General features: G+C 31.7%; 4 protein-coding genes, 1 long non-coding RNA gene and 1 pseudogene across 15 annotated transcripts; 4 read left to right on the top strand and 2 right to left on the bottom strand.

Moving 5' to 3' along the window:
- Positions 1-610: 610 nt before the first annotated feature.
- On the bottom strand, positions 611-4352 carry LOC107906188 (ethylene-responsive transcription factor RAP2-7). Of its 4 annotated transcripts, XM_016833105.2 has the most exons (10): positions 3349-4350; positions 3165-3190; positions 3005-3035; positions 2833-2920; positions 2597-2742; positions 2302-2346; positions 2085-2188; positions 1846-1973; positions 1562-1645; positions 611-1063 (listed from the first exon to the last, which is right to left on the bottom strand). In XM_016833105.2, the coding sequence occupies exons 1-10, from the start codon at positions 3867-3869 to the stop codon at positions 803-805; spliced, it is 1434 nt and encodes a 477-aa protein (XP_016688594.2). In that variant the 5' UTR covers positions 3870-4350; the 3' UTR covers positions 611-802. The 4 variants fall into 4 exon arrangements, with proteins under 4 accessions (XP_016688594.2, XP_016688596.2, XP_016688595.2 ...); XM_016833107.2 differs by lacking the exon at positions 1562-1645 and having other exon boundaries at positions 3349-4352; XM_016833106.2 differs by lacking the exon at positions 2302-2346.
- Positions 4353-20584: 16232 nt separating this feature from the next.
- On the top strand, positions 20585-21918 carry LOC121217672 (uncharacterized). The gene is made up of 2 exons (XR_005913833.1): positions 20585-21035; positions 21217-21918. It is a non-coding gene; the product is annotated as an uncharacterized lncRNA (long non-coding RNA).
- Positions 21919-33132: 11214 nt separating this feature from the next.
- Positions 33133-35464, bottom strand: LOC107906187 (uncharacterized). Its single transcript, XM_016833103.2, has 2 exons — positions 35133-35464; positions 33133-33690 (listed from the first exon to the last, which is right to left on the bottom strand). The coding sequence occupies exon 2, from the start codon at positions 33679-33681 to the stop codon at positions 33292-33294; it is 390 nt and encodes a 129-aa protein (XP_016688592.1). The 5' UTR covers positions 33682-33690; positions 35133-35464; the 3' UTR covers positions 33133-33291.
- Positions 35465-36755: 1291 nt separating this feature from the next.
- Positions 36756-39053, top strand: LOC107906186 (mitogen-activated protein kinase homolog NTF6-like). Its single transcript, NM_001326969.1, has 6 exons — positions 36756-36989; positions 37425-37554; positions 37674-37811; positions 38021-38353; positions 38544-38727; positions 38824-39053. The coding sequence occupies exons 1-6, from the start codon at positions 36835-36837 to the stop codon at positions 38997-38999; spliced, it is 1116 nt and encodes a 371-aa protein (NP_001313898.1). The 5' UTR covers positions 36756-36834; the 3' UTR covers positions 39000-39053.
- A 927-nt stretch (positions 39054-39980) lies between these two features.
- On the top strand, positions 39981-45999 carry LOC107906184 (two-component response regulator-like APRR3). Of its 8 annotated transcripts, none has more exons than XM_041093521.1 (13): positions 39981-40319; positions 41080-41419; positions 41839-42000; positions 42130-42263; positions 42535-42702; positions 42828-43011; positions 43093-43489; positions 43594-43621; positions 43835-44131; positions 44232-44513; positions 44698-44771; positions 44866-44946; positions 45727-45999. In XM_041093521.1, the coding sequence occupies exons 2-12, from the start codon at positions 41125-41127 to the stop codon at positions 44939-44941; spliced, it is 2097 nt and encodes a 698-aa protein (XP_040949455.1). In that variant the 5' UTR covers positions 39981-40319; positions 41080-41124; the 3' UTR covers positions 44942-44946; positions 45727-45999. The 8 variants fall into 8 exon arrangements, with proteins under 8 accessions (XP_040949455.1, XP_016688586.2, XP_016688587.2 ...); XM_016833097.2 differs by having other exon boundaries at positions 45720-45999; XM_016833098.2 differs by having other exon boundaries at positions 44866-44951; positions 45720-45999.
- Positions 46000-49670: 3671 nt separating this feature from the next.
- LOC121203356 (phototropin-1-like) lies at positions 49671-55768 on the top strand (annotated as a pseudogene).
- The last annotated feature ends 765 nt before the right edge of the window (positions 55769-56533 follow it).

Here is a 56533-nt window from a genome sequence, read left to right as displayed (position 1 = left end):
GCAACACAAAGGAAAGGAAAGCAAACTTTTCCAACAATGGTGGGGATGCTTTTCCATATTTACCAAAGCTATTTGCTGTTGTACTTGCAATCCCCCGCACCTGTACTTATCTAACACAAAGTATGCTACAGTGAGACATTAAAATTTGGGGCCGGTTGGGTGGGACCAATCATCCTCAAAATATCTTTTCCAACTCTACATCCCATGTTAAACCATTTTTTTCATCAAAAGATCTCCAGTAACAATACATGTCCCACCTTTTAAGCAAAGACCTCACTCTTACAGAAAAAGGACATAAAGGCTAAACAACAAAGATGAGGTGTGCAGCACTGTCTGTAGTTCAAGCAAAATCACATGAAGCAGAACCAAACTGGGGTGACATCAAACTCAAAAACCAGCCTCGTGTCACCGGGCCCCACATTCCCAAAGGCAATTCTCCACTCCAATCCCGAGCTCTCTCCACCACTCCTACCCGAGGAATTGTTTGTCTCTTGAAATATAGCGATCAAATTTATATAACCTTAAAAAAGAAAAAGACTTTCCTGTTCCTAAGGAATCAGATTTTAAAATAGAAAGTATATGAAACAAAAAATGCATCTCACAAAATCACTAAACAAGGTTCAACCGGCCTTAATGCCTCCACGGATAGGAATCCAACTACCATTTCCTTGATGTATATCCAACACAGTATACATTTTCCGTTCATAAAAGAAAGTTAGAATCTATTCAGTCTAAAAGTGTATCAAATTAGTGTATTTGAATCATCATCACTGTTAATTGTCGCATTTCTGCTGCAAATGGCTTAAGGTGGTGGCTGCATCTGAAAATTGATTTCAGCGGTGTTGGTGGCAGTTGCAGTTGACGACGTAAAGCATAGATTTTGGGTCATTTGATTGATAGGTTTCGCTGCAGCAGGAGTGGTAGCCAAGTAGGAGAATCCTGATGATGCTGCAGTAGAGAACAGTGGTGTTGCTGTTGCCCTGACTTGACTACGCATTTGACATGTCCAATTAGGGGGACCTTGCGGAGGACCGATATCAACTCTTCTCACCATTGCCCTTTCCTGCAATTTGGGTTACTATACATAAGATCAACCTGAAATTTGTTGAAGATGAAGTAAAAAGGTAAGACTGAACTAGAAATTTTTTTAAATCAACAACACACCACGTCCATTAAATACAGATTAAGTAGGTAGCCATTGTTTTGATTCTATTTAGTGTCAGGATCACATCTTGTTTACCAAAAACATATGGATCATATAAAGCATAAAGTCCCTAAAACTACTTACACACACAATTAACATTCCAATCTATGATTAAAGCCTTTAAACTTACACATACAATTAACACCCTGGTTTGCAGCATAGCAATAAGTTCACTACAGCAACAAATTTAGGCAGGATGTATTAAACTGAACTAACAACATATGGTAAGTTTAGTAAGTAATACTAAATGATTGGGATGTGGTTATTCGGTGATTTTCTATGCAAAGGTCCAACTGATGAAAGGACTGAACAAGGTTTAAAGATCCAGAAGCAGTGCAATGAGGTTTTAGGATATACACTATTCCACAAAATTCGCTGATCTGATGTCCCCGCTAACCCTTTGTAAGCTGGACCTACTGTTGCTGCAGCAGGGTTCTCTGCCTGCAAAAGTAAATCATGGAGACCAATCATGATTTTGACCGTCATTCAACACATGCCGTGTATGTTGGTTGAAGCTAGCTAGAACCATTCATCCTAAAGCTCACACTAGACATCAGAATTTACTAGTAGGTTGAACAACTATCCTCTGAATGTGCTAAAAGTAATACAAGTAAATTAGATTCGTTCAATTAAGAAGTTACCCTTAAACTCTTGCCGCCATTTATGTCAAAAGTGCCAGAATGGAAATGAGGATGCTCCTCATTTTCAACCGAACCGTTGCCAACGGGTGGAGATCTCCCCAAGTTCAGATCAAGGTTGTGAGTATTGCCTACGTGAAAACAGCATATAAACACAAATTAAATAACCTTGATTTGAGGGGAAATTAGTTATAAAGAGCATTGTAGTCACAGAATAAGAAGCAACAAGTAACAAATTATACCTTCATTACTGGTATCCAAGATTATATCCCCTTCATATGAACTCAGCTCGAAGTTGGTGACTGCTTCCCTTCCGTTACATTTGATAGCCGCCTTATCATAAGCCCTGGTTTTCAGAAAAATCAAAAGGTAGACGTGTTGGATGGAACCCTATTGAGGTTGAGAATTGAGGGTAATAAATGCAGTATCAGGAAGATTGTAATTCATGATCATTAGGACCTTGCAGCTTCTACTTCACTGTCGAATAGCCCGAGATAAATATACCTGCAAGCAAGCACCGTAACCCCCAAGATGAAACACCATCCCCAATTATTTTTCCTCTTTTTTTTCTTTTTAGGCATCTTAGAATTGTTTTCCCATTCAAAGACAAATCCGAAAAACAATCCCACTGAGAACTAAATTTTTGAAGAAAAATCAGTTCCCAAGGCGACACTCAAAACGTTCCACATGTTTTACTCCTAAACCATAGTTTGTTTGATACAAAAATGAAATTTCCATAAACAAGTGTCCTCACTTTTTGCCTAGGAATTGCCCCATCCGTGCTTCCCACCGGCCACATTTGTGCAGTGTGACACCTCGGTATTTAGAGCTTCCCCTCGAAAAACCAGTACTCTGCCGCCGAAGTATGTGCACAAATTCTTCCTTAGTGAGGTTCTTCATCTGTCCAAAAATAACAAATTCCAACCTGTTCAAGCAATTTAACTTTTACAGTTCAAACAATTTAACTTATACGTTTCATCAAATTCCAACCTGTTTCATATCGTCCTCATAATCACTGAGGCTGAAATTAATATCAGCATCAACCCCTCGAAATTTAATAGCCGCTCGATCATAGGCTCTGAAACAAACAAGCCCAGATTTTAGAAGGAAGAAAAACTAAAGTTCATAATCTAATTTAAAAAATTACTTTCCAGTGATTTACCTAGCTGCAGAATGAGCTGTGTCAAATCCACCTAGAAAAATTAAAATCCAACCGAAAAGTTCGATAAAAACATTCCGAGATTAAAAACAAAAAAATTAATTCCCAAAACAATATAGTTATCAACTAACAATCAAACAAAATTAACTAATTATATCCATACCCAAATATACTTGCTTTCCACAGTCCCTGAAAAAAAAGTAGAAAAAAAAATTCTGAGCAAAGATTTCAAAACAAAATTCAATTTAAATTCAACTACTGAACCGACCAAGTCAAAATTCAGTTACACATAGTAGCCAATCAGAAAATCCTCTTCAAATTGGATGAATTAAAAAGTGAAAAATTACCAAATATGAGATTCCCATCTTCCAGTTCTTCTATAGAAAGTCACTCCTCGGTACTGCGAGCTTCGAGAGCGAGGTCCTCTACGGCTTTTCTTCACCGTCGTCTGTGACGGTTGCTGTTGTTGCATCACCCGTGGGTCAGCAACTTCTTTTCTCTCGAACGAAAGATCGATCCATTTGTTGTAGTTACTACTTCCCGAGCTCTGCCCTTCGGGGCTTCGGAAATCCTCTCCTACTCGCTTCACCGGAAACAGTTCCTTAGTAACCACCACCGGTGCATCGTCGTTTCCGTACTCGGTTTCTCCACTCCCGACTTTCAGTATGTCGAAACTTAGAGTGAACGCGTCTCCGTTGGCGCGTGTGGAGCACGACTCATCATCATCGTTTACGATTGAGGAATTCGAGGTTTCGGATTCGTCCATTTGGTTTCCACAATATTCATTGAGCTTATTAGTAACCAGAGTCGCACAGGCAGCGTCTTGAGTCGACTCAGTCGACGCGACATTGAGATTAAGATCTAGCATTTCGTGTTAACTTCCTCGTCGAATTAAGCTTTGACTCGGAAATCCTTTTTTTTTAATAAAATAAAAATAAAAAATCCTTTTAACTTCAGAGCTTCAAAAACAAATAATCAGTCAGGAGTCGGGGCTTTATTTTCCCCACTGAAAATAATCAAATCCTACAGGAGAAACCGATCCGAACACAAAAAAACCCTGGACTCGCAGCTTCAGAAAAAGAAAGTTTAAAGTATGAAAAATAAGAAAACAAACACTTGGGTTCCCTTGGGCTAGACGGAGGATGATGAGAAGAAGAAAGGACAGACGGCGTGGTATGGAAGCAAAGGAATTTTAAAATGAGGCGCGCATTATTCAATTACTAGGCGATCATCTTATAACAGAAGGAGATGACCGTCGACAAACTGATTCCGCGACAAAGAAGAGACAGAGAGAGCGAGTAGGCGATGGGATGTATGAAAGAGCATTACAGAATAGAGACTCCATTTTTAAGAAGGTGCAGCGTAATATATAAACATTTTCTCACTCTTTTGGACACCGGATTCTGCGGTTACCGGTTTCTCTGATATTGTTAGAATTTCAACATCTATATTATATGAATACTAAAAATTAGATCTCCAATTCAGAGTTAATTCAATTTAAAATATATATACATATTATTTTTTATAAAATTGTTAGAGGACAGCAATGTCAATACAGGTATTTATAGATTACACTCTTTTATTTTTCTTTAAATTAAATAAGTAAAAAAAAAGAGAGCTTAAAATAAATTACTGGTTAAATTAGAAATCTTAAGATTGTTTTACGTGCGGTTCGTTTCACAATGTTTAGGTTATGTTACATAAACTAGTAAATATTATATTTGGAATCTCACCATTTTCTCCTTAAAGTTTGATGAAAACAACCAGATTTATTTATTCAGTTTTTATATTCAATAAATTTAATTAAAAATAGTAATATCAATATAATTTCATTATTATATTATAAAATAACTTTTTGTCATAATCAACTATCCCTCACTCACTGATAGTAATAACTAATCTCAAATTCATTACTATAAAGCATAATTATATTGATTTAGTAATAACAAAAATATAATAATAAATTTAAAACTTGTCGATGTAAACCAAAATAACTATAGACTCGCATCCTACATATTGTTTTCATAAAGTTGTAAGTTTATTTTTAAATAACTATTGTTGATGGAAATTATATTTTTTTCGTTTATTTTATAATATTTGCAAGCCAATACATGTTAACAATTTATATTTTAATATTAATTTTGAGAGAAATTCTTTTTCTTCATTTTTTTAGTTTTTATATTTTGGTCAGTTAGAATTTTCTAAACAATGATAACCAATTAAATTTATGAAAAAATAATTTAATAAAATTATGTCAGGGTTAACTCATAACTAAATTAAATATTTAATGTTAATTAAAATCAAATATTTTTATGAAAGAAACCAAAATATATTATTTTTATAGCACTTTAAAGTGAAATTTTTTGTTTATTATTTTGTAAATTAAATAGAAAGTACATAGATAAGGGTATATTGTATTTTTTTCTGATAAAAGTTTGTATCTATCATAATTTGTACAAAATAACTTTTTGTATATGGACTACAAATGGATGCAACCTTCTACAAAACATTGATCTTACAGTTGTAGGAAAATATAAATAATTGACTATTTTTCCAATTATTTCCTCTACGTTATTTAAAATAAAACCAAAAAGAATCAGCAACCCAGTTTTTTTTTTTTTTTTTGAAAGGGAAATTTTCAGCCTCTCTCAATCTACTAATTTATAATAATAGTAAATGGTGCATACAAATTTATCGATTTTAATTCCAATTAATCCCATATTCCCACAAAAATTGATATGAACCTTCACTGGTTCTGACTGTACCGAATATTACCCTTTCCTCTTCCTGTTCCACGTGTTAACTCTTTAATGAGGATGCATTCAAGTAGTCGTAACCCTATTTGAGCCCCTCTACTTTCCATTAATCAGTTGCCACGTCTCCAAACTTACTACTGAGCCGTCAATTTTCTGTAGTATCGGAACCACAGGATTATGCCTCTGTATACCAATCAAATCGTACTGTCTCTGTGACCCAACAACCTTGTCGCTTCATCTAACGGTCAGGTTTTGCTCTGACTCATATTGGGTCAGTTAATCCTACGTTCATGGATCATCCCTCCCATTTGTATTCATTTAAACGTACTCTATTTGTTCTCCGTTTAATTTTTTTCTAATATATAAAAAATAAAAAAATCCTAAAAATTTGATGTGAAAGAGTGGACAGCAAGGGTACACGTCGACGGCTGCCGGTAGCTGACCAGCTGTAAATCACTCCCTGCCCTTACTGCCCCCACTCCAACAATCGAGCTATTGTTGGAGTTCTTCATTTTCTGTTTCGTTCTTATACGCTCGTTGAAATTTCCAATTTCCGTTTGTACCCCTTGCCGTCCTTCCAACAGCACAAAAAACACGTGGTTAAGTCTTTTTACTTTTTTTTCCCCTTTTCTAGTTTCTCTTATTGGGTTGATAGTTACGCTTCAACTCATGATTTTCATGAGAAATGGATGTGTACATTATTACCCTCGCCTTTTAATGAATTAAATTATTTTATTTTTGTATCATAAATGTCCTTAATATTAAAGAGAAATAAAGTATAGTTCCTCTTTTATGTTGGATTTTATAAATTTTATGACAAAACACAAGTAAACGAATCTTATAGATTAGGGACAGGTTCCTTAAAAGAAATATAAATAGTAAGAAAGTTTAGATAAATTATAGTTGAAATTCTTGACCATGGGAATCACTTTTTTGAGCAATTGTACGTAAATCTAGGAAGTTGGAAATTTGGTTCTTCCTATCATACGAGACATCACATATTTGAAATATCTACAACTACAACGTTTGCTCTCTTTTCTTTCATACCTACATTGTTATCACATATATCTTCCTACCCAATTATAATTTTAACATCATTGTATCAGTTTAACCTGTTTTACACCTATCTAAAATTTTAATTCAATCAAGTAGGTTTCTTTTTATCTAAAATTCTTGAGCCATTAATTTTTATGTTTTAATCAGATTATTTTGTATTTTTATGATGAAATGATGAATATGCCTTGCGGTTTTACCAAGTAATTTAAAAATCAAAATGTTTTATTCACGTGATATTTGTTTCATCTTGGAATCCAGTGCGGTGCATAAAATCATGATTCGTGTGGTTTGAGTTTTTGTCATAATCAATTCATGAATTATATAATGTTTTTAGTTTTTTATTATAACAATATCGTATTTTATAGATTTTTAATCATTCAATTTTAGATCTGGATGTGCGTTTCATTCAATTCACCTTTCAACCCTATTTTTTTAGCACAACCCTATCATTAGTATTTACATCTAACCGGAGACTTTATTAGAAAAGCTCTTCCGTCCGTCCAAAATAATTTATATTAAAATTTACTGATTAATATTTTACATCATTTTTATTTTTACTAATTAATATTTTAACAATTTAATTATTAAATTTGTTAATATAGTTACACGTGATATTCATGTAAAATTTTAACCATCTATATGTATTTTTATTGAACAATTGGATTTTTTTTCATAAAATAAATCTCACAGTAATTTTATGTTGTTGACATAGCGTCCTAAGCCGAAGGGAGGATTTTGGGGTTCATCAACGTGTGCAATGCATTTGGACATAGCACAATATATATGTTATTGAAAAAAATAAATAGTGTTAGGTAATTAAAGATCTTAATTGCAGTCAATTTGGAAGAAAATATAGCATCTAAACCGACATTTGTGTTCATGTGAAATTATTTTATTTTAAGAAAAAGGATGAATGGAGTAACATAACACTTTACTACATTATTTAAAATATATATATATTTGTTAATCACAAATATTTTCATTAATTTTACTGTTTGAATATAATTTTATTTAGACAAAAATGGATTCCATTTTGGTCGAAATGTTTGAGGTTATTGCTGGTAATATTACTACAAAACTTTAAAAAGAACAAATAATAATAATTTTGTTAAACTATGCTTCGACATGCATATGTAAGTAGAAAATGGGTTTGTTGAAATAATTTGATTAAAGAGCAAACGTAAATGATTGAGAATGTTTGCGGCATCGTTAACATCATCAACATCTTTCACGCCCATGAGTGAGGCTAACGCAACTCCTTCAACTAAAGTCAATGTATGCAGCAGCATAATGACTCTTTTTTTTTTTTTTTTTTTTACATTATTGTTTTATGTAAAAAAATCATTTAAATTTTTTTAATTTTTGTACTTAACATTTTTTAACTTAACATTATTTAATTTATTTTAACATTTATTTAATTTTTATTTTCTAAAATAAAAAAAAAAACTATACATTTTTTAACTTTATTGATGAGGAATGATTATATGAAATTGTGACCAGATTTTTCCTCTTAATTTTAACATTTTTAGTTGGATTTGATTTTTTGGAGAAAAAATAGAATGGCGTAGAATCGTAGTTTCATACAATCCCTTATCCTTTATTGATATGGTACACATGTGGATGCAATTCACACGTTAGCATTTAATTAGTTTTTTACACTTTTTAAATATTTTTTGAATTTTTAAAAATTAATTGAATGTGACAATCCATGTGTATGTTACATCAATAAAATTAAAAAATATTTACTTTTTGTATCCGTTTTAAAAGTGATTTGATAAAAATTATAAATTTAAAAGTAAAAAAAATATATTAATTAAATAACCAAATGGCTCCACACCTTACTTTATTTCATCTTCATTAATCTCTTGGGTTGAAACTCCTAAAAATCCATAATTGACGTTTGAAACTATGGATTAGGTGTAGACAATCATGGTGGTTTATTATTGTCACTATATTATAAAATATTTAAGAGTTTAAAGCAAAATTTTATGTGAATATTATATTTTAGATAAGAAATGTATTAAAATAATTGTTTTCAAAAGAGGTTAGTTTTAGGTATATTCTGTTCACTACCAAATAATATATACGTTGCCGTGCCACAGGCTTAAAACTAGTTAACAATTAAGTTTAGTCAATAATTAACTTTTTTTAAGATAAAAGAATTATTAAAAATTGATTTCATATTCCAAGAATCGAATGACATATCTTTTGGGGTTGATAGGCGAAAATCATGATAAATTGTCGTCATTTCCCTCAAAGAACCACATGCTTAAATTGTGTTTTCCAAATTCCATCATCTACCTTCAAAACAAGGTTTAATTTATGATTTACCTCTTAAACTATATTATATTTTTACTTTGGTATTTAATTTTTCTTTTACCAATTTGGTACTTAAAATATTATTTTCTTTTATTTTTGCTCCATTTTATAATGAACGTTAAAATATAGTTAGACAACTTTGGCCAATAAAAAAATATCATATGACATGTTTTGACCAATGAATAAATGCTACGTGGTAATTAGATTTATTTAAATTAAAAATATTAAATTTAAATTAAAAATTAAAAATATAATACTAAATATTTAAATATTAAAAAAATATTTTTTGACTTTCACTGCTGATCGATATTGACTGGCCACGTGACACTATTAGAACACCTTTTTTTATTATTATATATTATATTCATTAAAATGTAAAGAATCATATATAATATATATATAAATTAAAAACATTCTTTTATAAAATTTAAAAAGAAAAAATAACATATGAAATTTGAAAAATGTTTTAAAAATTCAAAAAAAAGTATTTAAAAATCAAGTAATCGCAAAAAATTAAATTAAATTTAAATGCTTTTTAGAATTTTATCTATTATAATTTTTAAAAAGTATATTTTAAAACCATTTTTAAATTTATTTTACAATTTTTGTACTAATATTATTAATTTCAAATATTGTAAATTTTATTTTCATATTTTTTTAATTTATATTTTTTTTTCTAGAATATATATTTTGAATTTTTAATATTTATTTCTATTTTTTTATATTTTTACATGGAGATGCTACGTAAAGCTCTGTGATTGGTTATAATAAAAATTTTTAAGTTCGACAACAAATGGACTAATAAATAAAACTGAAGCATATTTTAGGTATCAATTTGAGTGTACTTTTAAATACTAAATTGGGACAAAAAACATTTAAATATCAAAATCTGAAAACAAATATATTCTAAGGGCTAAATCGTGAATTAAGCCTAAATAACAAAATATACTATATATACAATAGATTTAGTATATTAAGAACAATCATAAATGAACTAATATAATAATTTTGAAGATAAAATCAATATATACTATAGATTATATATTTTTTTCTACTTTTTGCGTCAGTCATGTATATAAATATAAATTATTAAAAATTACATTATAACGAATTGATGATTTGGTTACTTTACTTATTATGTACATGTTCGGGTTTGAATTTTATTATAAACATTTTTTAATTAATTTATTATATAGGAAAACAAAAATATCTCTATAAAAATATAGTTTAATTTGTAGTTGTGAGGATATTTTGATACTTTCATAATCAAATTGGTGTTTTATTGACCTGTGACACTAATTCAATAAAATATTTAATATACGTACAGAGATTTTGTAACAACCTAATTTTCAGTAGTGTCAGAACAGTGATTTGAGATCACTAAATTCGATGAAAAAGTTAGAAAATTTTATTAATTAATAATTATAAGTTAAGCGTGATTTTAGAAATATTTTGAATTAGTGAATTTTGTGATTTAAAAGAAATTATTAGGTAAATTGGGTCGAAAACGAAGTATCGAGACCTCGATATTATAAACTGAGCCGTAAATATTTATAAAAATATTTACAGAGTGTCATTAAGGTGGTAGTAATGTTTCGTTAAGAAATTTTAACGTTTCGATGGTTAATTGATTAAAAAGGATTAAATTGAAATAGAGATAAAAGTTTAATTAAAGATTAAAGAAAAGTTAAAAGGACCAAAAAGACAATTATGCCTTTTTCTAAAATTGAGGCGACATAACAAAAGAAATATCTAAGATATTTTTTAATTTAAAATATATATTATATATTATGTTATTTAATTAATAAGTATGTTGTTATATTATATTATTATAATATTTTATATATATAAAGTAAATGAAATAAAAGAATAGAAAAGAAGAAAAGAAACAGAATTGAAAAACGAAACAGAGAAGGAGAAAGGAGAAAGAACAGAAAAAAAAAGAGAGGAGAATTTGGAGTTTCAAAGTTCAAAGTTAATTTAGTAAGTCAATTTAATCCCTTTTCTTGTAATTTTTGAGTTTTTGGAGTTTTAGAACAAAATATTTCATGGTTTATGTTGAAATTTTTAAAGATAGTTGATTTTTAGACATGAGTTGTGTTGAATTAATTGACGAATTGGGGGTTAAATTGATTGAATTTCAAGTTAGAAGTTAGTAAAGGGTTGATTTGTAAAATAAATTATAGGTTTTGAATTAATAGGGACTAAATTGAGAATAAAAAGTAGTCTCGAATCATGGACTAGATTGAATGGTGTTGTATTGATGATTTTTAATTGTTTTAATTCCGTAACAATCGTCGTACCGAAATTCTCGACTAAAAAGGGGAAAAATATAGTCGACGAGGAATAGCTCGAAATTCCTGGTTTGTATTTCTATAATCCGAATCTAATTATTAATTGTTGTATTTTTAATTAAATGTTATGGTAAGTGACTGAGGTGAGAATTATTGTTTTTTTTATTTTTTGCAATTGAAATGGATTGTCTTGATATGTGATGAAATTATATTGGTTGAATTAAAGTGGAATATATATTATGAATATATGTGTGTAAATGTGAAATTGTGCAAATATGATAATTGAATTATTTTTTATATGTATAAACTTAGCCTTAATGCCCAAGTAGATGGAATTTAGAACTACTGGGATATTAGTGGCATGCCATTAAGGAACTTTAGCGCGCTCTCTGATTATTAGCACGTTGGTGCTCTCTGATTAGCACATCAGTGCTCTCTGTATAGCACTTCAGTGCTCTCTGTTCATTAGTGCATAATAATGCACCTCTATATTTGTTCCGTATATCCAGTATGTTCTATAAAATCTACTTTGGGCTAAGAATAAGAATATGAGATAGTAAACTGAAAATAAAATGTGATATATGTTGTAAATACATGGAATACACGAGTTATATGCTCATAAATTTATTGTGGAATGGATAGTGTTATTGTTTAAATGATACGTGAATAAATTATGGAAAGGTATTATATATAGCAAGTGATGAAAATCGAGTATTGTGTGATTTTAAATGTTCAATTGTGCTTAACATTTTATTATACATATTTTATTTTTATTTTTTTAAATATTTAGATTATAGAAATACCACTGAGGTTTTACTCAGCGTACGGTTTTATTTTCCGTGCGCAGGTTAAGTACTTAAGTTTGATCGCTGATTCAGCATCCAACAACGATCCCAAACTCAAATATGGTGATGTTTATTTTTTTGTGTCGGCATGTACTTAGAGTGTCTAAATATTAGTTATTTTGTGGTTTGATTGTAAATGAAGTGATAAGATATATTTTTGAGAGTTTATAATTTGGATTAAAACGATGCTCGATAACTTGTTTTGATGATATAAAATGTTTGAGATTTCTGTCTGTTTGATCTGTAATCTCTGGTAATGCTCCGTAACCCGGTTCCGACGAGGGATACGGGTTGGGGGTGTTACAGACTTAGAGGTATTAGATTATGACTTATATGATGTGAGTGAAAAAATTATGTAAAATAAAATTATTAAAAATTAACATTAAAACGAAATATGATTTTGATTGAAATGATTGAGTTGAGGAATAAATTTTATAAAGTATTAAGTTCAAATCTCATTATGTATATTTTTTATTTTTCTAAAATTTATATGAAAAAGAAACATACCTCTAAAATAATATTTATTTAACAGTTGAGTTGAAACAAATATACAGTCCATTCGAAGTAAATATATCAAATATTAAATGGAGGGGTGAGCAAAACTCGATTCGTTTTGAAAAATAATTTGAGTTTCAAGTTCAAATCGAGTCGAATTTTACAATTTGAATAATTTGAATAACAGATTGGTGTAAATACCCTTTTGATCCCTATCAAGTTTGAAAATGAGCAAATTGATTTCTCTCAGCAAAAATTACAAAATAATTTTTAAAATTAAAAATATGTATAAAATTCCAAATTTATATTTTTTTAAAAATTCTAAAAAATATATAAAGAAAGTTAAAAATTTAAAATTTCTCTAGAATAATAATTTGGGACCTAAATAAGTTAATTAATTATTCAGGTTTTTTATACTAAAGCTTCTTTTTTTTGTTACTTTGCTTTGAAAAAGTTTTCAAATATATACGCTTAAACATAGAATTAGTTATATTGTAATAAGATTTTAATTTGACATGCTTAATTTTTTAATTTCACTCGATTCGACTGAACTCGAATTAGCTCGAAAAAGAATGAAATTGAGTGAAGAAGATAAAATAAGATTCACTAATTTGATTAAGTTAAAATTTATTTTGGACTCTAATTAAAAGGAAGGAAGATGGAGAAAATTTACTTACACGTGGCAGTAAGATAAACAAATAAAGCTTTTGTTAGTCACAGTGTTAGTGCGTTGACAGCCTTCCCATTAAGGTAATCGGCTTACCTTAAAATCTATTGTAAAATTTTGATTTTCCAATTTTAGAAATTTAAAGATTTTAATCAATCATTTTCCTTGGCCCAACCCACCACCGTGATTGCGACTGCTCCACCGGCTATACCCCATTGCCCGTCCCCAAAGGCTATCCTCCTTATCCACTCTCCAACCAATTCTCACTTGCCACGTGTTCTTTTATCCTCCCCGAACTTTCCCATAGATTGTAGGTGATGATGTGTTGGATGATTAATTTGATCAACGGTTCTGGTTAGTTTGTAGTAAAATTAAGTGTAGAAATGATTGAAATATTGAATTGAAATAAACAAATAAGGCGTCTTGCTTAAAAATTTTCAAAGTTGTAAGAGTTTGATAACTGGTGAGACTATTTCCACTAAATAAAACTAGTTTTATTTTATATAATATATACTCAAAATCATTAAATCAGTTAGGTGTAGTATTTATGATTGATTAAAGAACGAATACCTTGGAGCGTTGACATTTAATAAACAAAACTTGTGCTCCATACTTATTAAACCAATGTTTACATGAGTAATGTTTTGATTATAAATGAATAAGGAGTAATAAATCTTACTTAAATAACTCTCACCTATTCTATTTGGGTTTACTTTTAAAATGAAAAATGTATTTTACATGTGAAGTCAAAGCATGGTTTCCCAAAACTATTGGGAAAATAATTTAATGCTATTCTTGCAAGGAAAGAATCAAAGAGCAAAACCTTGGAAATATAAAGTCGCTGATGGTGAGGAAGCCCAGCCTCTGGAACCACGCGTCTATCAAACGCACCCCATCCTCCGGGGACCGACTCACTTAAAACTTCTTCCCTTTAAGGAAACCTCGTCTTTTGCTCCTTTGTTCCGTGATTCCAGGTTTTTAACACGCGCCTACCACTTCTAAATACGTTCTTCAAACTTTTTTACTTTTCCCTTTTTAAAACTTGGTCCACTTATATTTTTTTCTACTTATTTTTATGAGCAAGTATTCAAATTAGAGTGGTTTTAATATAAATTTAGGTTTGGGTTAAGTTTTAAAAAATAGGTTTAAGATTCTGCTTAAGTTCGATCTTGTTAAATATGTTGAAATTTGAGCTCGATTTGATCCATTCGTATTATTTTTTTATATAAAAGAATTAAAAATACAATACATCAAATACACTAAAATATTAAAATAAATGTCCCTAACAAATTGAAAATAATTAAAAATTGTACTCAATATTTATGTTTAGATAACATTAAGATAGGTGCAACTTAACAAACAAATGCCTCTAAAATGGTAGTAAAATTAACAATTAAATAAGAGTTATACAATAACCAAACAATAACAACAAAATAGTAGCAATATAATAGCGAAATGACAGCAAAACAATAACAAAACAACATCAAAGCAGTGGAAACAACAAGAAGTTTTTTTTTTTGCAAATTCGGGTTGGGCCTGAGTAAAAAAAGCTTACTTGACACTCGGCTTATCTAGAAAACGAATCTCTTTTTTTGTCCAAACACATTTTTTAGACCTATATTTTTACCTAAACCCTCTTAATTTTCAGGTGGACCTTCGGGTTGAGTCGGATGATTCGATCCATGATCAGATCTAATTCAAACTCGAAGTCTACTAATCTTTAATGCTTTTATTAATATTGAATTTTTAAATTATGAAAAATACATTCATTATCTTAGACATATTTATTAAATAAATAAAAATATTTCTTCAACGATTGAATTTTAAATACAATTACAACTGCACTACTTAATAATTATTATATCAATTCAATTAGTTTTTTTTCTACTGCAACAACTAGAAACTGTATAAAAGTTATTATATCTGTTTTTGTTAAATGTGATCTTTATACTTAATAATTTTCAAGTACAAATTATAAATTATATTAGTTATATTAAGTTGAAACATAATGCATTTTTTTAATTAATATATGTAATTTTATTATTAGTACTTTTTAAAGTTATGATTGCAATGATGATAAATACATTCAAATTACTGCAATTATAATGTTTTAAATTAATATTCTTGTTAAACCTACATTTCACACAAGTACAAACTTTTTGTTATTTAAACAGACTCTTTATACATTAGTGTTAATTCATAACAATACTTTTTGGATAATTTCACTTATATTTGTATAAAATTAAAGTATATAATGAAGATTATCATCATCTTATAATAAAATCTCTAAAGAAGATAAAAGTTGTATATTTTAATTTGAGTTACTATAAGTCTTTGGTTAGCAGAAAGTAAAAATTCCATAAGTGGAGTTGAGCTTAGATAAAATATATATATATATTTATGGGTTATTATGGTTGGAACTTGAAATGCAAATAAAATATTTTTATTTAAATTTAATTAAAAAAAATATATTTTTATTTTATTATTTTTTAAATTGGTAATATGAGTTTTTGGATCCATGGACATCTCAAATTAAAAAAATATATTTTTAAAATTTTAAAACACAATTTAAGAGACACTTGTTATGATTCCAACACACGTTGCACTTGCAATATATCGAATAACAGTGCTTTAAAATTTGTGGGAAGTATTTTTTCTCAATCTAATATGTTATTATAATGTACTTAAAAGATTAGGATATTCCACTAATTATGGATGATGTGGTAGGCGGTTTATGGATTTGGTGACTTGTTCCTAAATATAGTTTTTCTGTAATTTCTAATTTATTAAATTAATTAAAATTTCAAAACAAGAATACGAAAAATATATTTTTTATTAATTATATTTAAATCCGATTCAATCATATTTGTTTATCCATACAAAACGGGTGCCTCCAACAACGTGACAATATTTTATTATAAAAATAAAATTTTAAAGTAATAATGCAAAAATAATTGAGGATATAATATATATATATATTTACAAAGTACCAAGTCACGTAAATCACGCCAAACATGTAACATCAATATAAAACAGGATTAAAAATGTCAAAATTTTATATAGAAAAACAATCAAACACAACAAGAAAAATGTTAACATCAAAACAATACTTAAAAAGCACACGTTTGAGGAAGCAAAAGGATAGCACCCAAAAATAAAATAAGTAGAATGAAATGAAAAATAATTCTTACAAGGACCCACTGTTGAATGGGTTTTTTTTTTTTTAATTTGAATAAAATTCCATTTTTAGGCTTTGAAATGAATACTTTATTTATTCATACTCTCAAATAAGGATTTTTTTTTGGTTTTATTATTAGACATTTAACATTAATAAATATATATGTTTGAATACTGTAATTTGAGATAGTGAGCATAATTTGCAAAATTGTAAAATATTAGCCCGAGATACGATGTGAGTAGTTAATGATATGGTTTGAATATTAAAGTAAATAAATAAAAGGAATAAAATTTCGAGGAGATTAAGATGCTGAAACCAAGGTTAAAGAAATAGAGAAAAAGATGGAAGTGAATTGAATTAGTTTAGTAACTGAATCCAGACATAATCTTCATTAAGGTTTGATTTGTATCTACTATTTTAAAACATTAAAACCCAATTTGGCTTTGAAAATAGAGACAAATCCGACAAGGTTTGAATCATCACCCCTTTTTACTATTTGTTTAGGTTTTAGTCAGGTTGCTGACTTGGTGCTTACTGGATTATTCACCATTCAAACCAACTATACGTATAGCACAAATTTCTTTCTTTTTTTTTTTTGAGGAATAAATAAGAGAGGGAGAGAGAGAGAGTGGATCATATTGTATAAATAAATAGACCATACCTTAAAAAGGGGTTTTGTAGACTACTTTCTTTACATATATATGTATATTTAGCTGATGAGAATAATCAAACCATGGTAGAAAGTTGTAAAGTATTTTATTGATATGGGTTGATTAAAAAATTAAAAGCTCCTAGCACAAGGGTAGATGCTTGAATCTTGATGTGGAGTAGAATGTAAGCAATATATACTTGGTACACATTTCACTCAACCTCAAATAACATACATATCATCGTATTTATATTTTTGGTTTGAATTTAATTTACTCCTCATGAAATTTGATTCTGGATTTGATTATTTTATCTATTACATCCTTTTATTACAATTTCTTTATAAAAAAATATTATTGTCTTTTTTGTTTATCGAACTTACGTTGTTTGATAAATCACTCTAAAATGAATGGAAATATTTGTTAATTTTGTTAATGTGATATACGCAATCCATGTGCATATGTTAGGCTAACAATTATTTTTTAAAAAATATTTTTATACATTTTCAATAAATTTTAATTTTGTCATTTTTTGAATTTTTAAATTTTAAAAAATTAATTAATTAATTATGGATGTGGCGTCCACGTTACAATCCATATGTATACCGCATCAATAAAGTTAACAAACGTTAAAATTTTTATCTATTTTGAGATATTTTAATAAATAATCTATAAGTTGAAACATATTTTTAAATGAAAAACTAAAATGATTATTTTTATAAAGTTGGAGGATGAAAATACTTGTATGGTCCCTTGTTATTTATTGTAGTTAAGAAAAGGAAGCACAAATTTTTGGTGTAGAAAACAAAAAACACGAGGCTTAAAAAGTGTCCAATCCAAATGAAGAGAATGTCAGTGTAGGGTTGAAATTTCTGAACGGAATAAATGGAAAGCCGCAGTGACAGGTGGCAGATGCAAAATCATGTCATAAAATGAGTCTGATGATAGTTTAGTTACATAAACAAACTTACCAAACGTTTTACAATGTCATTGTCTTTGAACATCATTAATTATTCCGAAGCATCCCCCATGATCCACTTTTTGTTTATTTTACTTAAAATTTAGTTTTCTCCACATTCATGTATCCTGGTTTATGAATCATAATGAAGAGGCTTCGATGCACCAACCTCTGTTCCCTTTTTCTACTTTGGGGTATAATCTCATCTTCCAACGCAGAATAAAAATCTAAAGATCTGATGCACAAGTACATGTTTCCTTTGAAGTTAACATATCATTTTGTTTATTTAAATAAAACCCTAAACCCAAGGGGTAGGTTCAGCTGATGATGGGCAGTGGCACTCACCTCCCTAATATCTTCTGATACCAAAACAGCTAAGCTGCTGCTTTTTAACTAAAACATATGACAGATTTATTTATATGTACGTACCATGTCAGGATATTATAAATATGTTCATTTATAGCAAATATATGGAAGTTATGTCTATTTGCCATCATTTCTCACTTAATATTTTCTTCTCATGTCTTTATTATCCCCGTAATTTACTTGTGGACAAAGGTAACACAGAGAACCACATCGTATCCTCTGCATTTTTAGATTCATGTCATCATGCATTATAATAGCATTAACTATTAACTATTAAATTTAATATTAAAATATTACTATAACCAATATGTTAATTGTTCTTAATGACACATATTAAGAAAATTCACTATTTTTAACCCAAAAAAAATCAAGAATAAGTGAACTGCATCCGTAAGATTCAATTTTACTATAATTTGTTAATTTGAAATGAAAGCAACAAGTCCTTTATTAATGTGCCTTTTCATTGACCCAACCTTTAATGGAGAAGTGGGTGAAAAGTCAGGCCTTAGAAGAAAGAGACCCAAAGTAAAAATGGGCCTTAAGAATTAATCATCTCTGCACACAAGAGAGCTGAGAATTGAGATGTACATAGAACAGTTTAGAAAGTCTATAAACTACAAAGACCCTGCTCTTCAACATCTGCAAATATTCAAGCAAAAATCGAAGCTGAAAGGAGCTTACAAAGAAACATTGAATAACGACTTATATATGCTCATCAAATTTTCTTTTAATTTAAAGGTTATTAAGCTTTCCACTTAAAAAACTGATTATTTCAGTGTGTAGTGCAATTTTATCATTTAAAACCAATGACCACATTAATGTGTTTAATTGAATCATGTATTTATAATGTCAAAAGGTATATTTTAAATGATAAAATTCTATAAAGGCGAGGACAAACCAATCATTTTATGCTATACTTAATTTTCAAACTATAAAAAAATCCGTTTTTAGGTTGGGTAGTCAAAATATTGATTTTTTTTATGAAAAAAGCTCTTAAAAAAAAACATAATATGCCAACAAGTGGACAATTATGGTAGACGAAACAAGGTCTCACTGCAGTTGCTTTTAGCAGTAGGTTGATATGCATCTAAAAAGAAGTTTGATAGCATGTGTGTGCAGCTCAGTCTTTAGGCTTTCAAGGGAATGGGTCATTATTAATTAAGCGACCTTTTTTGTACTGTGAGCACCTTTGTTTGCCAATCAAATTCCTTGTGTAAATTATCCCCTTTTTAATTTTTTACAGTGAAGATAACGCGGTCTCAGTTCACTTTTCATTCAATCTTGCTATGATTTACCCATTCAGTGTTAGCATTAATACTACTAGTTGATTTGACTTTGAATTTGCTTCAACCTTCAACACAAAACTCCCTCTTCAATCTACACTTGCCATTGCCTTTCCACCCTTTTCAGTCTCATTATATTGTAACTTCAAGCATAAAACTTATCCAAGGGAGGAAGAGAGGCATTAATTACATTATTATATGTCTTACCAAAATGTCATTCGCAATTCCTTATATTTAATGTTTGGTTTAATTCGAGCAGTACCATAATATTTTAATCCTCCAGCACTTTTTCTCCCATGATGTCCAGACAAAGAGGTCAGTTTGGAAAAATAAATACTAATAAAAAGGTTCTTTTCTGCCACATAATATTTGTTGTTTTCCTCCAATTCCCAGAGGCATATTTTGTTTTATTGCTTTTGTACTTTTATCATTACACATCAACTACTGGGGTCTGATGCGGCAGTGATGGCGGCTCAGACCAATCTCTCGGGGAAACCACAGGGGAAACCAGAAACAATTGCTTTTGTGAATGACGTAGGAACTAGGAAGGGGTAAATGGCAAACATCCCAAGCTTTGCTGTTTATTTATTTTCGTCCCTAATTATATAAGTAAATTAAACCGTTTCTTTTGTATTACATCCCTTCAATGATCCAAACATTGGTGTGAAAGGTACATACTTGACTCTCCAAGTACATAACCAGGAAAAACGAAGGAAAAAGGAGCATTTTACTGGAATATTTATAGATTCCATTTAGATCAATCAAGTGTCACTCTTCTTATTTATCAGTTCTGACCATAAGAACTTGCCAAGAAGCTACATTTCTCATCCATTTTGACAAATCCTTTAAACGCCCATCCTTTTACTTTTTCTTCTATGCACGTGTATATATAATAGGGCAAGGAAACATCAATGTAATTACCCGCAACTTGATCTCAATTTCTGGTCTATAAAATAAACAGACGACCACCCTCTCATATCTTATTCTTACTCTCAACATTTCACCGTCTCCATTCCCCTCCCTCTCTCTTTTACTCCCGCTTCATCTCCCCTTTTCTTAACCTTCATATGTAAAACTATTGTTTTTTTCCCTTGTTGTTGTAAGCTGTTACGTGCAAACGCTGCTCGATCCCTGTTTAATTGAAGTTCAATTTTGTATCTCGATTCCCAAGTATAAATGTTTATCTCAATCTGTTTTTCTTACATGAATCCTATGTTTTCCTTCCCTTCTTTTCATTTCATTGAATTTTGATTGCATTTTTTGTTGTTTCGATTTATTTATCATTTATATTTCTGCGATTCATGTTTGTGTTCCATCCTCTTACTCTGTTTCTTCTCTGTTTCGGTTGCAGAATCGTCCGTTTCGACATCAATGGCGACTTGTCCCGAGAAAACGAAGAAGAAGAAAACCCAATTCCCGCCGAGGAGAGGGCGAGTGAAGGCTCAGATTTTTGAGAGCATAGCGAAGACCGTTGTTTCTGCAGCGTCCAAGACTAAAGAAGAAATGGGGAAGAACAAAAGTGAAGGATATGATGGAAAGAGTTGTTCGTCTTCGTCTACAACCTCGACTCCACCACAAAGTGGCTATACCTCTGAAGGAAATGGCCACATATCTTAGAAAACAACCATCTCAGTCAAGGGTAACCCCCCCCCCCCGAAAAGGCAGTATCCAGAAAACCCCATGAATAATAAAACAAGGTTTCTTCTGAAATCCTTGTAGCTAGGCTTTTCAAAACCTGACATTTTAGATTCAGGCTACAGCTTTCTGTCTGGTTTCTCAACAAGGGTAACCCTACATTAACTCGTGTTTTTTGTCAGTTAAGGTAGGGGATATATATATAAACCCATGTTCGTTTGTTTGTTTTTGTATTTTGTGGTTTAAGCCCTCTTCCATAGTTGTTTCCGACTAGTTTTTGAGAGGAGATGATGTTCATGGTGAGGCTGGTTTGTTTCGGGGTTTATTTGTCATTCTGTTCCTACTGCCCATCTGTTGTTTGTGTAATTGATGCACTATGAATCTATGATTCAGTAGTCTGAAGATTTTCATGTTTGCATAAACTTTTGGATTTTCTGCAAATTTTGAGTTCTGGATATGGATTGTGTTTTTCTTTGGGAGATGGAGCCATGATTGTTTGAAAAGTTATCGGTTGGCAGCTGTTTGTTTTCTTCTGCTTAAAATACATTCTAGGCGGTAAATAAAATAATAAAAATTAGTATCTCTATGACTCTATCATACGTTTTTTATTTAGTGGGATTTGAGTCAAACAAAAGAAAAAGTGAAATTCCGTGCTTTTATTGGAAACTGAAACTCAAGAACCTTGCATGGGAAAGACCCCAAGTTCCAATAATCTGTTCCGTTTTTATAATTAAAAAAATCCATTTCGTGTATTTATTAGACTGGGAAAAGAGAAAGAAGCGGACAAAGACCAACGGCGACCGCCTAAATCCGGTTGATTTAACTTTGTGTGTTATAAAACCACAAGGAAGTATCAAAATTTACGTAGACGCCAAGGCAAATCCTGTGGGTCAACTCAACTCAATCTCTTATTTCATTATTTCTTCATAATCACATGGTGTTTGGGAAGCGACATAAGAGTGAAGCTAGTTATCATAAACTTCATCATTTTTCTTGTGTTTAAAAAAGAGAGAGAGAGCGAAAACCAATGAAAAGCGTGGTAATTAGTAAACACATGAGTAGGTGGAATTCTACTGATTATAACCAATCTAATCATATATTAAGAAAACAAACACCAAGCCCTCACTGACAAAAGTCGTTCAAGTGTAGACCTAAGGTGAAAATTCTCCGATGGCTGAGGAATAAAGGGCCTTTTCACCACAACCAATACTAGGACTCGGTCGGTTTTGATAATGCTTTTTATAATATATGGTTGTCAGATCGTATATTTTAAAAAATAGGTGAAGTTGCACTTTTTCTTCATTTGTTGGTGGAAAAGCACAGCAAAAGTAATGTTAAAATAAAGAGCACTTTCGATGCTGTTATCTGCATTATTTAATGGGTCAACAGGAATATAGTAATTTATCTTTGCATCATTGATTGGTCCAATTTCACAGTTGAAATTAAACTTCATGTAATAAATATAAACATTTAAAGTCGTATATAGATATAATGATATTTCCCCCTTTTAATCCCATTTCGAAGTTCCGTAGCAAACAAATTCAAATTTCAATTTTTAATATTCTTAAAAAGGATCTAGTTTTAATATAATATTTGCAACTTTTTTGGTTAATTTAGATTCCTGTTGCATGCATATATAAACTTTGTATGAATCATACACAAAAAGTCAGAATTCAATATAGGGCGTACAAAGTTACACTTTTTTTTTATACTATTGGATCCAACCTTCTTGGTATCTCAATTAAAAAAATGAGGATAATAATATTATTACAACTTACCGTGATTTATATATTTTTATCAAATATACTAATGTGAAAATTTTATAATTAAAATAATAAAATACGTTTTAAATATTGTATTTTTTTATATATTTAGAATTTTATTTTTGATTTCAAGAATTTAGTTTATTTATTTTTTAATTTTAAAATTCATATCCAACCTATTAAATTATCTAGAGAAACATTTCGAAATAATAAAAAAAAATAACTTAATAGCCATGTTATAAAAAAAAATTTATGCTGTAATAAATCAAAATTTAACAGAAGAATTTAAGGAGGTTAATAATTAAATTTAAATTTTTATATCCAAATAATAGAAAATCTAATTTTTTAAATTAAAAGAGAGAGTAAATTTTAAATATAGAAAGATTATAAAAGCTTGCATCATATTTGAACTTTTAAAAATATTACAAATATTTTTTTGTTAAAATATATATCCATTATATTAATTTCAAATATGAGTTGGTAAAAGATGAAATGACAGTGGTCTGAAGGCCATGGGTTTTTGTAAAGATTAAATTAGGTTATTAATTGAAATGAGTATAATAGATTTTTTAATTTTGAAATTTTGGCCTTCAGATTCATTAATTGTAATATTTAAAATTAATTAATTAATATAATTTATTTAACAGCTATTTTTGGTCAAAAATAAATTTTAAAAGCAAAATAAAAACAAATGCAATGCATAGAGACTAATATAGCAGAATGTAAGCTTTTGTAAAAGACAAGGTCAACATCCAGGACCAGGTGCTACCGCTACTGGCTAACAGCTACAAAATGATAAAAAGATAAGATGGTCGGCCATTTACCTGGCAACCTCCAAGAAAAAAAGGAAGCAAATATAATCGTGGTACAAATACAAATAAAGAACAACGCTTTCCATCCACTGTGGAACTGGACGGGGCTGAGTGCTGATCGGTGCTCAGTACGCGCCAAGATATGAAACCCAAAATTCTCCAAACTCCTACATGCGAACAGAAAAATCTTTCCACTTCTTTTTCATTTTTATTCTCAAAATAACATTGATTTGATCAAGATAACTCGTGCCCAATATTTTTTTGTGCTGTAATGGCATCTGAGTTAGGTCCCATTCTGATGCATGGACGATGCTTGGTAAAATGATGTCATGATGGACTTTTCGAGTCAAGTCGTGCCCTGCTGTAGCAATGGTAGCTTAGCTTAGCCGGATGAACAAACTACTCTTTTGTTATTGGTTTGTCAATGAGCTGACCCTTTTTTTGTTCTTCTTATTCTTTCTAACCACTCTCTCTTGACTGTCTCTGAGCCTAATTAAGTTAGGCAGGTCCACGGTGCATTGTCGGTCTCTAAACTTCAATTTTTGCAGTTCTCAAAGGATTAGAAAATGATATTGTTTATGGGGTGCGCCTGAAATTATGAGCTTTTGTAAGTCTCGTGGTTATAATTTTGATTTCAGGATTAATCATCAATTCAAGTAAATGGGTTTCAATTTTCTTGCTCGTACTTTTCAACATTTAGGACCAGTTCTTTATTACTTAAAAAAAGTAATGAAGACTCCAAAAACATTTTTAAAAGAAAAGTTATGCAGAGCAAGTTGTTTTTTAATGAAATTTTTAGCTTTTCCTCTCCCAAAAACACATTTGGTGTTTAATTATTTTTTCACCCCTTTAATAACATAGTACTTTCCTTTTTTTTCTTGGTGCTTAATTACAAATGTATTAAAATCATTAATTAAAAATAAAAAAATATTTTTTAAAATACTAATTACAAATATTTAATGGTTATATTTAAATATTTAAAATATAGTTTATATATTCTAATTAAATTTTATAAATAATTAATATTTATTGCCTAAAAATATTTAAAATTTTTATTTCATATATTAAAATATTAACAACAAATTATAATAATTTTTTTATATTCTTACTAAAATATAATAATATTAACTAATTTAAATATTATTTAAATGCATATTTGTTACTTGATAATAATATGTCTAAAATGGACATTTTATTTTTTAAAAGCACTTTTCGAGAGCAATGCTAAACAATCAAATTTTAAACCAATTTTTTTAAAAACACTTCTCAAAAGCACTTTTTCATAGCACTTTTCAAAAGTATTGCCAAACTAGTCGGGGACATGATTCCAAAACTAGCCAATAGCCTTAAAGTTCTAAGTTGAGCAATAGAGGAAAATCCAACACTTCAATCAGACCTCCATTATTGATAAAGGAGACCTCAAGCCAAAACAACAAATGTGAGTCACTATGATGCAAAGAGTCCTTTTCCAAGCCTTGGCCGCCGTGGTAATGGAAATGTTGTTGACCAAAAACAACAGATGCAATAAAATTCATAAAAAGAACAAAAGTAAACCATCACAGCTTGTCAGCTTTCAAACCAGAATGTTCTTGGCAGGCTCTTAGGCTTGTCCTCACCTTGCCTTCAAATGAATGGCAATTAGTCCAGGTCCGGATCGCCCCTTACTTCGACACTGCAAAAGACCCAATGTTTACCCTTAAGCGAAGACCATAAAGCCCAACAAAACAAAAGAGCATAAAACTTGCAATCCCAAAGCAGCCGGAAGAAGCCTCCATTGGGGCAGGCAAAGGAGAATGGAGAATTTCGGAGTGATAAAAGCCCCAACAAACTAGAAAAAGCGAAAGTGGAAGCCAAGAACTTATGAAACAAGTTGAAAAAAAAACCCTTACTAAACAAGCAGGGGACAAAAAGTGTCGAGCTTTTTTTAGGTGCCCTAAAAAAGGGTTCACATTTAAATTCATATATTAATTAATTGTATTGTGGCTCAAATTTGCATTTTTTTAGACCCTCCCGTAATTTGATTGTTATAATTATAATGAATCATTAATGGACAACCAACTGAGGTGTTGTAAGAATTGAATTGATAAAAAAATTTAAATCTAATAATTGCAATCTCTTTCTCTTCTCTCTGAATTAGATAAATAAAGGCAGTAATTTGGTTCTCTAGATGAAGGTGATTAGGTGACATGCTCAAAATCTCTGCAGGGCAAAAAAGAAAGAGAGAGTCAGAGATTCTGGACACAAATTTGGCTTTACATTACTTCTTTATTTATTACTATTTTTTTCACATAATCTGATGCTTCTAATGAAATCATAGCCCACCGGATTTAATGGTGTTAGGAACACCTGATCAAATTCTTCCCACAGTTCAATTTCCAACTCAGCATAAGCCTCAGACTTGGTCTCCAAGTAAGAAACCAAATTTTTTATCCTTTAGAAAGGCTTTGCTCTCTTCATAAATCCCTGCTTCACTCAAAACACTTGTCTCAGTTCTCAACACTCTTCAAACACCTAAAACTCCCTTAATCAATTTTGTCCTTAAAACAAAACAAACCCTATTCCATTTTTTCTTTCTGCCTTGTAAGAGAAGCAGAGAGATTAAACAGTTTCATACTCTTGTTTTTTCCTTGGTATACTCCTCTGCTTTGCAACTCCCATATTTTGGCAGAAATGGAATTCACTGTTACAAGCCCCACCAAGAAGCAAAAACAAAGTCTCCCGCCTAGGAGAGGCCAAGTTAAGATGAGAATCATCAAGGGTTTCTTCAAATCAGTTACTTCAATGGCGTCGGTAGCCAAGAAAATGCCCAGCAAGATGAAAGAAAGTGGTCCAGGGTTTAGCTCAACCTCCACTACACCTGCTCCAACCCCTACTGCCTACAATTCGGATTGATCATTCATCTCAAATGGTCATAAAATTCTCCATACTTTTGTACAGGGTCTCTAACTCAAATTTTAAGTGGTCTGATCTTATAATTTGCCCTTTTTTGCCTCTAGGTGTTTTGTTGTTTTCTGGTCTTTCCTTGTGTAAGGGATTGTAGTTCTTATTTACAGACCCTGTATTGGTTTTGATGTATACAACATGCTAGAATCCAATTTTGTCCAAATCCATGGAAAAGATTATGATTAATTCATTGTTCTTTTTAATTAAATTCTTGAAAAGACAATAAAATAAAAATCTCTGAAGACTCGAAATTTCAATCTATTGGACCATGTTTTGGAACACGACATGTCGTCCTAAATGTTTTACTCTTGCTTTCGCTGTTTGTATGCCTGAATTTCGACTGTAACTAGCTTGAATTTCAAAACCCATCACTTGGCTTTACTTTAGTGGTTAGGGTATGTTCGAGCCTAAAATAACCTTGGGTTACAAATGTCTCTGTTTGCGCATCTAAATTTTGAAGCACCCAACAGAATCGACACTTGTCATAAGCTTAGGTCATATGCTGACACTCATGGTTGGCCATCTCCTAATATTGCTTGATGCTGTCACCAATTAACACAAATGTTCACTTTTCTCAGACATAAATCTCTTGTCATGTTCCTTTTAATCCCAGTAATATTTATGGTGGGTTTTGAACTACTTTTTTTTTCCCCTTTTTCTCTTTTCTTTAGATTATCTTTCTTCTTTTCCTTACCCGTTCATTTTTTTTTCTAACTTTAAAAATAGATTTTTAAAGTGTTATTAAAAAAAAACACAACTATACATGTCAGAGTTTATGTAGTCTAGGTTTTGTCATGTTCTTGTATTCATATTATATTTATATTGCTTTTTGTATCATGTGTACATTTGTATTATTTTTTTGGTCATAAGATTAGGGTTTTTTACTCAAATAGGGTAGAAAAAAAATTATGTACTGAAATAGGGTGTCAAAAAAATTATTTACGAAAATTGCCTATCTCAAAGGCGTCAATGAATAAAAAATATTAATTTTTTTCTTTTTTAATGGCGCCTAATGAATATTTTATATTATTTTTTTATAAAATATAATTAAATATTTTCTCGGATCAGTATGTGACCCGTATAATACATAGTATTGGCGCCTATCTCAGAGGGGCCAATGGTGGTGCCTATCTGGGAGGCGCCATTAATGGTGCCATGCTGAGAGGTGTCAATGTTCTTATTTTATATAAAAAATTGTTTCAAAAAATCAATAAATACTGTTAAATAAATACAAAATCAAATAAAATTACATAATATAAAAGTTACATTATATAAACTTTTATGTTAAACTCACCAAATACTAAACTAAACACAACAATTTATAGCTTAATCCTAAATTACTAATAAATTAATTTTTAAATAATTACAAACACAAAAATTTATAACATAATCCTAAATTACTAACAAATTAATTATACAAAAAGTTACAATACTCATACAAACAATATTACAATATTCATATAAAATTACAAAATTACAATATTCATACAAAATACTAATCCAAAACTATAAATATAAAATTAATTATAAAATAATTACAATATTCATACAAAAAGTTACAATATACATATAAAATTACTCATTGGCGCCTCCCTATGAGGCACTTTTAATGACACCTCTCTATGAGGCACTTTTAATGGTGCTTCCCTATGAGGCACCACCCGACCCATTTTCTCCTTTGACCCGTTGACCTATTTTGACTCGTATTTTTATTTAAAAAAAAAGAAAAAAATAATATTTTTTACTCATTGGCGCCTCTGAGATAGGCACCAATGAAAAAAGTACCCTATTTTCGTAAATAATTTATCTAACACCCTATTTCAGTACATAATTTTTTTTTACCCTATTTGAGTAAAAAATCCTAAATTAAATGAGTTAACAACAACTATATGATTACAAGTGTACTGTTAGTTTGTTACACATCCAACTTTTAGGATGTTTTGTCAGCCTTTGTATTTTGGTTGCCTAATTGTCAAATTTCTAGCAATGTTTAATTGTACACTTTACATTATATTTACATTTTTATTTTGGTCCAATAATTTTTAGGTCGTTTTCATTTTGACCACCAAAAAAAATATATTTTATAACATATTAGTTGGGGTAAAAAAAATTAAGGATTAAAGTAAAAAATCAAAAGAAACTAAAATAATGAATTAAAAATTTATCAAATTGTATTTATTTACCACATTGTCGAAATTTCTAAATTTATTTTTTTCAATATTGAAATTAATTAAATTAATATTAAAATTAATTAAATTAATTTCCTTCTAAATTTTAAAATTTTATTTTTATGCTTTTTCATATTATTATTAACGAAATAAACTCGATAACTCAAATTTAATAATTTTTTGTGAAGCTTGTATTTATTTTTATTATATAATCTTGAATCTTCCATACTAAGCTATATGCAAAGAAAAAACATTGCAATTAATTAGATTAATTGCTTATTCTTTTTTTTGAGTAACGAAGGGAGGAAAAAAATTTATGGATTTTGTTTTCCATGGAAGATAAATTTAATCAATTGTAAGGATTTTTCTTTATTTTTAGCTTAGAATGAAAAACTTGAGATCTTATAATCAAAGAAATTTTGGGTTCCATGTAGAATCCTTAAAAATGATTGATTTGAGTTGGTTTTAATTTGGAAACATAAAATAAAATTTACGGATTTAAGAGGAGACTAAATTAATTAATTTAATTACTTCCAATATTATAGTAATAAATCTCCATCGGTTGACACTATCAAAGAATAAAAAGAATCAATAATTTATTTAATTGATTTTGATATTTTAAAATTTAAATTTTCAATTTTGAAGAAGAAAATAAATTTAGAACTTTTGGCAATGAGATAAACAAGTACAAATTGACAATTTTAAAATAATTATTTTAGCTTCTATCGCTTTTTCACTTTAATCCTTAATTCTTTTACCCTGGCTAATAATACTTTTTGAGTGACCAAAATGAATGCAACTTAAAAATTGGGTGACAAAAATAAAAATAAAAAGAGAAAGTAAAAATATGACGTAACGTGGATAAAATAATTGACATCAGAGATTGAACGATTGAATGACTAAAATGAAAGAGTTGGATGAAATGGTAAGGTTATAGATTTGGTTGGAAAAGAGATGTGAAATAAAAAAAGAAAGATAGGTGTAGGCCAATTGGCCCCATTTTTAATTTGTTAACAAGTGGGCAAGACTGATTTTATTTTTTTAATTCCATTAACTTAAACAATGAAGTGAGTGATGTTTTTGTAAACCGAAAGTCATCCTCCCAAAGTGAGACAGGGTGTCAAAGTGATAAAACAGCTGTCCTTCTGGACTCCTATTCCACAAATTTACTCATAAATATTGTCAAAGTCAACGATTTCATAAACATTTTTATTTTCTTTTCTCAAATGGTTTTATCTAATTACATGCCTTTGCCTTATTTTATCAAACTAAAACATTCAACACGACAATTTTAATTTAATGTGAGCGGTATCGTAAACACCAAAAATCAAATGCAAATAAAAACGGAATGTTATATAAAATGTAATTTATGAGTTGATTTTTAATTTAAATTTCCTGAAAATAGATTTAAAATATATCAAATCCATCCCATCTTATGATTAAATTTTGAGAAGATTTAGCAAAATTTTATGAGTGTAATGAGATTTTCTTTTTCTTTTTTTAAATTTTTATGAGATTAATGAGATTTTTTAAAAGTTTGAATAGATCTTAATTAAAAGTTTCAAAAAAAAATTTAAAAAAGTATAATAAGAAATTCGAGGGGCCTAATTGAAATTTTCTAAATTTTTTAAATATATATAAATTTATTAAAATTTTGGGGTCAGACCATCGTAAGGATCATTCGTTTCGTTTGAAATTATTGAAAATTTATTTAAAATAATAATATTTGAAATGCATCTAGAAATCTCGTTGGACATGTTAAGAAGGACAAAGAAGGGAAAAAAATTCACTCGAATTGAATAAGAATCACTTAAAATTATTCTCACGAATGGGAAAAAAGAAAAGAAAAGAAAGTGTATGTATCTTCTCGAAATGCTTACTTTTAGAAAAAAAAATTTTTAAATGAAATTTCATTAACTAGATAATATAGAAAATTATTTCAATATCGGGGAAAAAATATTAAAGTTAAAGACCCAGGCCCACAAAGAACCCACCAGGTCTTTATTAAGCCCGCTAATTAACAATTGGATTCCACGCTTTCCTCTCACATTATTCAATGAATTACTTATTATCACTCTACTATAATTTATATCCAAACTTCGTTCTCGGGATTTACTCAAAATATAAGAGAATTTAGATAAAAATGTAAGTTCAAAAGATGAGTTTGAACAGAAAATGAAACCCATTTTCTAAACAAGTTGGACTTCGGGTAAAAAACTTTCAACCCGACCTTAGGTTGAAAGTATTGATACCTTTCACAAAAGTACCAATACTATTTTAAGGTTTAATATTTTTGAAATTTAAAGAAACATTGCCTAAGTATCAATACCCTCCCTAATGTATCGATACCTCATAGCAAGTATCGATACATTCTCTATTGTATTGATACTATAGGTTGTAACACAGGTCGGGCTTGAGTTTAGCATCTATAATCTAGATAGGATTGGGCAAAAATTTAGGCCGATTTTTCAAGCTCGAGCTTACCAACTGGGCCTAAAATTTTGTTAGGGTTCAGTCCATGGACAACTCTAATTATATCACTACAATACGATTTAAGTAAACAAAATTATATAAAAATTAAGTTAGAATTTTTTATGTAAAAAATTGGAATGAAATGTTTAAATAAATTAATTGGTAATTTTAACATCCTAAAATCAAGTCTTAAAAAAATAAAAAAGAGATATATTTGTAATAATAATTATTGTTTTTAAATAAAATAATATTTTAATTGAATTAACGTGGATTTAATTTATAGCACAAACTCAAATATTTTAAATTAGCAAAGGTTTAGAGTAGTAATGATTTTATATTAAATATAATGATGGTTAAATTGAATGTATTGAGTGAAATTTCAAAATATTCTATAGGTAGTTGTTAACAAAATTATTAAAATCCAAAAAAAAAAAAAACCTTGGAATGATTTCATTTTTCATAAATATAAGCCTCGATAGTTTTGTTGTATCCAAAATGTGCTTGTATTTTAGTTTTTATTCGTTCGTACAGTGAAGTTTGGGATGACAATGAGTGTCACTGTATTTGATCTCAATCTGAGTATCACTTCTTTTAACACTACACAAATATAAGTTAAATATTAATGACCTATTTGGTTCTATACTACTTTTACACACACACAAAAAGAGAGAGAGAGCATAATTTAGAAATAATGAAAAAAAGAAGAAGAAGAGAGGGTTGTCTTGATTAAAAAATTTCACAATATTCGAATAAAATAGCTAAACGAAAGCCATTTTGTTTTAAGTTTCGTTCATTCACGGCCCTAATTGATAGCACGGAACTGGGCATATCTTAGCAACAGTTCCTCATTCAATATCTTTAAGAAAATTTTACTATGGAAACAAGATCCAAGGATTCTTCAAACAATTTACAAGAATCAAACCAAATAAAAAATGTTAAATATCAACATTGGAGAACCAAATCAAAGAAACCTCCATTAAACAGAAAATCCAATCAACCCCAACAAAGAAAAAAAGGGAAAGTAATATTTTTTTCTTATGGGGTTTGAAGTAAAATGAAGAGAGACGCGATATGAAAAAGAATTACAAGTTAAATGAAGTTACCTTTCTTGAGAGCTCGTAAAATTGAATCCTTACACCTCCCTTTATTGGATTCAAATTCAGGGATTAGGGTTTTTCTGGATTGAAACTGAAACGAAAAGAGCTATAAGCGGAAGATGAAGAAAACTGGAATCCTTTTGGGCTCATAAGTTTAAAAAAAAAACTTAGGTGACAAATAAATATAAATGGTCAGAACTATACACTAACTCTAGAAAGAAAGAAAAGCTAAAACCAGCTAACCATTTCCAAAATGATGTTATCCTAATATCCTATATTATTCTTTGAACTAGTGAACTATACAAAACACTAACCCTGCAAAAGAAACAATGGTGTGCTTGAATATCAAACCCTAATTCATTATCTGAGATCCACCCTGAGAACCCATAGCTCCATCTCATTGGTAACATATGTATCAACATTATTCAGTCAATACATAATAATCCAAACAAAAAACCCAACATTGAATTCATTAGTACAAGATTCAACATTTTTCTTTTGTTCTCAACCACCCAAATAAGGAAAAAAATGCAGATTTATTTATCTTTAGCTTTCTCTTCTTCCTTCATTTTCTTCTCCCATCTGCGTTTCTTATAAGCAAGCAACATCTCAGGCATTTTCTGCATCAAATTAGCAGTATTCTCCCTTCTCTCCGCGGCTATTCTGTCGCACTTGTGACCTTTCATCTTGCTTCTCATCTCTTTCTTCTCTGGATCGTATGGCCAATCTTGGCCCGCTAGAAGCATTTCTTTTCGGAGTCTGGCTCGATGCCTGGCACTGATGCCTAGAGGCTTCCAGGCTCCAAGTTCCCAATAGCCCCATACTCCCTTTGATAACTCTACTTTGTACTTGGCCAACTTTTCACGCCATGGATATTGGTATTCTCCCACTGCCTTCACCACAGATTGTGCTGCTTTCCCAGCCATTCTTGAGTCCTATGAGCAAAGAAATTTGATTAAATTGAAATGTGTTTAGACTTAGCCAACATTGACTAATGTCCAGAGGCAAAAAAGTAGTAAAAGTATCATGGAGGCTCTTGTACTAGGAGTTAAATAGCATTTTCCCCGTTTACTTTAAAAACGGACAAATTAGTCCCCTGCATGTTAAATTAAAAAGCAAATTGGTCATTTCTGGTAAAATTTTATCCGTTTCTACAGTTAAAAACTAATGTTCTTGATAGAATAACTGTGTGGTGTGCCATTTGTACCTCATTGTAACACCCAGGATCAATGTTTAAAAATAAAAATGGATAAAATTTTTAACAAAACCAACTTACTCTTTGATCTATTGTAGGACTAGTTAGCCCATTTTTTGAGTGGAGGAGGCAAAATGTAATCAGATCGGCCTCCTACAAGGGCCTCCATGGTACTAGAGGTGTCCATGGGACAAGCCCAACCAAAATCTTAAGCCCAATTAGTAGACCCAGACCCCGCCCATCCCAAAAAAACAGGCTTAGATTTTTGTCCAAGTCCAGCACAAATTATATTTGCTAAGCTCAGACCCAGCCCGTATTATTATTATTTATCTGTCCTTTCTCTCTATTTAGATAGATGTTCATTTCGGGTTTATTGCAGATATTGTCTGAATGATTTCTATGAATATTAACGGCAGCAAAGCTGAAACCGTAAAATAATGATCCAGTAAAGTTGGTGTTGCAGTTTCTATTTAAATCGCAAACAACTTCCATAAGCGGTCCTTCCCTATTAATCCAACAAATGCCATAAACTTGTCACTGTAAGACAAAGTAATTATAGGAGCAATCTCAAAGAATTAAGGCCTAGATTTCATTCTCGCAGCAATGTGGGTATTCCAAGAACTTACATCCTCCGCGGAAGTAAGCTTGGTAAATAACATAACAAGCAAATTCAACAAATATTTTTCAGATCGAAAACATGAAGATATATTCACAAACAGATCTATAACATGAAGTTATATACCACCGACACTCATACCCCATATCCATCTTGTATATAACTCAATTAAATCACCTAAAATCTAGTTTCTTCTCCAAATTTGATCATTTTACACACACACAAAAAACTATCTAGTCCCTGAATCCCAAACATAGATGAACCTTACTGTTCATCCATTAATGAAAGCACAAATGTATGCATAACATACACCAAATTACTAGGAATATAGATCTGAATCCCATCAGTTTTTGAATCCCACGCACAAGAATATACCAAAAAGGAATTATCTTTTAACAATAATCAATTAATTAATTACCAGAAAAACGAGAATGCGATGCGCAAATCATATGAAAAAAAGTCTTGACTAGATTTCAGGGTCAATAACAAAATATAAACAAAAAAAATCACAAACACAAGAAAAACCCAGAGTTGAAACACGCAAAAAAAGAAAAAAGAAAAAGAACCTGATTGAAGTTTGACCAAAAAACAGAATGGGAATGTTCTTTTTCTTCTTCGTCTTCTCCGTCTTCGTATGAATGTTGAGAAGAAACCGAAACAAATCTTCTTTTTAAGTAAAAAAAACAAATGAAGAATCGAAGAAAGAAAAATAAAACCTAGATTGGTGGGGGAGGTGTCGTGTCTGTGAATGAGTGATTAGGGATTTGGAAGTGGAATTAGGGGCTGGGAGCGGGAATGTGGAATCACGAAGATGGATCCACGTATTTTTGAGATGGGGCTCTGCAGCTTGCTGGGATCCGCCTTAGCCCACATTTGCGCTTATTTAGCAGCCCACTTCATGATCAAGTGGGCTCAACGTAGGTTAAATGTTACTATTAGTCCCTCTACTTTTTGAAAATTGTGGATTTAGTCCCTAACCTTTAATTTGATCAATTTTAATCCCTATATTTTTCAAAATTTAAAATTTTAGTCCTGCTCCAACTAGTAGCGTATTCTTCAATTGGGTAATTTTAAGTCTTTATACTTTTCAAGTTTTAAAATTTTAGTACGTAAATAATAGTTAGTCTATTAACTGATTTTTTAGTGAGTGATATGTAAAATAACAAGTTGACATGACATTATATGTATGATAAAATGTTTGTCACATCAAATTTTAAAAATATCGAAACTTAATGAATTTAATCTTATCACTTGCTAAAGACTAAAATTTAAAAATTTAAAAAATATAACGAAATTAAAGTGTAGAGCATATTTTGATAACAAATGACAAATAAGGTCGAAATTTGAATTAGAAGAGTGTGACCGAAAGTGTTTAAAATTAAGAATTGCATATTGAGTGTGGGATAAAAAAACAAGTGTATAAGGGGTAGACCTGTCCATGCCCGCTCGAAAAGTGGGACGGTTTGGGTAAAAATATAGGCTTGAAAAATGGGTTTAGGTAAAAAAATAAGGTCTGTTTAGAAAACAGGTCGAGTATCAGTTAAGGCTTTTTTGGCCTAGGTCCGCCCCGAATATGTAAAAAAAAAGTATTTTTTTACTGTTTTGTTGCTATTTTCTTATTTCTTTTTTTACTATTTTACTACAATTTTACTATTATGTTGCTATTATTATGTTGTTATTGTTTGGATATTATATAACGCTTATTTTATTGTTAATTTTATTACTATTTTAGAAACATTTGTTTGTTAAGTTGCACTTATCTTAGTGTTATTTAAGTATACATTTGTTTTAAATTTTATTTTAAATTTATTAAAAAATATTTATTTTAATATTTTTAGTATTTTTGATATGTTATATTTAAAAAACATATATAAATAAAATTAATATGAGTGGACCATGTCAGATTCAAATTTTTACATTTTTATCCGGGTTGAGCCCAAGCCTAATAAACGGGTCTAAAATTTTGGTTAGCCCAGAACCGCTCGGCCATAACACTATTTTCCTGGTAAACAAACAAAATCCTACCACTCATCAAGTTATCTAGGGAAGTCACTTTTCGTAAAACTTTCCCAGTGACTTTTTCATTCTTTGTATGGTCAACAGTCCTTTCACTTTTGGTTCCACATTCAAATTTCAAAATCCACAAACAAAAGCAAACCTCAATTGGCCGCTCTGTTGCTGTCTCTTTCCTTCTTCCATAAAAACACGCCTTTCTTTTCCTTTCTTTTTGCACCACTGTTTTCTTTTCAAGGGAAGTGATAAAAGAAGATGGAGAATGAAGGAACGGCGATTGATCTCAGAGGAACCCCAACCTACGATGGCAGATATGTACGTTACAACATCTTAGGTAACATCTTCGAAGTCTCTTCCAAGTATGTTCCTCCTATTCAGCCTGTTGGTCGTGGCGCTTACGGCATCGTTTGGTATGATTCTCTTTCCCTTCTTCTACCTTTGATGCAAAAATTTTCTTTTTTATTATTATTTTCTTTTTCCGTTTTGGGTTTTCGTTGGATGAGAGTTTAAGCTGCAGATTCATTGAAATGTTGAATTTTTGGATTCTTTTCTTCATTGTTTGGGATTTTAGTGATTAAGCAGAAGAGCTAATTATAAGTGTAGAAAATGGAAATCTTTAGTGCCCTTTTACAGAAATTTCAGAAATGAGCTATGTGTTCGTTCCAATTTGATGTTTGAAGAAGTTACTATTTTTACTATACTTTTCAGTAATAATTTTGGTTTTGATTTTTTACGGGTTTGGTACTTCGATCAGATAGCCTTAATTTTAAAAGAGAGACCACGAGATTAAAGTTTCAAAATAATATTTTGAGTCACAATGAAATTGGATCCTGTAACAATTGCAGCTGTGCCACAAATTCCGAGACAAAGGAAGAAGTTGCAATAAAAAAGATTGCGAATGCATTCGACAACAGGATTGATGCTAAAAGAACACTCCGTGAGATCAAGCTCCTTTGTCACATGGATCATGATAATGTAATCTAGTAGATTCTTAACTCGTTTGCTCATTGTTAATACATTTTCTTGGGTTTGCTTATTCTTTTCATGTTATACTATGAAGGGGATATGAAGTGTTGCATTAACATTTTTTGCAGATTATCAAAATCAAGGACATAATAATCCCGCCAGAGAAGGAAAAGTTCAATGATGTTTACATTGCATATGAGCTAATGGACACTGATCTGCATCAGATAATACGGTCTAGCCAGGCTCTCACCGATGATCACTGTCAGGTGGGTTATGTACCATTCTTATTAGTTTTTTCCCCCTTTAGCAAGGTCCTAGTTTGTGATGTTACTGGTGTCATCAGTAGATTATCTTGGCCCGTGTACTATGCCATAGTAGATTGCAATAAACATATATCGATATCATGAATCACCAATGGTAGTTTAATATGATTGTGTATTATCTGAACTTGGGCTATAACTATATTGTTTTGCAGTATTTCTTATATCAACTGATGCGGGGTCTTAAGTACATACACTCGGCAAATGTTCTGCATCGCGACCTAAAACCTAGCAACCTGCTTCTCAATGCAAACTGTGATCTCAAAATTTGTGACTTTGGTCTTGCAAGAACCACCTCAGAGACAGACTTCATGACTGAGTATGTTGTAACCAGATGGTATCGAGCCCCTGAATTGCTTCTCAATTGTTCAGAGTATACTGCTGCTATCGATATCTGGTCGGTTGGTTGTATTCTAATGGAGATAATTAGAAGGGAGCCACTTTTCTCTGGTAAAGACTATGTTCAGCAGTTGGGGCTTATTACTCAGGTATTCATCCTTCGGTTTTCACTCAAACCTAAACCCAATTCTTCAGTTTCATAGAAGAGCACTGAATATTATAAAATCACCATTTTTAGGTATTGTTACAATGAAAGAATGAAGCAGGTTGTAAATTTTTAGTGGATGATAAGACATGTTTAGATAAATATCTCACTTTTCTGATTATTTCATAAAACAGCTACTAGGGTCACCAGAAGATTCGGATCTCGGATTCCTTAGGAGTGACAATGCTCGAAAGTATGTTAAGCAGCTTCCTCATTTCCCTAAGCAACCTTTTGCTGGAAAGTTCCCAGACGTATCTCCCTTGGCAATTGACCTTGCAGAAAAAATGCTGGTTTTTGATCCAAGCAAGCGTATCACTGGTAAATTTGGCAAGGGAATTTACAATGTTTTTTTCTTGTCGGTTTCTTTGTTCATTTTCTTATAAGAAACATCTGTTTTGTATGATGCATGTAAAGTTGAGGAAGCGCTGAATCACCCATATTTATCAAGTCTTCATGAAATCAATGAAGAGCCGACTTGTCCATCTCCTTTCGTCTTCGATTTTGAGCAGATGGCCTTGAACGAAGAAGACATAAAAGAGCTAATATGGAGGGAGTCTTTGAACTTCAATCAAGATAAGATGCCGGAATGAAGTCAGTAAGAAAGTAAACGACTTCTTTCATATTGTTTTGCTCCATTGAAGTCCTGGTTCAAAGGTTGAGTTTCATGAAGAAGCTTGGCTTTTGCATAAACGCAAGACTGTTCGGGTACTAACCCAAAAATACAAAATATATATAGGGAGATAGGTTCTCCCTGGAGGTGTTGAGATTTAAGATGGTGGGAAATGTTTTTGACTTTCTGTTTCTAGGTTCATTGGGATAGTGTTGGGGTCATTATATACAGTATTTGGAATCCTACCAACCATGAAAAGAGGGTGATCTGTATTGCGATTAGACCAGTCAATTAGACAGGTCGGGTTATTTTGGGTAGAATCATTTGAAGTTTTAAAGTTTGAGTAATTTTCGAGTTCAAGTAACTTCTAGTTTTATTTATTTCGGGTTTGGGTCAAAGGCAGTAGTGTTTTAGCCTTTTTCTTTGTATGGTATTTGATCTATTTGTATATTGTTTATATACATTTTGTTTATACTTTATCCTGTAGAAATAACGATCAAAGAGTGATAGCGAAGATGATGAAGAATACCTTAAGGATATATTATGTATTTATATAATATGTATCTTAAATTTTTTGAACTTATTTACTACTATTTTATTTTTGTAAATTATTATCTCTTGGATGGGAGAAATAAAAAAAATGGAAGAAAGAGAAGATTATGGAAAAATTGTGTTTAATTTTGTATTTTTTTCCGGGATAATATTTGATGCTGCATCTTATACCATCAATGAATCACGTCAAGCTATTTCATATTTCATCAATGAATAAAGGAAAAAGTATTTGAGGACTTATTAAAAAAATATTCTTTAGTTTATTTAAATATAATTAAAATTATTAATTTCTCATATCCTACGTTAAGAAAAACTTCAAAACGACATCGTTGCCACCTAGGGCGTCTCATCCACTCCCATAGACACGCAAAACAAAAACCACTAAACGGGCCTTACGTGTTCCTTCTCTAGATCTGCGAGTATCGACCTAAGATTCGGCTCTTCCCCGCTATGCTCTCAGCTTTTGATTTTATCCAACTCATCATTCCATCCATGGCTCATATTTTGACATGCGTAATTTCGCCACTTGCCACGTGATCAGCAGCTCCACACCGCCATTTCTTACACGTCAGCACCTCCCTCTCTAATAATATCTTTTCTTCCCCCTTCAAATATTTCTCAATGTCAGTCAAGCATTTTTCTTCACTCGTTATATAATTTTTATGAAAACCCCACTAACCAAGTAATCTGGAATTCTTGTTCGAGTGTTTCTCATGGCGGCTTACTTATCCATGGATAAGCTGTAAAGGTATCAACTTTCATGTCCATCTCTTTTTTGGTTTATCCATTTGTGTCCAATTCTCTTCTGAAGTTTTATTTTATTTTTCTAAAGAAAATTGAATGGGGTTTTTCCGCTTGAGTAAATCTAATAATTCAATGCTATGTTTGGCTGCTGAGGAAAAGGTGAATGAAACATGTGAGAAAGCTTGAAGCTTCACTTCTTTGTTGCTTACGATTTCCTCTCTTTTTTTCCTAATAAAAAAACATATTCATTTCCACTACATTTTTTTCTCTTTAAAAATGTTTCCCTTTGACTTGGTTATTTGAAGTGTGACTTTAAGAAGGTTATTCTTTTTTCGATTAGATCTGAAATTTGCTTGTGAAAGCATTTGATTTATTCGGGGATGGAATGGATAGTTTGTTGCTTGTTGAAAAGCTATTAGACAGTGGATTTTGCTGCAGGTAGCAAGCACGTTTGAAATTTTAAAGTAGAGATATCTTAAGTTGATTTCATCTTCCGAGATGGTTAGCAATTTGAATATAATATTTCAGAACTTGGACTGCCATTTTGTTAATGTAAATTCTGCTTTGGATGTATAAAGATTCTATTACTTTGTTGGTTCTTAGCATATTGTAGTGGATGTAGCAGACTGTAGATGGTTCATTTATTTAATTTACTGTTATGAGTTATGACCAAACGAGAGCATCTTATCTATTCAATTGTTTGCATTCCTTATGGTTGATGCTTTTGAATTAGTTGATGGGAGCTCTGTCTGTGAAATTCACAGTGTGAATGATACGGTTTTGTCGATAAAGGAAAGGTGGACAACGGTATGTGTCACGAGCAGAAAGAAGCAAGGCATGGAGTAGAGAGAGATGGGCAAGGTTCAGGCTCAATTGGGGAAAATGGATCAAGGATTGTTGAGAGAACTTTAAATGTAAATAATGGGTCCTTGGAAGCAATTGAGGTGCATGACGTGTCAGAAATTCCTCAGCAACAACCTCGAGGTTCCATGATACGTTGGGAGAGGTTTCTCCCGTTTAGGACCATCAAAGTTCTCCTTGTGGAAAATGAAGACCTGACACGCCATCTTGTTAGTGCATTACTACAAAATTGTAGTTATGAAGGTGAGTATTGGTGTTTATTTAATTGGTATGTTGAATTTTGAGAACTTAAACTCTTAAAAGATGTTGCTATTGTTTCCCTGAGGTTTTAGATAGTAGAATGGATCTCATGTCGAAACAAAAATTTTCTTTCTACTTTCTTTCTGAATGAATATAATCTATTGTTTGTTTGAAGAAGTAAATTTTAGGAAATATTTACATAATTTGGATGGCCAAATTGGGTGGCCTTAAATGTGGTCAATGAGTGAGCCACTGTAACTAGTTTTAATTAAAAATTTAAATGAATGATTTTCTGGTATTCAAGCATGGAAAACTTGTAGAAGATTTTGATGTGCCGTTGACTAAGTACTTGTTTTGACATTTATGTTATTATAAGCTATATGAAGTTGAAAGACTAGCTTATGTACGTGTTTTACCGGTAGTTGTGGCTGTTGCAAATGGTCTTCAAGCATGGAAACTTCTCGAAGATCCAACTAACCACATTGACATTGTCCTGACAGAGGAGGACATGCCTGTTTTATCAGGAAGTGATCTTTTATGCATGATTATGAACCACAAAATGTTGAAGAATATCCCTGTGATAAGTAAGTTTCATATACTGGCATTTCAAAATTGCTTTAACTGAGACGTAAGGTCTAATTTTAATGATAATTTCTGATTTACATACATGGTATATTTAATTATCATCACTGGTGACATTCTATATTTTGCAGTGATGTCATCTCATGATTGCATCAATCTAGTGTTTAAGTGTTTGTCAGAGGGTGCAGTTGATTTTCTAGTAAAACCTATTCGGAAGAATGAACTTAAAAATCTTTGGCAGCATGTTTGGAGGAGATGCCACGGTGTGAGTTCCTCTAATCTCTGCTTCAAATGTGATGTTGTCTTATGATTGAGATTGGAGTTCAGAAAGTAATGCCACACAAAATTTTATAGTAAAGTTGAACTCTCAAAAGGAATTGACTCAACTTCTTTAAGCCGATGTTGTATCAATTGCAGTTTTTCTGTAGTGGAATTGTACATCTTATCTCCGATTTTATTGTTGTTATTCAGTTCATTGAAAGCAATGTGTTTTAAAGCATCTCTTCTATTTGAATTAATTTCTCATTCTCTCTTAGTCTAGTGGCAGTGGCAGTGTCAGTGAAAGCGGAACACTGTCAAAAAAGTCAATCAAGTCGAAAGTTAATGATGAGCCTGAGAATTATGCTGCCAACACTGATGAGCATGATGATGACAGTGATGTTCTGGTGGGTTGTAATGGAAGCGAAAATGGGAGTGGCACCCAGGTCATTTTAAGTAACTTAACTAATTACGAATAGATGAGGGAGGGGGTTGTGAGGGGTTGTTACTGCAATTATCAATCTTTTCATTGTTTAGCATCTAAGATTGAGGATGTTTGTGTTCTTTCTAGAGTTCATGGACAAAAAGGGCAGCTGAAGGTGAGAGTTCTCAGCTGATGTCTTCCTTAAATCGATTTCCTGATGCTCCCAATAGCACTTGTGCCCAGGTGGTTCATGTGAAGCATGAAAAATGTGGGAGCCCATGGACATGTGTTACTCGGAGAAAAGAATGCCAAGAACAACATGAACAACTTCGTATGCGTTATGATGTGTTTTGATCATTTAGATCTTTCTTTTACAATTTCTTTTTCTTACCGTAAGTAATTGATTTTCCAGTTGATGCCACTGAGGGAAAGGACTTAGAAGTAAGAGTTGAAAGCAATCATGAATGGCAATGTGGAAATCAATGCGAAAATTCACCTACTCACCTGGCAGAAGCAGCCTCTAAGCCATTTGACAGGGGATGGTTTGAGCACCAGGATGAGAACATTACTGGCAATGATCGAACCCCTGATATAATTACCACATTACAACAAGCTGAATGTAGAGCTTCTGATGCTCCAGGCGGCCCTTCTGATGTCCCACAACTTAAAGATGGAGCTTGCCATGGATCTGAAGAAAAGCTATCCTTTGAACTGACTCTTAAGAGGTGGCAAGGAGCATCAGATGGTAGAAATGCTGCAAATGATGGGCATAATGTTTTGAGACATTCTGATTCATCAGCTTTCTCAAAGTTAGAATGTTACTTGCAGAATTTAAACTGAATTTCTCGTTTTTACTGTTAGAGTCAAACTTGAAATCATTCTTTTTTACTTGCTGCCTTTACTCGATACGCAGATACAGTATTGCATCTTCGGCTAAGCAGGTATGGTCCATAGCACTGAGGCAACTAGTATAAGGGATGCCTCTGTTTTAATCACTCAAATTCACAACATTTCCCCTTTTCTACTTGATCAATGGCTTGCACACCACTTCACTATTCTGCTGCCAATGATACGAGATCAGTAAACATAGAAAGAGTAGGTCCATAGGGACAAGACTTCTTGAGTAGGTCTAATTTTTGTGGCCATTATTCCAGGCTCTCACAGGGAATGTAGGAAGCTGTTCTCCACTTGATCACAGTTCTGTCACAAAGAAGACTGAAATAATGTGCACTTTTCCATCTCATTCCAATGGTATTCTTTTGAATCAGTCATCAGTAGGAAGCAACAACAAAAATGATATGACTACTACTGCTAAATTTGTCGGCCCAAAGCCAAAAGCTTTGGTTGACAAGTCTGGGTCCATTTCAACATTTAAATGCCTTCACTCTTCTTCCTTCCAACCAATGCATGGATGTTGTATTTGTTCATCTCAGGAAGTGTCACCTGAAACGGTAAATGATACTGAGTTTAAACTTCTCATTCACAATTAAGAAGTGCAAACTGGGTATTTCATTCACAGCACCTACTGAGAATGAACATTATCACTTGCAGGTTGGTCATGATACCTCGCTGAAGATCATGGCAATAACTGATAAACAATGTAGATCATCCAGTAGTGTAAATGGGAGTGCCTCAGGGAGCAAGTATGGTAGCAATGGACATAATGGGAGTGAAACAGGTTTACGTGCTGAACATGCAGTCACGGAAGATGGCAATGGGACAGCGAGTGGGAGACGTGGTGGTAGTGGCGCAGATGAAGACCGGGTTGCACAGAGAGCGGCTGCCTTGACCAAATTTCGCCAGAAAAGGAAAGAAAGATGTTTTGAAAAGAAGGTAATTCACTTGTTCATTTCATTTTTTTTTGTTTTTTGTTTGAACAATGGGGATTGCATAGTAACCATATCCTGATGGCCTGCACAAATCGTCTTTTAATAAAACAACTTGAAGTTGGCACTTACCTCTTCTGCTTTAGAGTTTATCTTGAAGTTGGCCTTCTTCTATGGTTCTTGTTTGTCAGGTACGGTATCAGAGCAGGAAGAAGTTGGCAGAACAACGACCTCGTGTGAAGGGGCAATTTGTGCGGCGAACCGTGTATGATATTCCCAAGTCTAATGCATATGATTTATTGGTCGTTGCATGGTTACTACTCTAAACTGGTCTCTAATCCTCTCTATTTGTTTTTCAGTTCTGATTGGGGAGGAAAAGATAGTTCGAGTTACGATTTCACATCTGAAGACAGATATTCTGATAGTTTAAGATAACACAGGCAAGGTTTGCTGATTAGTATTACTAACTTTTCCCTTTTCCCCTTCCCATGCCTATAAAATATTGCGTACATAAGATGAGCAGTGGCCGTATGTCTTGGGAATTAATACGTTGACATAGTTTCTATATCGCATGAAAAACAAACAATAGGTTTTAGAACTTATATCCGACTTAGCCCGGATTTGAATCTGGCCTGAACTCAAAATAATTGAACTGAAAGGAAATCCAAACATGCTTCTCCACGTTTAAATAGTTAAAAGTAGTGATTGTGAGGGACATAAGCCATGAAAGAGCGTTTAATTACATGAGGAGCATGATGCATCTTCCCTCTGTTTTTAGTGTTTCTGGATTGGGTAATTTTTAAGAGAAAAATAATACAAATATAAATAGTCCCAACCAATTATGGGAGAGTTCTTTTTAGATAATAATTATAGGACGTGAACCGTCTTTTCATCCAAATATGTACTATTGTGAAATTATCAAAAAGTTCAATACCTTTATAAGGTAATAGATATAAATTTGAGGATATTTTTTATTTTTTACATAAAATTAAAAAAATATATACAAATAATGAAGATTTGAACTCAATACCTTAATAAATATATTTGATGGCATAAATCTAATAAATGTTTTTAGAATTGTACTAGTGATTGAATTAATCAGATCATTAATTTTTTATTCAAATTAATTATTAAAAAATTAAAAAATGTTCAATTCGTGAATTAATAGATTATATATTTTTAGTGAACTGATTCTTTTAACTTTGATTTTAAGGGAAAAGGGTCAAACAAAATGAGAGAAAGTAGGGCAGGAGGCAAAGATTTGATATAAGGGATCTTGATATTTATTGAAGATTTGAGGTTATCAATTCAATAAGAGTGCAACAATGGATGGGATGGGGGTGCTTGAAAGGTGACCACCGCCCACTCTGTCTCCACTCCGTTCACCTAGATTACCAATGTGTTTCTGCACATGTCTTTGGGCCCTACCGCATGTTATCCTCTTTTTATTGTATCCGATAATTTACAATAAATTAAATACGAAATGGTTATCACTTTTTGGCCATAAATTCTTTCAAATTAATTTTTGAACTTGAAAATTATTTTTATATTAGATTTAATTTTTCTTAAGTAAACATTTGATATTTTCTAAAGATTTTAAAATTCAAGTCTCAAAATAAAAATAATTATTAAATTTAAGTCTTAATATAAAAACAATAATTAAATTTAAAAATTAACTTAAAGAAAAAAATTAATTTTCAATGTAAGAATAAATATCTATTTCAGATTTTGATACGACAATTTACTAAATTTAAAGATTAAATTAAATAAAAAAAATAAGCACAGAGAATTATTCATCCCAAATAATGATTTAAAATCAATATAAAATATAATTAAATTATGTATAAATCTATCAGATACCTTAATTTTCTTTTCGACCTTTGACCTTAATCTTAGTTGTACTGTAAAGTACAGATTAGAATTCTAGAAAGACAAACTATTTAGCATGTGTACATTTTCGGTTGAAGCTAAATGCATCAGTGCGGAACGAGTTCTCATGGCATTAAAAATGAAATTTGATGTTACTTTTGTCATGCCATTTCAACACGTGCTTTATTGATTGATTGATGGTATTGTTGTTGTATTTTCAACCGCTTCAAGGGTATCCTCTCTTTTAGTGACAATGCAGGTTAAATTTTTTAGTTAAAAATCTAAATATATTAGAATTTTTAATATATTTTTTATATAATTGTGATTCAAACCTTAATTATAATCGAGTCCGTTTAGTATGTTACAGTTTAAGTTAAAAAAAATTTAATTGAATAGTTTAGTTAATCTATTCAGAAATTATTAATAATTATTTTAATGATTGAAGTAGGGCATATATATATATATTTTAAATAAAGAGGTGGTTTATTTTTTAAAACAAGGACTAAATCATATACCATCCAACAATGCCACGTGTCCATCTAAGATTATATAGAAACCAGCTGTTATCCTTTCTTACCATTTCATCATCATCTTACACAAATTGCAATGAAGTTCAAAAAGATAATTTCTTTATTACTTTATCTTTATGATGGTAAGTTTTTTAGATATATGAATTGCCCTTACAAATAACTAAAGTTGTTTTCGGCTGCCTGCTTCTGCTTGTGAGAGTGAGAGACACCAAGAAAACATGAAAAAGCATTGCCTGATGAAGAAACTCACGGTCAAGATTACGTGATATTCAGAAATCTTGCTTCTTCTTTGTTTTTAAATCTGCTTTTGTTGTTATTGTTCTTTTATGTGGACAACCCATTTCCAGACTGTAAATATCAACAAAATCACTGTATTTTGATAGAAGAAAAGAAAACTAGTTTTCAAATCTTGTGTTACGAGCTGATAATCTGAGAAGCAATGTGAAATTCAGGTCCAGAACCTTTTCATTTGCCATTAAAAGGTAGTTTCTCATCCATTATCTTCTCGTCTCCTTTCTGTCTCTCTTCTCTTCGTCAGGGTTTCTTTCAGCAACCCCAAAAAAGAAAACCCAGCAGGATCTGGTTCTGAAGGCTGAGCTTAATTCACTCGAGGTTGGCTCTATCACACATTCATGCATACCTTGTTATTATTATTATTATTGAAGTATTGTATATTAATATTGTAATAGGCCAATTTCGGCTTGACTAAAAATAAATAGTCCATTTTATCTAGCCCAAATAAATTTGGGCTAATCCCAACTACATGGCCCAATCGGCCTAAGGTAATAGAAACTCTAGAAGCTGCCTCTGTCGCAGCAACCTCACCATGCACGTTGCAGTAACCGCCCCACGTCCACCCGCACAACGCCCACACACCTGTAATAAGCCACGAACGACATCAGCCAGATAGAGAGAGAAAAAACTTGTAAAACTATTGGGGGTTATATAAAGGGAATTGATTTTTTGTATGAGGGGTTGGCAAAAATATTGTATGGAAAAGTTAAAGAAAATACGAAAATAAAGAGAATCAGAAAAAACAAAGTTTTGAAGACCGAAAGGTAAAAGAAAGGAAAGAGACTCTTACCAGCAGAGGCGCGCCGTCGGCATCGTTTGCTTCGTTTTGTCCAAATTGAAGTTAAAGGGGTGGGGGTTTTGGCGTGAAGAGTTGGAAAGAAGATGAAACAGTTTTTGCTGCAATTGCTGCTGCAAAATAGCGTTTAAATTTGAGATTGAAAAGGGTTTTAGCACTGATGGGATATTTACGTTTTTAATCCTTCCATTTTATCCCATCATTTCAAAATCATTGTTGTTTGTTTTCAAATTTTTCCAGGAAATGCTGAATTTGTTTTATTTTAATCCATTGTTGCGCAATGCTTTGAGTGGTTTGGGTAAATTATTTTTGGTCCTCCCCCTGGTTGTGCGTGTTTAAATTACTCCCTCTCTTATTTTATTTTTAAATTCAGCTCTCAAATTCTGTTTGGTTTTTAAATTTAATCTTTAATTTGTTTCTTAGTTTTTTATTATATTGTTTATAATGTTTATTAGTATAATTATTATATTATTATTATTGCACGTATATATTTGCGCATATATATGTTAATATATATATATATTATAAATGTTTTAAATATATATGTAGTACGTATATATCTTATTATCATATTATTTTATTTTTATAGTTTATATATATTATATACGTATCCTATGTTTTATTATTCCTTTATTTTCTTAGCTTTATATACATATATATGCATTTATATATTCGTATTTTATAACATTTATATATTTTCAATATCTTATAATCCAAATATTTTTTTATTATAATACGTATAAATATATACCTATATTATTTGACACCTTTATCAATATATCTTTCAAATCTCTTTTATATATACATATGTGTCCATTTTTTAAAAATATAATTAGTAATATATTATGCTTATATTTTTATTTTTATCTTTTTATATAAGTCTTTTGTTTATATATATTTTTGATTATGTTATTTTGATTTTTTTCGTATACATGTATATATGCATTTCATACTCTCAAAAATAACATTTTAATTTTGTCAAAATAATAAAATCATTTTTATGATTCAACGGTTTTCAAAATAAAAACGATATTCAAAGTTAGGGATTTTCAAGGAAAATTGAGCCCTAACGTATTGGGTTCCGAATTTTTTTTATTAATTTCAAATAACCGAGAATATTCGTTATTTAAAATATAAACAAAAATCATTTTCGGGAATTCGATAGGTTACGCATTGGGTATGACATATTGTTTTTTTCGAAATAAAAATTTTTCTTTTTAAAAAAATAATTAAAAAGCGATATTTAAAATTCGGGGATTTTGAGAAATTGTTGGGTCTCAATTTCTTCACATGACTTGAATAATTGAATAATTGATTAAACAATCAATTTGGTACCGATTTTTGGGCGTTACGAGGGTGCTAATCCTTCCTCATGCGTAACTGACTCCCGAACCCGTTTTCTCAAATTTCGCAGGCCAAAATTGTTTTTAAGGTGGGCCGATCACACCTCAATCAAGGATCGGTGGCGACTCCAATTTTTATTTTTAAAGTGACAATAAATTTTTTTTTCAAAAAAATAGTTTCGACAAATATAATTCAGTTCCGAAGCATCTCTATCCAGCCTCTTAGTCCAGCTCATTTCAATGTCCCACCATTGATGTTGATGAAACACTGGCATATGAAACATAAGGGAAGCAATCATATATAAATTTCAACTGTGTTTTAAAAAGAATTGGGTTCTTTTCTAGCATATTTGCATGGCTATGAATTATTGTGGGGTTTCGTTCTTTTTCAAGTTTCGCCCTTACCTTTGATGCTTGACTAGACATAAATGGAAACTATATCTAGAGATCACTAGACTTGGATTAGTATCGGTTTTCAACTTATGCAGATATGGACCCAACAAAAGAATCAGCCAAGCAATCGAACTTGATTCCACCGTTGCCAAGGGACTCTAGAGGCTCACTTGAAGTGTTTAATTCATCCACTTTCTCAACCCGACCCATTAACCCCGTATTTCGCTCGCAATCACCATGACATCAAAACTTGAAAGAGCTTGGTGGTACTGATAGCCAAAAAGAAGATGACCATTCCGAGCTAGCATCCAAGTCGGGTCGGGTTGAAGAAATAACATGGATGGCACTCAAGGAACCACCTGCTCCATATCCACCATCACCATCACCATCACCATCACCACTTTTAAATGAGATCACTGGCGATAATGACCAACGTCGCGGCGAATCCGTCAGTCCGAAGCCTTCGGAGGAATCTGGAGAGGCTGCAAAGAGAGCCGCCGGATGGGGGCTAGTACTGAAAACCGATAATGAAACTGGCAAACCGCAAGGAGTGGTTGTTAGGAATTCGGGTGGGGATGCCCCGAATATCAAACCCGGTACTTCCCGTAGGAACTCGAATAATTCTCTCCGGAGCTCCGAGGAATTTTCAGATAATGAATTCAGCAAAGACAGAGGGTTCCCTAGAGTGTCCGAGGACTTAAAGGATGCCTTGTCAACGTTTCAACAAACTTTTGTTGTTTCGGATGCTACCAAACCCGATTACCCGGTTTTGTATGCAAGTGCCGAGTTTTTTAAGATGACCGGATACACTTCTAGAGAGGTCATAGGCAAGAATTGGTAAAAAATTTCAAGCTTTTCTTTTCTTTTTTATTTTATTAAAGTCATGGAGGGGTAATATTGCCATTTTGTTTGTGGGTGGGTCGGGGATCCAGTCGGTTTTTACAGGGTGAGGGTACGGATCCGGAAGATGTGGAGAGGATTAGGCAGGGGAAAATTATTGTGGGAGATTGTTGAACTACAAGAAAGATGGGACTCCTTTTTGGAATATTCTCACTATTGCACCCATTAAGGACGAAAATGGAAAAGTCTTAAAATTTATTGGGTTAGTTGCCTACTATCTTTTTACTAATATTTTTTATTTTTCACTTAAATAGCTTTACAACCATATTATATAATCGATAGGCTAGCCCTTACTTCTCTTACGATGCAGTGATGCAACTAATTGACTTAGTATTCATACACCATTCCCAATTTTTTAAAAAAAATTATCACCTTCTTGATCTCTAAAACATGTGGCGTCAACTAATTCATATAATTATTTTGATTTTTACTATTACAGTTTTAATTTTTTTTATTTTAGAGAATATTGAGAAGAAAAAAGCGGCAGAGTAAAAATCAAGAAATAATGGAAAATGGCCATTGTCCCCCAACATGTCTCATTAGATAATTGCAAAAGAAAAATAGAAAAATCTGTGGGCCGGGGTTGGTTCACATGTAATGTAATATCCTTATCACCTACTAGATTCAACGGTGATGATGGGATCTTATGGGCCTGCTGTTTCCAACTGGTCGATTGGATTGAAGTATAGAATTTATTATTATTCTTTTTGTCTGAACGATTGATTTGGCAGAATGCAAGTAGAAGTAAGCAAGCATACAGAAGGGGCCAAGGAAAAGACGATCCGCCCCAATGGGTTGCCAGTCTTTGATTCGATACGATGGTATGCATGTATATATTTTACGTTCTTTCTAACATGTCCTTTATTTTATTTTATATTTTTGTTACTCTCACTAATATGGATAACTGTAAAAAAAATAAGAATATAAGTATAATCTTAAAAATTAATGTTTTAGGTATTAATAAAATTTCGTCATATCATTAAATTTTAAGCATATGAAATTATTATTATACATCTATCCTTATTCAATTTATTCTCCAAATCTAATTAAATTATTTAAAAACATAAGCAATTAAAATAAAAATCCATGCTAATTGAACTAAAATAACATTAAAAAAAAAAGTAACATATCAAGTTTTCTCGGTGGTGGTAGTTTTGAATCACTCAACAGTATTGTGACTTAAAAGCTAGCTAGTTTTGAATGCCCTTCATTACAACATTAATCTTGTTAATGTAATGGCTCTCGTCCAGTTACTAAAATATCTACTCAAACGACAGAAGTCGATTAATTTGATCAACACACTGTGGTATATTGTTATTGCAGCCCGGCAAAAGGACATGGCTGCAGGTTCAGTTACAGAACTTGTGGAAGCTGTTAGGAAACCTCGTTCCCTTAGTGAATCATCAAATAACCCTTTCATTGGAAAATTCGGTGTTAGTGGAGAAGAAGAAGGAACGGGAGCTATGACAAGGCGAAGTTCAGAAAGTCCAGAAAGAAACTCAAGTGGGGGTGTTAGAATCTCAATGGAACGTATCAATGAGGTGCCGGAAAAGAAACCCCGAAGATCTAGCCACCTTTAATTCATAGGGTAGAGATATTAAGAAAACTTTCATTATGGTGTTGGTATCATGCATTGCTGAGTCAAGTTTACCTTAGCTTACTTTTCCATGCTTCAGGCTTAGGAGGAAAACTCAGTCTGCTGCTAACAGCTTTGATAATAGTCTGCTGATGGATGCCGATGAGGACGAACGTGATTAGGATGAGAGGCCAGACAGTGTTGACGATAAAAATAGACACAAGGAAATGAGAAAGGGTATTGATCTTGCCACCACACTTGAACGTGTAGAGAAAAGCTTTGTCATTACTGATCCAAGGCTGCCTGATAATCCCATTGTAAGACTTCCACTTTCTAATATCTAACATTAGATCATGCCAATCAGAGGTTAATTTGTAAGAAACTAATGGTGCACTTGTTTTAATCTTCAGATCTTTGCATCTGATAGCTTCTTGGAGCTGACGGAGTACAGTCGTGAAGAAATCTTAGGCAGAAACTACAGGTATATGACTCAAATTCCATATACTCGCATGCGAGGTTATCAGTTTCAAGTGTTTTGACTTGCTCATTCTCGCCATTGTTAAGGCTTAAACCTTAAACATCAGCTTCAAATTGGAACTCGAAATTGCCAATATGGTTTGAACTAAAAGGATTGCTGGTATATTAAAACAACGATCATATGATTGTATTTCTGGACATCTCCTTGAATTTAATGTTTCTCTATGTATGTTTCAAGCAATGCCATTCCCATTTCATTCTAAGTGATTTTTAAATCCTTACAGGTTTCTCCAAGGCCCTGAAACTGATCCAGCTATTGTGAGGAAGATTCGAGAGGCCATTGATAACCAATCAGAGGTAAATGTGCAGCTCATCAACTACACAAACCCTAATATTTCGATTTCCAGATTCATGTCACGCATGTGATGTTTTTCTCTTTCAGTAGTTGAAAGTACAGTCTATACATCATTATTTCATATAATTATTCAAAGCTTTTCTTTTTTAAATTTTATGAATTTCAGGCAAGAAGTTCTGGAACCTGTTCCATCTGCAGCCTATGCGTGACCAGAAGGTAAAATCCTCAAATATTCAGAGTTGAATGTTGAATCTTGCCTATTTAACTCCTTTGTGAAGCAGATAATCAAATTGTAGCTGCATTTTCTCTCTGCTTTTGTTTTCTTATTTGGCCTTTATGAAACAGGGTGAAGTCCAGTATTTCATTGGAGTGCAGGTAGATGGCAGTGCCAGAGTTGACCCACTTTGTAATTGTATTCCAGATATTGCTGCACAAGAAAGTGAACAACTGGTCTTAACCAAGTTCCATTTTACCTTCTTAAGCTCTTTTGGATGCTGATCTTCCTCTTTCATTAATTATCAAACTCTATATAAATCTGTAATTAGAAAACTACACTAGGCAGTAAAGAGCTGTAATATTTGTATATCCTATCAAATCATTTATAGATGTGTTGGTTTGCTTATAAACGTAATCACTGCTTGCAGGTGAAACAAACTGCAGAAATGTCGATGAAGCAGCGAGGGAACTTCCAGATGCCAATTTGGTAATGTTTGAATGTCGATTCACCTCTTCAGAAACCCTCTTTTGTCTTACAAAAAGTTTCTCCACCTGCAGAATCCCAAAGATCTATGTATGAATCATTCCAAGGTGGTTCACCCTAAACCTCACAGGAAGGATAGTCCTCTTGGAATGCTATTCAAAAGGTATTTATCTTTCAAATATATGTATCGGAGCAGAATTTAAAGCAGATCAACATTTCATTTGAAATGCTTTAGATGCTGTTGTAATGATTGATGAAGCATGGTTCTGAGAAAGAAAAGGTTTAAGAGAAGAATTGGAAGAAACTGATATTTCAGTATCATTCTTTGTTTTAAACCTTTCTCTATGCTGAGTATTTAACTAAATATATATGTGATTTTTACATCTCATATATCTCTTGTAATCTGTAGATTCTTGACAGTGGAGAAAGGATAGGCCTAAAACATTTCAGGCCAGTAAAACCACTGGGATCAGGTGACACTGGCAGGTTGGGCTAATTATTCTCTCCTATTTTTACACTCATTTTTCCAGGGTAATAAATCTATGTTTTGTCATACAAATTTCTATATCCGCCATTGTTTTTTTTTATATTGGCAGTGTACATTTGGTGGAACTATGTGGGACTGGCCTGTACTTTGCAATGAAAGCTATGGATAAAAGCATTATGCTCAACCGGAACAAGGTATTTGATATTTTGCATCAATTATGAGTATTAAGCTTCAAAACCCAAAAAAAGATACTCAGATATTTACTTGTATGCTTATTAATGATAAGAACCTGCAGGAGAGGAGTTTCCTTTTGGCTCAAAAGTTTGATTTTTAGCTTGTCCGAATTTCCTATAATTTCATTTCCCTCCATGTTCCATGAACAATGCACAATCTTCATTTTTTGCTTAGCTGATGCCTTCCATTGCTGTAGGTGCATAGAGCTTGTGCAGAAAGAGAAATTCTTGACATGTTGGACCATCCTTTTCTTCCAGCACTGTATGCATCATTTCAGGTCAGTAAACTGACATGAGTTAGAATGCAGATTTGTTTTAACAGGATTAGCTAAATATTAGTTTGAAATGCTTTAATGTTTAATGAGAATTCAGAAGAAACTTACTTGCATGGCCTTTCTTCTTATAGTGAAGGTCATTGCAGATTCAATCCTCATTCTTTGACTTGCTTTCTTAATGTGAAGACATCAAAATTCTAACTGTCATGGTGCTTTGCTGACCAAAACACATATTTGTCTGATTACGGATTACTGTCCTGGCGGAGAACTTTTCATGTTTTTGGACAGACAACCGATGAAGGTCATGAATGAAGATGCTGTAAGGTAATTGATTATCTTCTAACCATAATTGAACTCTACCTTAACTTTGTTCGGAAAAATCTCTAATCATCTAATAACTCTTCAGACAAAATTTGTGGGGTTTTCAGATAAAATGTGGATTTTATGCTGCGGAGGTTGTTGTTGCATTGGAGTACCTTCACTGTCAAGGTAGGTTAAAGTCGATAACCAAAACTTGTTAATCAGTATGTAATTTAAGTGATGAATAAGTTATTGAGTTAATCTATTGATCTTCTCACAGGAATTATATACAGAGATTTAAAGCCTGAAAATGTTCTTCTCCAGGACAATGGACATGTTGCCTTGACCGATTTTGACTTATCTTGCCTGACATCTTGCAAACCCCAGGTAATCTAAAGCTTTATTTATAAATTGCTATTTTCTGACTTTGTTTAAGGAAGTTGTTCTTACTGTTCACCAGATTATTTGAAGTTTGGAAAATTGTTCTGATAAATTCTAGTGTTGTTTTATAGCTGTTGATTCCAGCAGCAGATGAAAAGATAAAACGCCAGAAAGGCTAGCCAAAACCAGTATTTATGGCAGAACCTATGCGTGCATCGAATTCTTTTGTGGGAACAGAAGAGTATATTGCCCCGGTTAGCTTTTTTATTAATTTTTAAATTGTTAAACAAGTTACTAAACCAGAATTTGGCTCGTAAATATTGAATAATAAAAATTTATGAGTTTATTTGCCAGATTTGGTGGTTTCAAATCACTGTTTCCAACATCACTAAAATCGGGTTATTACAACTCTCCCCCCTTAAACAATTTTCGTCCTCGAAAATCTTACCAGTAAAGAGGTTTGGATATTGCTTCCTCATTGTTTCCTTCAGTTCCCAGGTAGCTTCTTCTATCCCGTGTCGTTGCCAGAGAACTTTCACTAGAGCTACATTTTTTATTTCTTAACTATTTCTTCTCTCGTGTTAGAATTCTAATTGGTTCCTCACTGTAGGTCATGTTAGGCTGGATCTCAACCTCTGTCGGGGAGATAACATGTGAAGGATTTGACCGATATCTTCGTAAAATAGACACGTGAAAGACATTGTGAATCCGATCAAGTTCTAGTGGTAGTGCCAATCGGTACGCAACAAGTTCAATTTTCTTAGTGATCTCATATGGCCCAATAAACCGTGGAGTCAATTTGCCTTTACGGCCGAACCGAAGAACTTTCTTCCAATGTGAAACTTTCAAGAATGCATTGTCACCCACTTGAAATTCTATTTCTTTCTTTTAAGATTTATATAGGATTTCTGTCGATCAAAAGCTGCTTTTAAGCTATCTCGGATCACTTTCACCTTTTTTTCAGTTTCACAGATCAAATCAATTTCATGTATTTTTTTCCCACTGAGTTCGGTCTAATACAACGAAGTTCTACATTTACGACCTTACAGAGCTTCATAGGGTGCCATTTTAATACTTGACTGATAGCTATTATTATATACGAATTCAACTAATGGCAA

Source organism: Gossypium hirsutum, chromosome D05, assembly GCF_007990345.1.
Source record: "Gossypium hirsutum isolate 1008001.06 chromosome D05, Gossypium_hirsutum_v2.1, whole genome shotgun sequence".
NCBI lineage: Eukaryota > Viridiplantae > Streptophyta > Magnoliopsida > Malvales > Malvaceae > Gossypium > Gossypium hirsutum.
The sequence above is the reverse complement of the archived record's forward strand: the minus strand, read 5'-3'. Positions and strand labels throughout refer to the sequence as shown.

Bases quoted from the DNA above. Each gene is read 5' to 3' on its own strand.
- LOC107906188 (XM_016833105.2), bottom strand. From the start codon at position 3,869: ATGCTAGATCTTAATCTCAATGTCGCGTCGACTGAGTCGACTCAAGAC. The intron at 2,921-3,004 runs GTAAATCACTGG...TGTTTGTTTCAG, and splicing joins ACAGCTCATTCTGCAGCTAG to AGCCTATGATCGAGCGGCTA. The intron at 1,646-1,845 runs GTAACTTCTTAA...TTACTTTTGCAG, and splicing joins ATGGCGGCAAGAGTTTAAGG to GCAGAGAACCCTGCTGCAGC.
- LOC107906187 (XM_016833103.2), bottom strand. From the start codon at position 33,681: ATGGCTGGGAAAGCAGCACAATCTGTGGTGAAGGCAGTGGGAGAATAC.
- LOC107906186 (NM_001326969.1), top strand. From the start codon at position 36,835: ATGGAGAATGAAGGAACGGCGATTGATCTCAGAGGAACCCCAACCTAC. The intron at 37,812-38,020 runs GTGGGTTATGTA...ATTGTTTTGCAG, and splicing joins TCACCGATGATCACTGTCAG to TATTTCTTATATCAACTGAT. The intron at 38,728-38,823 runs GTAAATTTGGCA...ATGCATGTAAAG, and splicing joins TCCAAGCAAGCGTATCACTG to TTGAGGAAGCGCTGAATCAC.
- LOC107906184 (XM_041093521.1), top strand. From the start codon at position 41,125: ATGTGTCACGAGCAGAAAGAAGCAAGGCATGGAGTAGAGAGAGATGGG. The intron at 42,001-42,129 runs GTAAGTTTCATA...TATATTTTGCAG, and splicing joins GAAGAATATCCCTGTGATAA to TGATGTCATCTCATGATTGC. The intron at 44,132-44,231 runs GTAAATGATACT...TATCACTTGCAG, and splicing joins AGGAAGTGTCACCTGAAACG to GTTGGTCATGATACCTCGCT.